The sequence below is a fragment of the Carassius auratus genome, chromosome 38 (assembly GCF_003368295.1).
Source record: "Carassius auratus strain Wakin chromosome 38, ASM336829v1, whole genome shotgun sequence".
Classification (NCBI taxonomy): Eukaryota; Metazoa; Chordata; class Actinopteri; order Cypriniformes; family Cyprinidae; genus Carassius; species Carassius auratus.
Genome location: NC_039280.1, coordinates 23,309,398 through 23,381,486, shown reverse-complemented (window position 1 = coordinate 23,381,486; position 72,089 = coordinate 23,309,398). Strand labels below are relative to the sequence as shown.

At 42.2% G+C, this 72,089-nt stretch overlaps 3 protein-coding genes across 8 annotated transcripts in view; all 3 read right to left on the bottom strand.

Moving 5' to 3' along the window:
- Positions 1 to 4,747, bottom strand: part of LOC113057443 (F-box only protein 28-like) — a 6,744-nt gene extending 1,997 nt beyond the window's left edge. The window contains exons 1-4 of the mRNA XM_026224871.1: positions 4,542 to 4,747; positions 3,535 to 3,644; positions 3,300 to 3,438; positions 1,181 to 1,376 (exon numbers count right to left, since the gene is read on the bottom strand). Coding sequence (XP_026080656.1) covers positions 1,181 to 1,376; positions 3,300 to 3,438; positions 3,535 to 3,644; positions 4,542 to 4,715 — 619 coding nt within the window. The 5' untranslated portion in view covers positions 4,716 to 4,747. The remainder of the gene's footprint in view (positions 1 to 1,180; positions 1,377 to 3,299; positions 3,439 to 3,534; positions 3,645 to 4,541) is intronic.
- Positions 4,748 to 16,888: 12,141 nt separating this feature from the next.
- Positions 16,889 to 24,830, bottom strand: lgi1a (leucine-rich, glioma inactivated 1a). Its single transcript, XM_026224858.1, has 8 exons — positions 24,284 to 24,830; positions 24,084 to 24,155; positions 20,023 to 20,094; positions 19,855 to 19,926; positions 19,552 to 19,623; positions 19,292 to 19,461; positions 19,047 to 19,211; positions 16,889 to 18,518 (listed from the first exon to the last, which is right to left on the bottom strand). Exons 1-8 carry the CDS (start codon positions 24,457 to 24,459, stop codon positions 17,701 to 17,703), a joined length of 1,617 nt encoding a protein of 538 aa, XP_026080643.1. The 5' UTR covers positions 24,460 to 24,830; the 3' UTR covers positions 16,889 to 17,700.
- A 4,597-nt stretch (positions 24,831 to 29,427) lies between these two features.
- LOC113057429 (vitrin-like) lies at positions 29,428 to 52,724 on the bottom strand. 6 transcript variants are annotated; one of them, XM_026224847.1, is made up of 22 exons: positions 52,643 to 52,724; positions 49,673 to 49,757; positions 48,846 to 48,905; positions 48,598 to 48,754; positions 47,590 to 47,723; positions 46,443 to 46,520; positions 45,711 to 45,875; positions 45,559 to 45,609; positions 44,968 to 45,006; positions 44,821 to 44,874; positions 43,969 to 44,031; positions 43,791 to 43,853; positions 39,380 to 39,454; positions 39,128 to 39,193; positions 38,613 to 38,675; positions 37,855 to 37,905; positions 36,673 to 36,738; positions 36,426 to 36,573; positions 35,892 to 35,995; positions 31,352 to 31,578; positions 30,725 to 31,238; positions 29,428 to 30,220 (listed from the first exon to the last, which is right to left on the bottom strand). In XM_026224847.1, exons 2-22 carry the CDS (start codon positions 49,701 to 49,703, stop codon positions 30,042 to 30,044), a joined length of 2,388 nt encoding a protein of 795 aa, XP_026080632.1. In that variant the 5' UTR covers positions 49,704 to 49,757; positions 52,643 to 52,724; the 3' UTR covers positions 29,428 to 30,041. The 6 variants fall into 6 exon arrangements, with proteins under 6 accessions (XP_026080632.1, XP_026080633.1, XP_026080634.1 ...); XM_026224848.1 differs by lacking the exon at positions 45,559 to 45,609 and adding an exon at positions 45,460 to 45,492 and having other exon boundaries at positions 30,042 to 30,220; XM_026224849.1 differs by lacking the exon at positions 44,821 to 44,874 and having other exon boundaries at positions 30,042 to 30,220.
- Between the last annotated feature and the right edge of the window lie 19,365 nt (positions 52,725 to 72,089).

Sequence of the window (72,089 nt, the reverse complement as noted above, 5' to 3'; positions counted from 1 at the left end):
TTTACTCACTCAACCACACCCGTGACACATGCCTGCAGATTTTTTTTTTTTTTTCTGAGCAAGGGAAGCAAAATGAAGCGAGCGAAAAGGAGCACTGTGTGGGATTATTTTAACAGAAAGGGCGACGAAGTTACCTGTAAATTATGCGGCGCCGTATTAAAATACAGCAGTAGCACAAGTACGATGCAGTACCATTTACGAAGCAAACACCCACAAGCTTCGAGTGATGAAGGGCAACAAACTCTGCCCTCCATTTTATCAAGTAGATGATGCGATGCACGGCGATCTGAGGAGATAATGCACTGATTATCCAGAAGCAGATGTTGACATCTACATGAGAGACGATCCTCCTTCTCTGGATATTAATCCTCTTGACTGGTGGAAAGCAAATGAAAGGCGCTTCCCGAAGCTGGCCACTCTAGCGAGACGTTACCTGTGTATTCCCGAAACATCTGTCCCATCGGAGAGGGTGTTTTCTGCCGCGGGTCTAACTGTCAACAGGTTGCGCTCCAGACTGACCCCACATCACGTTGATATGTTGCTTTTTTACATAAAAATTAGACAAGGTTTTGAGGTAGGGCTGCTATTTTTATTTAACGAAAAATCTTAATCTAACGGGAAAAAAATCCGGTTTGAAAGCTTCGTTCAAACGGATTCAGTGTTTTCTTTTTGTCAACTTAATTTGTTAATTAAGTTAAATATATATATATTTAGTGTAGGCCTATTTTGTATTTAATTTGTATTATTTTATTCTATTTTTCTCTCACTGTCAGAAATGCTGCAGGTGCGTGGAAATTTAAACTGAATCCAGATTCTGTTGTTGATCTGTTCTGTATGCTGCTGTTTGCACTTTGCACGTTAAAATAAACCCTTTGATGAAAAAAAAAAAATTGTTTGTATTTTTTTAAAGGGTCACAGATACGCGTCAATTTTTTTTTTATTTAATGCCAATTCAATATTATACTCTTATCAGTTAACGGTTAATAATCGATTAACGAGCGGCGGTTGTCGGTTGGGAAAATTAATCGAAATGAGCATCCCTACTCCACATCTGTGGCTTGAAGAACGTATTGCTAGTATGTTAGCATTATATGTGGGCCTCAGAGAACAGTACCAAATAATAAAAGTCCACGACCCCTTTAACTGCAGACACAACATCATAAGAAACATGAGAAATTACCCGGAGCAGATCCGATCAGTCGTCCGGAGAGATCCGCGCCGGGAAGCCTCTTCTTCAGGATGGGGACGATCTTCTCGTCGAAGTACTCCATGGCCATGGAGGAGATGTCCCGCAGCTCCTGCAGCACCTCGTGAGCTCTCTGTGGCGCTCGTGTGGAGTTCACATACCGCAGAACACGGTAAATCTCATCGATCACCTGCAGGAGGCACACAACGACACTGTCAAACCTCTCGGGCCTTTCACTGAGAAGGGACAAAACAAGATAAACAGATAACACGACGTGCTTTTATTACATATATCTCCCTCTCAAGATGAAATACCCTTATAAAAAAAAATAACAATGATCTAAAATGCATGAGTCTGCATCGTGCACGTGTCAAAAGCATGAGAGGCACGGTGCTGTCACCAACTAATTCTGTTTCTTAAAACAGCCTGATTAATTCACAGCCTTTCTGGAAAAATAACCATTGGACATTTCCCAGAAACACACGAGAGTGATGTGTTGTGAACGACCCTGCAATGTCACGACTAGAGCAGACTTCATTTAATTTTAACTAGTTCTTGCTCATCAAACAGGAACGGCATCTCTCAGTTTCTAGCACGCTTCACTCCGAGGTTTGGGGAACAGTGTTGGACTGTGGTCGTGCACATCCAGGGAGTGATGAACACGATCTAGAGCTGGAGCCGCTACACAATCTGCTGAAACACACTTCACGTCTCTATGTACTTCAGCCATCTCCGTAGGGAAATAATGTGACTTTTCAGACTTTATTGTGACAGTCAGAATGCAATCAGTAATATCCACGAAAACAATGCAAATTAAACTAAATTAATTAGACTTAATCATGGGAATGTTTTGTAACTTTTAAAGTAATTGAAAAAAGCCTTTAGGCTTTGCTGTGTGTTTTTGTAGGGTTGCAGTATTTGACAGAAAATGTATTATTTTGTGAGATGGCAAATGGAAACACGGTAAGATAAAGATATATTTAAGGGTTTTGGTTTCTAATCTAAACCCGATGGCACCAACAGTGTTCTTCTGTCACACAAAGACAGATGCTCGTGATTAGCCTTCACCGCTGCAGATGCCATGCTTTATATTCATCTCTGCTTCATCCCTTCTGATCTCTTGCATTTCCTCAAAGATTTGTATTATTTTGTTTTTTAACTATGACACACCATACAAGACTACAGTAATCTTTATTACTTGAATTACTGTTAGGTTACTGAAGATATGAACAGATGACCCTTCACTGCTCTTTTTGACATATTTGCTCCTACAATCCTCAATTAAAGGCACAGATCTTACACTGGAGACTGGGGTACCAGTTCTCTTACCCAATATAAATACTTGGATGAAAGAGTGACTGGGAATACTTGGTTCTTTAAGACCTGGATTGTTATTTCATGCTAACTGCTAACTTTCATCTGGATCAGTTCAGCTGATGGCAGGATATCGCAGGATGGTTTTCTTGATCATTTCACCTTTTCTTTCTTTCCTTTTAAATTGGTGATGCTGTTTGAGCATTTTTGTGTTTGCAGTGAAAACACATCAATTTAGTGCATAACTAAATATGTATTATATATGCAAATACTATCCTCTGGGTAAAAATGTAATGCATTTTTTACTCTCCAATGTCAAAACTAATGTTCTTCAATGTACAGTAGTATATAGGACAATGAACTCATGGAATCTCTTAGCACGGTCATTAATTAGCATAATAGATTTTAAACGTCTGGTAAAGGGACACCTTGAGGTTGAGGTATGGGAATGAACTGAATGAGCAATGTGTTTTATAGCAGGTGTTTCTATTTTAAAAAGGTGGAAGAAATCTTTAAAGTCCTGGAATGTGAAAAATGTATTGAACGATTTTATGTGTGTAATAATGTATGTGTTTGGATACGTTTGATTTATTAAATTTGTTCCCTTATTTCAGTTAAATCATGAATTATTTAGGGAACAAAATTAACGAACCATGGACAGTTGCCACAAATTAATAATCCTCAATCGATCAATCTCTCATAGACAATGAATCGATCGTCGATTAAACATTGACATCCCTATTGTAGAGAATATCAGAATGTGATCACCTGACACTCTCTAGAAGACATGCACGTGTACCTTTCCAGGAATGAAGCAGCAGAGGTTTGAGTCCACGTATTTCATGAAGGTCATGTTGAGCAGTGACAGACGCGTCTCCACCGCCGCCAGGATGTCTGCGTGCCGCGCTAACGAGTGATTCCTGCGCTCCGACTCCCGCCTGAGGACATCACAACACACGTTACCAGACACCTGAACCTCTCTTCTGAGCGTGAGTGTCCAGCGGTTCAGTAAGCATCACAGTTATCCGTCTCACCTGGGCAGCTGGGCCTTCACCTGTTTCTGGCACAGACTGTGATAGCGCTCCACTCTCAGGAAGCCTTGGTTCAGCACACGCTGGCAGATCACATCCATGCGCTTACACACCTGCAACACAGAGAGGATCAGATCTGACGGATGAGCTCGGCCTGACCGTGGGGGGGTTACATCATAAACAGAGACAGGTGTACCCTCTGTAATTAAGACATGGTGGAAACATGTGCATCTTTCATTTCCACCGTGAATCTCATGATGTGTTCTCGAATGACACTCGTGTGTTGAATGTGAACTCCTCGCTGAATTCCTCTGGGAATATCCTGAATGAGGAGATCTCTTCTGTGATTGGTCCAGGTCGTGGATCAGATACACACATCAGCAGGAGGACTACATCTACTGTAACCGCAACTCTGCATCTCTCAATTTCTTTCTGTTGTTGCTTGTTTTTGTCAAAAGACAAATAAGGTTAATGTATAGGTTTAAAAAAGAAATCTCACAATTCTGACATTATTATTTATTAGTAGATCATGAAATACTCAACCGGACATAAACACTCTGAGAACAAACAGAGCAACAGGAACGACGAGGATCACCTGGATTAGGAAACACTGCTGTATGTCACACACTCGCTAGTGATCGAGCTCTGCTGTATTTCACACACTAGCTAGTGTTCGAGCTCTGCTGTATTTCACACACTAGCTAGTGTTCGAGCTCTGCTGTATTTCACACACTAGCTAGTGCTCAAGCTCTGCTGTATTTCACACACTAGCTAGTGCTCGAGCTCTGCTGTATTTCACACACTAACTAGTGTTCGAGCTCTGCTGTATTTCACACACTAGCTAGTGTTCGGGCTCTGCAGTGACTCACACGGGGTGTGTCTAAACCCGAGACAGCACTCGACACCGAGTGAGCTGCCCGTGTTTCGACGGTTTGAACGCGTTCAGTCAGGACTAACTCCTCGAGTAACCGTCGCTCGCAGACAGCTGTGTGGGGCTCGTGGTTTCTCACCAGTCGCAGCAGACTGATCTCGTCGTAGGACAGGAAGTTGAGGATGTTCTCGATCGCCACGATCGGGAGTCCCAGCAGCGCGTTGTTCTGGAGCGTCTGCTCCGGCGCTGGAGACGCAGAGTCCGGATCCAGCGGCGCGACGCCTCCATCAGTGCTCACTCCTACAGCCGCCATCTTCTCTGAGCTCGAGACCACCGGACGTGACGAAACACCGTGCGGCCCAGCGAGCGGAAGTGACGCGTAGCGCGATGTCGTCTATTTTAATTATTTATATATATATATATATATGTATATATATATATATATATATATATATATATATATATATATATATATATATATATATATATATATATATATATATATATGTATATATAATCTATATATTTTCTATATATTTGTCTACTCTATATATTATATATTATATATATATATATATATATATATATATATATATATGTATGTATGTATGTATGTATGTATATATATATATATGTATATATATATATATATATATATATATATATATATATATATATATATATATATATATATATATATATATACACACACAAAAGGTAAACATTAAAATTCAGATTAATGGAATGAAATACATTTAAAACTTGGAATATAATAAACTAAACTTGCAATGAAACGTAAGACACATCTTAGGTTATTCAACATTTAGTGTGAACTTTACGTCTCAGTTGAAGGTTTGTTTATTTTTAAGTTTGTGGGGTAATTTAGAAGTTTAAAAGGGAAAGGAAGTCCATTTCTTCATCAGTGTTGCATGTTATCAGCTGAACAGACAGCCAACAAGAGAAGTTTCCCAAGGCCAATGAAATGTTCTAATTTTCTAAATCACAATGAATCCACAGCTATTTCTGATGAAATGGATATCTTCAGCAGAGAACACTCGACAGCGCATTTTTAGGATGGTTCTTTATGTCACTCATCTCAGATCTAGAAGGGGTTGATTAGGGTCAGCACAAAACAAACAAGCTCAGGTAACACTGTGTAATGTTTAGGTTTTACACCTGTTAGCTCAATTACATGAGAACAACTGTGCAGCTGTTGTAGCCAGTCAATAACCATCCAGTCTGCTTTTATGCAAAGCTCTGAAATATTGATTAGTACATTATTTGTGGACAGAAGTTATATATTATATAGTTTTACTTTAAGAATAACCAGCAAAAAGCAGACATTACAATCAAGTTAACAAAGGGTTTTGCCCTGACACTCTGTTTGTCTTGTGTTCGAAATACAACAAACATACAAATTAATTCATTTTAAACAGGACCCAGTGGTACAACATGCACTGGGGCCCCGAAAACCCAGCTATGGCCCTGTGTGAGTACAGTGTGCATCATCGCTTAAATACCTTCGTTTTCATAGTCCACACTACAATGTGAAAGCTGCATTTTCAATTTTATACACTTGGGAGAGTGTCTTCAGAAAAGCTCTGTTTTCAATGGACTTGGTGTAGGCTAAAACATAAATAAAATATGTGTAGTGAAAAAAATTAGCCAGATGAATGTGGACATCCAAAGTCATCAGCAGTCAGAGTGTTAGTGGGAGAGAGTGAATAGTTTCCGCGTGTCAGGAGTCAGTGTTCTGTAAAAATACATATATATATTCTTTTTTTTTTTTTAAAGGTGTACTTGTAATTATACATTTAAGTACTGAGTAATATTAATAAAATACATGCACTTATTTTATGGTTAGGTTTAGGATTAGGGATTGGGGAAGTTAGGGAACCTCTTGCAGAATCTGTGAAAATGTGAATAGTTTCCACAAAAGAAGAGAGATCATACTAAATGCATGTTATTTTTTATTTTTTATTTAGTACTGTTGTAAGATATTTAACATAAAATATGTTTATATATAGCCCACACAAGACAAAAAAGTGATGGTAAAAAATAAAAAAAAATTCAGCAAAATAAGAAAAATTTTGACATCTTCATCTTCATGCTCTTCGTGCATCTTGTTTCCTTCTGGAGCATCAGTGAATGTTTGAACCTTTTTTAATAGTTGTGTTTGAGTCCCTCAGTTGTCCTCAGTCTGAAAATATGTATCTCAAATCATACAGTCACTGCTGGAAAGGGTTCAAATATGTAAAGATGCTGGAAAACTGAAGAATCTGCATGACATGGAGGATGGAGGAATCTTGCAGGACAACCATCACAAAAAAAACAAAAAAAAAACAACAACAACAACAACAAAACAGTTGTGGATCATCCTAACCACACACAGTATTAAGAACCAAGGGTTCCCAAACTTTCGGATGGGGTTATTATTATTTTTTTTATATTACAAGGGTTTTTAGAAGTGCATAGATGAGACTGTTATTAAACTTATTACATCAATAACAATTGCTCATGCTTTAAGTTGCACATGCATCAAAAAACCATAATTACAGTTTTGTTTGTTTATTTATTTACTTATGTCGAATCTAATGCATAGTGAGGGAAATTAGTCAGTTTTTTATTGTGGACAATTACTGGTTTACATTCAATCACTTTGTCCAATAATAATAATAATAATAATTACAGTAATAATAATAATAATGTAGTTACATTTATAAAGCACCTTTCCTACAGCTCAAAGTACAGATACAGAAACTGAGGAAATGCCTTGAAGGGTGTGTTCCAGAATTTTGCTAAAGTATACTGCTCTGATAGAGGACGTTTATGACTAATGCATTACAAATGTAAAACAATATGACAATGACATTACAGTCTGGCTTATTTTATTTTGGCTTCATCTTACTTTATTAAAGAACCTGTGGAGGGAGCCACATCCTGCCCTTCCTCGAGCCCACATCTAACTCCTGCAGCGGGAAACAACCTGTTCATGAAGAGTTCCTCAAACATCTCTGACACTCCGATACAGACATCAAACCCTCATCATCCACAGGACTGAGCTCCAAACCATGAAATCATGTGCAAAGCAGATCACACTTTATATTTCAGTGCTCGTGTTACTGTGTGTTAACCTGAAGCATGTGGGCTGCTGGGTTGAACTAAACACATTGTTTGACACAAGTGTTTGATGGCTGCTTATAAATGCATTTTTAAATGTTTACATTCTCAGTAGCACTTTAAAGCACACTTCTAGAAAGCTATGTGAACAGTATGAGCTCTGACTGGAGTTGAGCCAATGAAAACAGCATGAAATGTTATCACATGTTCAGCAGTGATGTAACTTCAGGTGTTATGTTGTTATTCGGATTTGTGAACCCATGCAGAACCATCATGATTTTGGAAATCTACCTGGTAATGACAATTGCTGCCAATGCTGTTTCTCAAGACACAGAAGAGCCTGTACCATATTCGGATAAGCACTCCAGTGCATTGAAAACATTTGGAACCAGGATGGCCAGTCACCCAGACATTCAGTAGCTTCGTACTCATTTCTCAGAAGTGTTTGGAAGATCACTTGGTGATTCATCTGTGGGTGAGCTATTGTTTCACTTAAATAAGGTAAGATGTCATAACAGATTATACTCCGTTTTTGCACTCGGGCGACCACTAAAAGGTGAAATGAGTGATTACTCTTCACTCCCTACCGAGAGGGTTTGAAATCCAAGTTGCAGTTGTATCTCATTGTCTACAATGATTCCATCAGTTTTGAACACTAAATTCAACCCTCCATCTGTGAGTATGCAGACCTGTATGGACGACCAACGGGGCCAAGAGTCTTCTTCCTACCATCAACAACCAAAGTATGACAGCTCTCCAAAACCAGATATGGAGTCCATGGCTGTGCACAATTCTCATTGCCAGGGTCTTTGTACTGCAGAGTATGAGGGCACATAATCTCTTTATGCCCTGTCCATCCTCCTTTACCAGTGTTGAATTGCATTCATACTCCTAGTTCTCATGCATCTCCACTCATCACTTAAGACACCCTTACTGCTTGTGATGTCTCTCTTTCAATACTCACCCTCCTCGACTCTGGTTCCGTAAGCAACTTTATCTTTGGGTAGCTCTGCCATAAAATCCAGATCAAAAGAAGACCCATCAAAGTCAAGTCGATTCGGTAACCCTAAGACCACACAGCCACTTTCATATGCATTTTCATATGGGATCCATCCAGCTTTGCCAACTCCATCAAAAATTCCTGGATTTTCTGGTTCTCAGAAGGTCACTGTAGAAGATCAGAGGGTCACTGCAGTCGCCCGGATCCAGTACGTATCCAGACCAGATGGTGGATCAGCACCTAGAAAGGACCTCTACATCCCTGAAAGACAGCGGAGACCAGGACAACTAGAGCCCCAGATACAGATCCCCTGTAAAGACCTTGTCTCAGAGGAGCACCAGGACAAGACCACAGGAAACAGATGATTCTTCTGCACAATCTGACTTTGCTGCAGCCTGGAATTGAACTACTGGTTTCGTCTGGTCAGAGGAGAACTGGCCCCCAACTGAGCCTGGTTTCTCCCAAGGTTTTTTCCTTCATTCTGTCACCGATGGAGTTCCGGTTCATTGCCGCTGTCGCCTCTGGCTTGCTTAGTTGGGGTCACTAAATTTCCAGCGATATTGCTGACTTGATTGCACAGATACTGTTTAAACTGTGATGAATGGATCCGTTGTTGAGGGGGAGAGACGTTGAAGAAGGAAGGTGTACCACATACACGCACAAAGATAACGGGGAACTTCTGGAGATCGCTGGAGAGAGGTAAGTACTGATAGAGTTAGTCCTTAGAGTTAGCATACAGGTAAGACCTTGTTGTGAAGGAGACCGGATGCTGACTGAGTGCGTGTGTGTGGTATTTGTGGTGCAGAGGTGATTGTTCGTGGATGAGGGTCAGGTGGAAGTGATCAGTTTTCAGGTGAGGGCGTGCGCTGTGATTGGAAGGAGGTGGAACCTGGCATGTCTGTAACAGTACCCCCCTCCCCACGGCCCGCTCCTGAGGACCACAATGAAGTGGTGGACATCCTCTTCCTCAAGGTGTCTAGTAAGTTTTGATCCAGGATGTCATTGCGTGGGACCCATGAACATTCCTCTGGACCATATCCTTCCCAGTCCACTAGGTATTCAAGCTGTCCACCACGCCGCCGGGGGTCCAGGGTGTCTCGAACTTCATAGGCAGCACCATCTTCAAGGAGGAGTGGAGGTGGGGGGGGGGGGGCCTTCGGCTTTACCAGGTTCTGTGGAGGGAGAAACAGAGGGATGGTGAGACTTAAGGAGGGACATATGGAGAATGGGGTGAATCGGGGACTCTGGTGGTAGTTGGAGTTTGAAAGTGACTGGATTGATCTGCTCTAGGATGGTGAATGGGACAATGAATCTGGGACTTAACTTGCGGCAGGGCAGGCGCAGGCAGATGTCCCAGGTGGACAGCCAGACCTTCTGACCAGGTTGGTATGCCGGGTCCTCGGATCGGCGAAGGTCGGCTGTCATCCTGCGCCTGCGTAGGGCCTGTTGGTGTTGGTGGTGAGCTGCATCCCAGACCCTCTCGCTCTCCCGGAACCAGTAGTCGATGGCGGGGACGTCTGAGGGTTCTCCTGACCAGGGAAAGAGTGGAGGTTGGTAGCCGAGCACGCACTGGAATGGAGTGAGTCCGGTTGCATGTTGTCGCAGGGAGTTTTGTACGTACTACCCTAGGAACTGGTTCCATGAGTTCTGGTGGCCATGGCAGAAGGTACGGAGGAAGAGTCCAATCTACTGAATCTTCCTCTCCGTCTGCACGTTGGATTGGGGATGGTACCCAGAGGACAGACTGATAGCCACACCTAGGAGCAAATGGAATGCTTTCAATTACCGGGAGATGAACTGAGGTCCTCTGTCTGAGACGATGTCTTCTGGAATGCCGAAGTAGCTGGAGACATGGTTAAACAGTAACTCGGCCGTTTCCATGATCGTGGCCAGACCTTTCAGGGGGAGAAGACAAAGAAATCTGTCCACAATGACTAGAATGCAGGTATTATTATCGGAAGGAGGAAGATCAGTAAATAAATCCACCCCTAGTTGTGACCACAGGAGATTAGGGACGGGCAGAGGATGGAGCTAGCCGGATGGTAGATGGCATGGGCTTTTGGATATGGTGCAGTCTGTATATCCGTTCACATACCTTCTGACTTCAGAAGCCATGTTGGGCCACCAGAAGCGTTCCCTTAGCAACGAGAGGGTTTCATTGACCCCCGGTGACCAGTGCCAAGAGATGTGTGAGCGGAGTGAATGAGTGGAGTGGACCGTGTCCTGGAGATGTACTGGTGTCCCGGCGGGGTGTTGGTAGTAGGATTGGAGGAAGCAAGGGTCTCGGCAGACCAGGTAATGGGGCTGATTATGACTTTTTCCGGAAGAATAATTTCTGGCTCTTCTAGGTTTTCTTCGGGGGCGTGACACCAGGATAGGGGGTCAGCCTTCACGTTCTTTGCCCCTGGGCGATACGAGATGGAAAAGTGGAAGCGGGTGAAGAATAGCGCCCAGTGGGCCTGTCTTGGATTTAGCCTCTTGGCGACCCGAAGATATTCAAGGTTCTTGTGGTCAGTGAGAACCAGAAAGGGGTGTTTGGCTCCCTCCAGCCAATGCCTCCATTCCTCTAAGGCCAACTTGAAGGCCAGCAGCTCACGGTTGCAGATGACTTAATTTACCTCCGCTGGGTTGAGCTTCCGGGAGAAGAAGGATCATGGGTGGAGGTGACTGGGATTCCCCTGCTGCTGAGATAAGACCGCTCCCACTCCGGTGGTAGAGGTGTCGACTTCTACAACGAAGTGTCGATTGGGGCCAGGATGGACCAGGAGTGGAGTGGTCGTAAAAGCCCTCTTGAGGGAGTTGAAGGCTTCTGTGTCGGGTGGAGTCCAGGAGATTGATTTGGGTTTATTCTGGAGGAGGCTAGTGAGAGGGCTGGTGATGGCACTGTAATTTTGGATGAAACGTCTGTAGAAATTGGCAAAGCCAAGGAATCGTTGGAGTTCTTTGATTGTGGTAGGAATGGGCCAATTTCTCACAGCATTTACCTTCCCTTCGCCCATCCGGATGCCACTGCTGTTGATGTTGTAAGTAACTTCACTGAGGGCTGATGGAAGGAGCATTTCTCGGCTTTGAGATAGAGCTGAAAGGCCCTCAGGCGTTGCAGGACCTCCGCAACGTGGTGACGATGTTCCGCTAGGCTCCGGGAGTAAATGAGGATATCATCAATATAGACGAGGACGAACTTATGGAGGAACTGCTGGAGCACCTCATGGAGGAAATCCTGGAAGACGGAGGGGGCGTTAACAAGTCCATACGGCATCACACAATACTCATAGTGGCCAGTAGGGGTGATGAAGGCAGTGTGTGTTCACTGCTCTCTGTGTGTGCACTTCGGGTGGGTTAAATGCAGAGCACGAATTCTGAGTTTGGGTCACCATACTTGGCTGAATGTCACTTTCACTTTATTCTGAGTCCAAATTGAATCGGCCCACTGAAGTGCTTTACCTTGTAGTTCGGATATCAAGAAGGCCACCTTAGATCTTTCGGTTGGGTATAAGTGCAGTTGCATTTCCAGGACCAGTGAGCATTGGAGTAGAAATCCGCTGCAATCTTCCGCCGACCCAGAGTAGGGGGCGCCGGCTTGGCCACGGGACTGGCGTGCACGGCAGGTGAGGAAGTGCTGGAGTTGCTGGCGGAAGTGCTCGCAGGTGCCCGGGGATGCGGGTAGAGTTGTGAGTGTTCTTGAGTGTACTTGATTCTGACTTGTTTTTGACCTTTTTTTTTTTTTTTTTGTCCATACAAACAATGTTACTATTAACCAACCTTAAAACAATATTTCACATATAGTAATTGTGCTAAATATATCTGAGTAAATTACCTAGATTAGATATAATTGTATTCAGTAACTGTGTTTCAGATGTGAATGAGTGTGATCTGACTCAGCCATGCCAATATCAGTGTTTCAACCTCTTGGGCTCATATATCTGTCAGTGTGATCAGGGTTATGGACTCGCCGAATTCAGTCTCTTGTGTGGGTAAGCACTAATGCTGGATGTCCCTGTGCTTGCTTCCAGTGCACTTTCTGCTTGCCAAGTGTAGGCTCAGTGCTTAACATATGAGAATAATGAGAGCTGTCAAAAGGGGTGCAACATTTTTTTTAACTGAATATTTAAAATTGTTTACTTACATTCAGATTTTAAAGATTTTTTTTTTCAGTTTATAATAAAAAGGAGTGAACACCAAGAGGGTGCAACGTCTAAATACAAACATGTAAAAATGTTCCTTTTTGTGAATAGAGGTTTGTAACAAATTCTTTATGGTAGTTGTTTATTATCTGTTTTATTCCATACTTACGGAAATTCATAACTTGGCTAGTGATTCTTATTTTGTATGTGATATGTTTGGGTCTTTACACGTGCTCCCTCCCAAGCATGCCGAACATCATACAAGCTGAACTGTTTGAGTTCAACATTTTGATTGGACAGCCCTAAAAGTAATTCTTTATCATTAGCTAGATCCTCTTCAGTCTGGTTTTAGACAAATATTATGGATGTGATTCAGTGTGGTTTAATTGTCACTGTTTGTTGAGTGTGTGTTGTTCTGCTGTGTGTCTAGACATCGATGAGTGTGTATTCTCCAGCTACATGTGCCAGTGTGTGTGTATTAACAGCCCGGGTGGATATTCCTGCATCTGCCCGAGGGATATCAGCTGCAGAGAACAAGAATGTGTCAAGGTATCAGCCTCCTCCTTCATTAAATATAGCACTCATAGTCATTGCCTGGCGTCCTCTCTCTCCTTCCACACCCAGATAGTTCACATCAGAACAAGATGGGCCAGGAATTCCCAACCACTTGCTAATGGAAACAATGCAGAGATCAAACGGGTTACACTTTATTTCAAGGCTTCCTTGTTACAATGTAATTATACATTTAAGCACTGAGTAATTGACAGCATATTAGGTTTAAGGTTAGTAACAAGAACACTGGAAACATGAAGTGTTACTTTTCTAATTGAAACAAAAGGGCTGTTCTTCTGTTCTGAACACAGGGGAAGATGTTAGATGAAGTTTATGTTGTGAAGAGTTTTCAGAAAAGTATGTCAGTCTGTGTTTATATCCTAGTAGAGAGCTAGAAATGAAGATCACAGAATCACCAGGAACACAAGTTATGATCTAACACTTAAGCATGGAAAAGAGAGTAGTGTTCTTGCTCTTATGCCTAGCCGGTGTTTGTGGCAGTGCGTGTCGACGGCCTGCCGCGGTATATCTTTACAAATACATGAGCATTCATTCAGAGAGCACCGTACTAGTAGATATCTTCCAGATTCAAGCCACAAACATCATCTCCAGTGCACACTACACCTTCAGGATTAAAGCTGGCAACGATGGAGGACAGTTCTTCATCAGGGTGAGTCACCAAACCTTGTATTTGTGCATTTAACAGCTGCATGAATATAAACTGTTAAAGACATTTAATATGATTATTTCTTTGGCTGATTATATCTTTGCCACTGGTCATTATGTTTAAAGTGGTGGCTTATTTATTAGTGGTTTTGAAGTACAAATAAAATATCTTACTACTGTGGTGTGACACTGAGTGGCGCTGCATTAGTAGCTGCAGGCCGTAGTGATGATGGCAGATGTCAAGTCATTTGTTGACAAATGAGATATTACTGGTCACACTGTGTTCAGTTTTAACACAGTTTTTGTTAGGCAAGGTTAGGCCTGTTTGTGCAGCACATTGCACACGAGCAGGTTATTCAGTTTTGCTTTCCCTGGTATCCCATATTCAGATATAAATGTCTTGATCGTTTCTCTGTGTCTCTGAATCAGGAAAGATCGTGAAACATTAGTCAAGAGATTGTTTCCCCAAGTTCTCTCCAGAGCACAGAGCGGGATATTTGACAGCACATTTATCCTTGTGGAGAAATATAATTATGTTTTATTTTATTATCACTTCTTCTCTTTTCTTTTTCTTTTTACCGAATTGCATTTTCCTTTATTTTTTTTTGCCAGTGCTGTGATTTTACTCACTGTCACCTTTTAAATAATTTCTGTGCGAGGTGGATGGGAGAAAGTCTGTTTAGATGGTGTTTAATTGCACATGCTTCATCTTTATTTATTGGATTTAAAAGCATAATGCTTACAGTGAAATAAAATAACTCATACTGTGATATTGGATTGTGGTCATTGTGCTCCCCTTTAGTGAAGCTTTTAACTAATAACAGATAGAAACCACATCTCACCTGTTCTTCTGCATCATTACACGGGTTCCTGATTAGGATCTGAATCCAGTATAAGAATGAATGATGAACTTTATGCTGACTTGTCAGTTGCAATATTCATAATTGTGTTATTTCTTAACTACTGTCATCAGTAGCAACGCTGAATAACATAATGTTGATCTGGCTGTCATGGATTTGTTCTCTCTGGTTTCATACAAACAGCAAAAGATAGAAATAACTGACTTAAAACCATTTATTGTTGGTGAAAATACTAGTGTCTTAAGACATTTGTACAGTACTGCATATATATATATATATATATATATATATATATATATATATACATACAGTATTTATATTAGCGGTGGGCGATATAAGCTAAAATTCATATCACAGTATTTTACACTGTCCAGGCAATATTGATATTATATAGTGATATGAGAAAAAATTGCAAAATATTTAAACCTTTTATAGCTAGAAAGAGTGAGGGATTGGACATTGGACATTTTTATGTGCCTTTGTTTTTCTCAGAAAGTGGAAACATGCAACATGAGGTAAGCCTGTATGAATTAAATTAAATTAATGATTGGCTTGTCATATTTGATCATTGTCTGAGGCGAGTCTTGGAGGGGTCATGAGCAGGGCAGATGGTGTAGAGAGGATATTTAGTTTGATGGATCAATCTCCTTGAATGGATGCTTTAGAATAGACATCTACTGAAGAATGGGTGATTGTCACGCACAGGTAGTACATTACGCTTAAAACGGTGGGCAACTTCTGAAGGGGACACAAATAATACAGCCAAAATTGTACCTGCAAGTATAGATATGTGTACACATGTGTAGTTTTCTAAAAGAGCTGGATTTAGGCTTGAATGCTGAGTAAAACAATTAGTCCTAGCAATGACAACCACACTAAAATCTAATTAGATAGAAAACACTTACAGACCACCGTACTCTTCTGCTGCTTCACTGCTTCTACGACCAATAATAATGATGTGTTTGGTCTATTTAGAGTAAAATAACTTCAGATAGTTTAGTTCAGCTGCTGTTTTTACCAGAAGTTAAGAGAGACAACATTTACTTGCAAGTTTGTAGGGCAGCTCTTTAAAGGAAGTGTATTAGCTGTTATGCATACATGAGTATTAATCATCCTAAGAGTATGATAGAGAAAACTCATTCTGATTTTGCCGTTTATAAAAAAATAAATACTTGATTCTTAAATTCCAATTGTTCATAGTCATTTTTTAGTCTGGATCCCTGCTAATGCAAGAAAAAGCATTGACTCAGTGCCATGTCTTTATTAAATGTTCCTGCACATTCTTGCACAGTTCACTGATGTGAAGGTAACTCTGCTGTATAAGAGCTTTCTTTTGCTGACTATTGTTTAAATGTCGTCAGCAGGCTGTAATGTTTTGGCAAAGGAATATTGAGTTACATCCCCATTTTTTTGGAAGGGGCACAATTTTTATATCTTTCAAATGATGTGCATTTTGTCCGTAAACATGAAAGTGGTGACCTCTGACATGTTAAAAGATTGCCAGCTCCTGGTACAGGTATCATATGTTGGTTTAATTGCGAACCTAGATTTTGCATTGATGACATGAAAGTAACCTGATTCTGACTTTGCATTTCCACATAATTCATCTGCTTTCAAATAAATGGGCTTCAGCCTGACATTCACTCGCTGAAACACTGATAACCATATCAGCATCTCAGAGCCTTTAACAAGGACGAAGAAATACAACATTAATATCCTGTTATGGAACTTTTTGGACTTCAATCAAAATGTATTTTTAATAGTTGACCATGATTATTTGTACGCTGAACAAAATCAGTTAAAAATAAAGGGAAATACATCACTTAACTTCTCAAATGTTTTTTTCCTCCATATGATTCATATAGTCACATGTTATAATCACTTCCTGCTTATCTAAAAACCAGAATGGGTGCTTCCTGGAGTTTCTAATATTCCTGAAGACATTGATTAACTGGGTTAGTTGTGTTGAATTACAACTAAACTCTTATCTAATGAAATTGCAAACTAATGCCAATTGAGTCTAATGACAAATATTATTGCATGGTCATGGCCTTTATAAAGAACAAGAACCCACATAATTTCTCTTTCCAAGCAGAAAAAAAAAAAACTTTCAGTTTGAATGTATGACTGAAAAATAGCCTCTTGCATTTGACAAAATAAAACATTTTAGCATTCTGGAAAGTCTTTATTAAAAGTTAGTATCGGTGTCTCCAAAATGTAGGCATGAAACTGCATGCATAAATATATCCAGTAGAACAACATCACAGTTTCATCACGTGGTGATATAGAATCTCTTCATCTCTTTACAAATATTTTCATCTTGTTGAAAAAGTACTGGCATTGGTTGTACTGTTAGTAGTTAATGTGATTCATCAAACAGGCTAACGCTAAAAAACAACGGTAACACTACACACTACTCAGGGTCAAACTGTCCATGTGTATTTCAAATTTCCAATCTGCTTATCAAATATGTGACCCAGCTGCCACACAAAAATACACCGTTTACAAGTTTAGAAAGCAGTAAACAAGTTTCATTTGAGATAAACATAAATAAATAGAATAGCAAGTATTTCAATAATAGCACAGCAGTCACAGAGTAAAAACACAACAGAAATGAATGAGTGCAAGGAGAAGACCATGTAAAAACAAAAAAACCTTTGCTAATTTCACTGGCAGTACCTAATTAACGGTACCATCATGCAAAGAGTCTTCATGCTGAGAAGAGGCGAGTAAATCTGACCAAACTATCGAGTCATGTTTCACTCCAAAACCAAAGGAGAAAAAAGAAGAAAAGAATTGGGTTATATAGGATTGTTACAAGTTGTAGGCCTGGTGATAATATTTCACCTGAACACTAAGCAATTATTATTATGGATTTTAGATTGAAACATGACCTGGATGTGTTTCGGACAGCTTCTTCGCGGATCCATCGAGACACTCATTTATCAGTGTCCTCAAATGTCCCAGACAAGCAACTCAGCTGCTCAAGTCAAGGACCAGGTGCTCATATATACGTGTTTGCCCCTTAAAACTAGAACCAAGAAGGAACTCCCTGTTGTCAATGAACACCAGAGAAAAAGCCCTGGGTGCCTGAATGTTCAGCTCTTGGAAGTGAATGAACTGTCTTTTCTTTGCATCCCAGCGATAGACCCGAGTAAAGGCGTAGTCGCTGCCCAGGATGGCGTATTGCCAGTTGGCAATGGAGAACGGCTGGAAGACCATGGAGCCACGAGAGGCCATGGTCTGGATCTCAGTGAACATGCTACCGTCCCATTTCATCACCTTGGAGTCGCCAATGAAGCGGGTCAGACATATGTAGAGCTCGCTCTTCACGGTGAAGTGTTTGACCGCGTACACGTCCTCCATCTCTGGGATATCTGTGCGCCGGTCGAACTGCTTCGTGCTCTTGCTCCACTGGTAAACGACCGGCCTTTGAGAGCTGCTGGACAAGATCAGATGAGGCTTCCCAGAGATCTCTAGGTACTCCACATCTGTGTCGCGGTGCCAGGGGTGCAAAGACTGATGGGAGTAGAAGCCGTTGCCGTTCCACTTATAAATAGTTGTCGAGCCGGCTTTGGAGCTGTCGGCTATGATGAAGAAAGACTCTTCGTCGACGTGGAAGATTTCCACGTCATTTGGCTTTCGGACTTTCAGAATGTCGATGTCTTGGATTTTGATGAATTTGTTTGCAGAGACATCTCGCTTGAAGATGTGCGAGCCGCCGAACAGCTGGGCGACTATAATGAAGAGTTGACTATCAATGACTAGAGGTTTGCAGATGACAGTGGAAGTGCCTACCGAGGAAAGATTTGAGGAAAGCGGTATCAAACAAAGGCTTGAAAACCACCAAAACTATGAAGTACCAGTTTATTATGCCATGCATTTTTATTATTAGAGATGCACCGATTGCAATTTTCTTGGCCGATTCCTAAGTGTGATTTTCCATGCTAATTTACTACACAGAACTTAATTTCTGAAACTATTTGTTGTGTTTTTTATGTATGTATGGATCTCGAGCCTCATCTGGCAAAACATAAATTACATTACCAACTAAAATGGAAAACAAATATTTCTAGATTATGTAATTTGTATGAAACATGCACGTCAAATGTGGAGATGTCAACTTCAGCTGAAAATACAGAATTTAGTCGACTAATTATTAGTCAATCGGAAAAATCTTTAGTCTAGGGTGGCCCTAAAAAACAACAGTTTGTGTTATAAAAGAAACCGAAACAACTGAAACTGTCTGCATACAGTATTGCGTATATGATTACATGATTTGGATTTAGGCATGTTCACCAGTTCCTCTGCTGTTTGCTTACTTGTGATATTATCAAAGTTCCTGAACTCCATCTGCACGTGATCCCATTCCATGAAGCTGCACCTGCCAATGAAAGGCTGGGCGAATACCACAAACTGGTCACCACCGAACACAAAAGCCTCGGCTGAAATGGACTGAAAGTCAAGAGACTTCAACAACGAAAAGTCTGTAGAACAGATAAACAAATATTAAGCCTTTTTTCCCCCATTTAAAGTCAAGAAAACACATGGCGGTCTGTAATTTTACCTGTTGTTATGCAATCAAATGACTGTGCTACAAGGTCGTTGATCTTCTTGCCCTGGTAAGCTTCAGGGCCATTGCAGAAGATCTGATCCACAGTTGCATTTGTATGAAACATCCAGTCGACTAACCACTTTAGCTTACAGTCACAGCTGAAAAGATTTCCTCTCAGGTCCCTGGACAAACACATCCAGACCGTGTCATCGAGATCTCATACCACTGACAATTACTGAAATGATGTCATACTGTTAAAACATCGTACATACACTTTAGTCAAAGCTTCCATCCCTTTGAAAAGATCTCTTGGTAGTGTCTCCAAATTATTGTACGCCAAACTTCTGCAATAACATCCGTAAAGAACCAAATGCTTTCATCAGTAAAGAGAAATGACCAATTTTTATATTGTGCAAAGGTCTAATGAAAAATGCAACCTGGATTGCTGACTGCTTCTATCATTAGTGAAATAACATTAATAATCCACTAAGAAAAAACATTTCTATTATGACTGCAATGTTTCACTTGATGGATGAACAGAGAACTGATCGATTGTATTATGCAGAAATACTCACAAATGTATTAAAGACTTCAGGCCTCTGAAGGCGAATGGCGATATGGACTTGATTTGGTTATTTTCAATGAAACTGAAAGAAAAACAAACAGCAAAGCCTAAGATGATGCACAAGGCAAAGGATTCCAGTCATCATTAGTATTAAAATCCCGTTCTGTGAGACACTTACAGATACTCCAGATGAGGAAGACCAAGAAACGCATCTTCATTTATAGAATCAAAGTTGTTTGCTGTGAAAAGCCTAGGAGATATAACATAAGCATTACATTGATCTGAAAGTGCGGGATCACACACACAGAAGGTTTCTACAGTTCTGACATCATTTCAGGAGGTTTCTGTAAGGTTCTGCAATAGCAAAGTGTGATTTTGAACAGATTATTATGAAATATTTTGATAACAGTGAATCAGATTTTATTTTTTTTAATCACTATCGTTTAAAACTTTGGTCAGCAGTGTTTATTGGCCAGCTTAGGATAATGTACAGTATCAAAGTAACATTTCATGTGCTTGAGTAAGGTTTTTTTTTCTAGATTATTTATTTTTTATCTGTTTAGATATTTAAATAACATTGTATGAGGAATATATTTCAAAACAATGCTAATTATAAAATCTAAATGTGTCGTCACACAATGCATTCTGGGAATTTAGCTAGAGCGGAGACTGAATTGTAGTGAATGTAGACTTTTATATTATTTAATGTTTATATTATTCTATTTAATATCACGTTGGAGTGGTTAAGGCTCACAGCCCTTTGCACAACCGCTGTGAAAAAAAGTGCTTTCCACCTAAGAAAGCTGAAAAAGCAGAGGTTTTCAAGCAGCTGTTGTTTGTATGGATGAAGATTGATTCTCTGATGTATTTGATTGCTAGCACCGTTGTTCAGCATCTCTGATAGTAATGAACACTTGATTCATTCAAGTCAAGGCATTTATTTGCATAACATGCACAGTACACATCTTTCAAAGCAGCTTACAGTACTTTCTGTGACTCTATAATGGCTTAATACTTTACACTGAGCAGTTTTACTGGACAATATGACGATTTATAACAATAATAAACAATCTTCCGTTTGAGATCTAGCTATAGTGTATCCTCCCCTTACAAAATTAGCCTCTAAGCATAGGTCAACCGTGGTATCTCTAATAAAATTGTAATAAAAACATGGTTGTAACAAGTTTACTATAGTAAAACCATGGTTAATTTTCATAAATGTTTTAGCAGCCTATATCAGTACCACTGTAGTTGAATAGTAATGCATATTTGCAGTCTCTCAGACAAACAACAGATACTTTTTTAAAGAGATTAACATATTAGTCCATTTTATTCTGTAAAATGTTTTTCAAAAATATAAATAGTAAATGTTCGATTGCAGACTCTCATTCTCCTTTCACTATTAAGAGACTGGTCCCTCAGTGTGACACTAATTACCCTTACAAACTGTACCATGCTAACCACAGCTTCTGACAAAATACCATAGTATGTAGCTAATATCACAGCATACAGTAAAACTGTTTAAATAAGGGGTAACACTTTATTTTAAGGTGTCCTTGTTACACACGTTACATGTACTTAATATTGTGATAACACTCAATTATGCATAACTGCATGCAATTAAACCCAAGACAAACCATAATCCTAACCCTAATCATATAGTAAGTACATGTAGTTAATTAATATTCCTTGGTACTTAAATGCAGGGGCGCATTAAAACATGGCTATAAGGGGCTGAAGCCCAGGGGACTACACTAGGGAGGAGCGCACTGGCTGCTGGGAAATTATATTTTTAGAATAATTATTTGTATATATGGGAGTTTGCAGCAGTGACAACAGCATTCTGCATTCAACTTACACACTCGTTTTCAGCGACACCCTGCTTGTAGTATTTGTAGTGAACGATTCAGTTTAGGTTTCCCCCACACAGTTTGTATAGTTGGTTTGTTCCACCGATAAACTGTGAGCGGAAAACACAGTGCGCTAATAAAGAAGCCTAAAATGAGCACTATTCTGTGTGTGTGTCTCTATGTTAACGTGCTAGAGTCCTTCAGAGGCGGGCCGAGCCTCTGGCCTTTTTCAGGCTTCTTATTTTTATATTTTAGACATCCAACAATTAGGGATTACTGTGCTAGTGGAAACCACATGAGACTGTGCAATCATGACTGTCAAGAGCGGCTCAAAAGTGTCTAGTGTCCCGCAGCTGAAGATTTCTGTAATCAAATGCAGGCCATAAGCTAACGCCTATTTATTAACACCATAAATGTGTCATGGGACATTCACCTACGAATTGAGCCTCTGGCGCGAATGGTGCTTTATGTGCATTTAGCGTTTGTCGTGAATTCTCGTCTGCCACCCCAGTTGAAAAATGTTAACTTTGGCGTCAATTCGCGCCACGCTAACCAATCAGGAGCCAGCTCAGGAGTCCCTCATTTAACATGGAGGAACGACTGATGTTGTCACTGAGCAGTCAACCGGAGCTATATGACACAAGACAGGAATAAAAGGGACCTCGCTTGGAAGAGCGAATTTGACGCTCTATTTGCGTTTGGTGTGAACGCAGCATAAGGAGATATATGAATTATTTACTAATAAACAGTGTTTTCTGTCTGTGTCGCTGTTGCAAGGATCCTGACACGCCATCTCCTCATTAATCGCGCCTTTAGAGAGCATCTTTACATCATATATTAGCATAGTGCATCTTTACAGATTAGGATTATAATGAAAGTTTTTGTTATTGATTTGTTTTATTTCCCTAAGCAGTAATTTAAAGCTTTTTATCCATTTATCATGTCTGTGAGGCATGTATTCACTGAGTTTTGGTTCATTTTTATGAATTGCTCCTGTTCGAGACCAGACGGCAGAAAGTGCTTCATGCTTGTTTATTTTATTTTATAAAAGCACAACGTTTTGTTGTATTACTTTTACCTTTATGAGCAAAATTATGCGACTCGGGATGGTAATTCTGATAATCTTTCGGACACGGGCCAAGCTCTATAATGTGCAGCTTAACAGGTAACACAACACTGCTGTGTGAAAGGAGGACCGGACAACTTTCTGTAACGTCATACAGTGCGACAAATCTGTGTGTCAACTGAAGGTTTTATATTCAGTCACTGTATTACATCAGAGGTGCTGCTACAAAGTCTCATTTTTAAATCAGGTGATGGAAAAGCAGTACGCTTAATCTTATTGCTTAAATGTGATCATTATACTTTAAAAGGCTATGATTTAATTAATCAAGCATGAGCATGGCATGTTTCAAAATTAAAACGAAATTAGCAATCACCTTTTGTTCCAATCTACTGATGATGAATAATGAATATTTTGTGTAATTTATGGTGTTTAAATCATACCTGTAAACTCACAGTTGACCAGGAAAGTTCTGATGGCATTTTCTTTACATATAGTTTATTTGATGTAAAGGCTATAATTCTGCTGTTCCACAAGCGCCACCGTCTGGCAAAGAGTGAATGTGCATATTCAAGTGTTTAAAATGTTAACTAGCATATCAATAAGAAAAAAAATCTAAATTTGACACATAATTGTAAGAAAGCAAAATATATATATGTAATTCTAGGAAGGGGGGCCTACCGTAATGCTGTAGCAGAGGGGCCTCTGGATATCTTAAAGCGCCCCTGCTTAAATGTATAATTACACTGTAACAAGGACACCTTCAAATAACAAATTTGATTATAAACTGTCTTTAAAAAAGGGTTTTAAATTTCATATTTATAACATTTATAAGCTTAACTATTGTCTGGTGATTGTATGATTGGTGTGATGCATAATAATGTTATAAGTTGATTATTATAAAAATACATTTTACTAATTTAAGGTGTAATCGCGTCTCACTATATTTATGATAAAGCAGATTGTAATGTGTATCATAAGGTATTATAAACATTATAGTGCATTATATATATATACATAACAATCACAATCAGTATTGATCAGACAAAGAATGGGTTGACATCTATAAAACGCTCTCTCTCTGTGTGTGTGTGTGTGTGTGTGTTCACTCTCTCCCTCTCTCTCTCTGTGTGTGTGAGTGTCTCTCTGTGTGTGTGAGTGTGTGTGTGTGTTCACTCGCTCTCTCTCTCTCTCTCTCTTTGTGTGTGTGAGTGTCTCTGTGTGTGTGTGAGTGTGTGTGTGTTCACTCGCTCTCTCTCACTCTCTCTCTTTGTGTGTGTGTGTGTGTGTGTGTTTGAGTCATGTAATAATGTTGATGAGTCTTACAAAAGATGGAGGGCTGGCGTGTGAATGAAACTCTCTTTAGGGATTTCATTAAAGCCGGACTTGACGAATGATCTGTAAAAAAAAGAAGAAGAAAAGAAAGAAAGAAAGAAAAAAAAAGATCATTAAACCAACCTCTTCACACAAACGGGATCTGATTGATAACCAGTATTACTGTCGCTCGTGATTACTGCTGCGCTTACAGTGAGATGACATCGGGCGGGAAGCTCCTCGGGATTGATCCGGTATTGGCACACAAGGCGTTATCTTTGCTGCACGTGCACGAAGCGGGGCAGCGCGCGTGTCTCCTGCGGCTGGCGTGAAGAACCAGCATCAGCGAGCACAAGAAGCACAAGAGCACGGTCCTTCTGAGACCCATCTTCACCGAAACACAAGCATTCACCGAAACAGTCCCGACGAGTGCGCTGCAGCGAGCCACGAGCTCATAACGGAAAGAAAGCAACCAAATAATAATGTTTTGTTCTTGTTGTTTTTGTACAGATTTTTTTGTTAACTGCACAAGCAGGTAGAATCCAAAGAAATACAATCGGCGCAGAGAAGGACGGTCAGCGTCACATCTGAGAATGGGCGGGGCTTAACCGGTCCCCTTGTCTCAAACTGGTCAGATACGTCGGATTTACAAAATTTTCCGATTTTAATTTCTTCACTGTGTACCTTAATTTGTATCGTCTATTACAATTTGTCCGTGGCATCAATGCTTTTTCATGGTACAGTGGAAGCAGTACGCGTCTTGAGTCACGTGGTTTCTGTTTCTTTCTTCAGAGCTGGTCAGAATTAGCCAATAGTCATTTGATTACTGGCGAAAGTCTTTCATTTAATAATTAAATAGAGGTTTGCGACTCCTGTTTCCATTTGTTTGTCAGGGGAAGAACATCAAATGCCAGTTTAAACGTTTTAAATTTTAATCCACTGTTAGTACTCGCAGAAATGAAAGATATGTTTGTGAATTGGTGAAGGAACTGCTTCGTGAGCATCACAGTGCCACCTGGAGACCCACAGCGTGTAAGAAATCATTACTAGCCTTAACATGGTGAACAAGACAAAAAAACAAACAAACCCTGAGTGGCTCTGCCTTTGGTCAGATCATCCCTGCTTGACCCAAGCAAAAATCCCAAAAACATTATGGTAAAACCCTACTAACAATACTTGGATGTGTTAACAATGATTTTCTTTTCAATTTCAAATGAATTTTGTCTTACATGTCATTTTACAATTTCCATTGACACAGAAGTAATAGTTTGGTAGGCTTGGTATGCATGACATGAAGCAGGAGGTGGGGTAATGAAATTCAGTAAAATATAAAAGGATGAGTGTTCCAGTTCTACAGATCTTTCTGATGAGTTATGTGGATGCAGATTTTGTAACAAATTGTAGACGGCCCAACAGTTCCTTTGGCAGTTCAACTGGTTGCGGATTGCAAGAGGAGCGATGGTCCCCCTGGGTTGGTTCCCCCTAGCAAGCTTAATGCTTAGAAATGTAAGGCATTGATCGTGACCATCACCTGATGCCAGGTACTGACTGCATCCAGAAATGCTTGGGTGCACAACACGAAGAGCTCTCAAAGAGTGCCGAACTCATTCAGTCTTCCCTCAGTAGAAGTCAGGAGCAGAACGATGCTGCCAATTGTTATACTCACACTATGATCAACTCTCCATAGGTGTAAATCTATACTTCACAAACAGCTTTTCAGCATTTGTAGATTTAAACTGTAAGGATCGAAGTATGAGGATTGTTTGAGTTCACAACGAGCTCACATGCTACTCACACTGTGAGGATCGCTATATATGCTATATATACATATATGCTATATGAACCTTTATTTCACAAAAGAGAGGACATAGCCTTTTAGTAAAGTCTGTTTCTGTTTATTTGTAGACACAATATACTGTACATCACAGAAAGAATGATCAAAATACAGCCTTAGAGGGAGCTCCCGAAAACTAAAACCATATTATTATATTTTTTATGACATATACGGCGAAACTTATGACAGATAAAATGTTACTAAATAAAGATTGTGAAATCCTGAATGAATTCATAATTCACATCAGATCTCAAACAGAAGTTATTTAAAACACTCGCAGCTGTTTGAAAGTGAGTTTTGAGCTAAAATTATTTTAAAAGTCTTTAATGCTGGTGTTATAGCTGTTAGCTTTCTAAAATGACAGACTGCTGCATAAAAGCCTTGGAGAGCCGCTTCTGGGACGGTTCAGAAATGTGCTGGTATTATCCATAGACTGTATAAAAACGTATAAACGTAAACCCAAGTTATAAAACATGTTGATGGCCAGTGTGTAATTGAATATATTTTAACAAACAGTTTAGATATTTTATTATTTATAAGTTAATTTTAAAACCGCATTATGTGCAATTTACGTGTTTGCATACACTCTTTTGTAAAGTTGAGTGCTGATAATCTGTTTAAAAATAAATAGTAGGCAATTCAGTTTGGGTTAAGTTGTTAGGCCTAATTGTAACCTTATAGGTTAATGTAAAAGGGCTCCCTATAATTCTATATATAAGCTGAGGTAGATTTTTACAATAAGAAAATTTAGACTATAACTGAAGAAAGAAGTATAAAGAAAGAGAAACTTGTTCAATAAACCACTGTCTATAAAAAAGAGAGAAAAAGAGTACATTTTTTCCCCTGCTGTACCGAAATCATACCAAACCATGACATTAAAACCGAGGTACGTTACATCCCTAGTCCACACTGTCCATGGTCAAACCTGGGAGTGAACTTCATAGCAAGTAACCCTCCTCGGATAGCTTTGCTTGTGTATTGGTAGTGGTAGACTATTTCTCCAAGGCCTGTTGTCTAGTGCCTTTGAAGGGATTATCCACTGCCATGGACATAGAATAACTCCTGTTTAATCATGCCTTTTGCAATTTTGGAATATCTGAGGACTGTGTCTCTGTACAGAGGTTTGCATTTCTCCTACAGAGTCTGGAGATCCTTATTCTTCCTGGGTGTGACCATGAGTCTCAGATAAACTGAAAAACGGAGCGTAAAATCCAGAAAACGTATGAGTACGCCCAAAGTTACCCATATCAACCTTCAGCAGATCTAACTTCCTTCGTATGCATACTCTTATATCAGCCCTTGCTGTTCCACTCCCAACAGGTTACTGCTGCCTTGCAAAAAGTCCCAGATTTTTTTCTGTCCCTTCTCCATAATCCATCAAATCAACCCTGTCACATATAAGTTACAACTCCCCTCACAGTACAGAATTCACCCAGCATTCAATATTTCCCTCCTCAAACCCTTACATTCACCCACATCAGAACATGATCCTGCTGACAAATCCCCTCTACGCATGGTATTGGAGGATATCTTGTTGTATTCAGTAAAGGAGATCCCGGGTTTTTTTGCATACATGGAGATTATAAATTCACACAATGTGTTAGGTGTTGCCCAGCCCGCAGCTCTACAGATGTCTGTTAGTGAGGCGCCATGCGTCAGCGCCCAAGAGAAAGCTACACTCCTATACACTCGTTCATAAGCCGCGCGAACATGGCGACCGAGTCTATTTCCTTACCGAGAAAAGAGATCCTCTACACAGGGGAGAGTTTGCTCTTTTACCAGTTGACGTGAAGGACCAGCCAGGCGAGGTGTCTGAGCCCCAGATCCCTGAGCTTTCACAACCTCACTCGAGAGTGAGCTACAATCAGCCATCGTCGAGGTAGTTGAGGATACGGACACCTCGTTCCCTGAGAGGAGCCAGGGCTCCCTCAGCGACTTTCGTAAAGATATGGGGAGACAGGGTCAACTGGAATGGGAGAACCTTGTATTGAAATCCCTGCCCCTCGAAAGCAAACCGAATAAACGGTCTGTGTCAAGGAAGAATGGACATGTCCTTTAGGTCAATTGCTGCAAACCAATCCAACGGACGAATGCATTCAAAAATGCGCTTGGGCGTTAGCATCTTGATTGGAAGTCTGTGAAGAGCTCGGTTCAAGGCACGCAAGTCCAGGACTGGCCGTAACCCACCTGTCTTCTTGGGTACTATGAAGTAGGGGCTGTAAAAGCTGGACTTCATGTCGGCTAGAGGGACGCCTCTATCGCACCCTTTGCCAGCAGGGTCACGACCTCTGCGCGCATGACAGGAGCATCTTTGTCCACCATCGTCGTGCGAACACCCCGAATTCTGGGGGGACGCCGGGCAAACTGAATCGCGTCACCGAGCCTGATCGTTCGGATGAGACTGCGGGATGACCTAGGAAGCTTTAGCCAGGCTCCCAGAAACCAAACCAGCGGGGTCAAGGGGACTACAGGTGTACCAACAGTACAGGGACATCCGTCTCAGGAACGCCACTGAGTTTTTATTACAATTATTATAAACTCTTGCGGTCTTCCTCTGAGTCTGCACTTTCGTGACGTAATGCCGCTTTTTGTAGTCTGCTGCTCCAGTGTGGGCTCGGCAGAAGTGCATAATGAGGGTGCATAGCGGCCGTAAAGGGGGCACTCATGAGCACCCTTCTGAACCCTTAAATTGTTGAATTGGACACACTACGGTCTCGTGGACTTAACGGATATGCGCACGTGGCGACCATTGTAAGTCCGAAAGACCGAAAGTGCTCATGAAGTGTTCCATTTGGGACAGGGCATAATTGTGCATTAATGGGTGCATTAACAGAGCTGCAACAAAAAATCTCAAAAATCTGTCAAAAACAACTAGCCAATGATCAGACAAATAAGCTTCTCTTACATACGTAGATGTCTTTGATGAGGAAGTCTGATGATTAAACAAGATCAAGTGTGTGCCCCTGCTTATGTGTGGGACTGATTGCTCAAAGTTAAAAGAGTCGATAAACTGTACAAACTCTTTTACAAGAGGCTTTGAAGGACAAGACAGATTAAATTATGTGGCCTCAATAATGGTTCTCTTTTGAATGTTTGGACAGATTAATTTAATATCATGACTGATTTAATTGCAAGTTTGTTACTTTGTATAAAATGGTTAGGGTTAGGGTTAGGGTTAGGGCCACTGTGATGAAGCATGTGCCCAGAATGCCTTTGCCTATATCCAGCCCTAACTGTCTGATCAGAGAAGAAAGAGCAGTTCATCATAAAGCCACAAGAGGACTGTCTCGTCCTCAGATTGCTCTGGCCTCTGTTCTGTTTTATTCCCAGTAGAATAGCATATTTCAGGCACTTAATATGGCAAAAAAAATCTTGGGCATGGTTTATATATATATATAATTATGATATGGATGCATGATATGGCAGAACACATTAAATATCCTTAATAATCATAAACATTTTAGAAAAATTAAAAGATAAAAGATATTATGTCCCAGACGGTTTACTTTCAATACAAAACTGTGAATTTGCTGGTTTTCAATAATAATTTTATTAAAAACTGCATTAACATATTTGATCAGTTGACAAAAATACAAGCATTTTTATATATACAAATACAAAAATTACATTACATGAATTTAAACTGACAAAGAAAAAGAAATCATTCTGTTAGAACCACACAACATAAGCTTCTGAAATATGGCCATTTTTCTTTAATTGTTGTATTCTCTGTAACTTATTAACATTTTTGTCTTGTGCAGACAATTAGCTATAAGCTTTCCATATGAACAAAGATATTTATGCATTATTATTATGCATAAATCAAGCAATTATTTTCTCAAATACCTCTTTGGATGTGCATGTCAGAAAATCTGTAACTCTGTGAAGTCCATCACACGTTAATCCAAAACCACCAAACGCACATCCACTGCCATCTTTATCATTTCCACATTGTATTTGGTTTAAATTGCACAAAAAAATAAAATAAATCTAATCTGGAAACATGCTGCCGTCCTCTAAGCTTTTCATCCAGAAAGTAAGGTTTCTAACGACAGTATCCTAAATTAACTGTGTGGTAATGCACTTACTCCTTGGTTTCTCGGTGACATTCTGCCATTTCCATCAGTAGGCCTGGTTCAGTTACGTGGCTGGGAGTTGAACTCGTTGCAGATGTTGTGAATAATCTTTGATACATACTTATAGAGGTTGTCAAACTCATCCACGAAGAAAGAGTGGTCTCTGTCGGGGTCAGTGGCGATGTATTCCAGCTCGTCCTGTGCTGCCCAGGCTATACCAATGGAGTACGCGATCACACCTAATGCATGGGATACGGGAGAGTACAATAGTTCAAAAATGTAGGAAGTGCTGGTCTGGAAGACAGCTTTCTTCACATTCATAGACACTGTAAATACATCCTCTAAAACAGGTACTTTTATCATTCAGCAACATTTAAGTAGAGCCCCGAAGGCCCTGACTGCTGTTTAAAGTGATTTACCCATATTTCTGGATCTACATCTCTGGCTGATAGTTTGTTTTTGTTATGATGCAATACAGTTTTGGATGTTTCATTTTTAATTTACTGAATGCTTCAAGTGCAGTTAATTATTTGCTATACATGCAAACAGACAACAGCAGTGTTAAAGCCATGCTCTTTTGTTTGCCTTCGAATCTCTGTTTACATTCTAGATTCTTAACCATTATGTATTGTCTTGAGTATTGTCTTGATCGTGTTAAAATCTGAATATTGTTGTCCATGTGACTGTTCCAGACACAACCACGGATGCTGGCCCAGGGACCTACTGTGTTCCACTGCACTCACCTTTACCATGAACCGCCAGAGCTGGGGCCCGCACGTCATCGTAGGAGCGTCCATCCGTGATGACAATCATGATCTTGCGCTTGTTGGGTTTGGATTTGCTGAACAGTTGATCTGCAGCAAATGTGATGGCGGCTCCCGTGCTGGTACCTCCGCTCCAGTAGTTTATACGCTTGATAGCATTCAGCAGATCAGCTTTGTTGTTGTGTTGTCCGAAAGCGAACTCAAGCCTCTGTTCGTACGTGTACTGTACGATTCCCACACGCGTATCCGTGTCTGAGATCTCAAATTCCTGCGTCACGTTTGCGACGAACTGGAGCACGGTGCGGAAGTTCCCGGTTCCCACGCTGCTGGAGCCGTCGATGACGAAGGCGATGTCGTTGGCGTTGAGGCAGGTCTTACTGCACACCAGGCGGTCTGTGTCGCACACGCGCTTCACCAGAGACTGCACTTCTTTGCGCAAGGCGAACCAGCTCATGATAGGGAGCGAGAAGAAGCCATTGGTTCTGCACACAGCCTACAGACCAAAACAAGAAAAAAAGTTCTCTCTGATTCCCTCAGTTGCGTTCGTTTGCCATGACATTCTGGCATGTGTCTAACTGTACACCCCACATTAGTCAGCATTAATACCTTGTCAACAAAGTTGGTCTCCACCACATTCTGTTTTTCATTCTCATCTGGGCCCTCGATGGTGACAAAGAAGATGTTGATGCCTGACTCTCTGGCCAGACGCGAGGCCTCCTCCACTTTGTCAGTGGGCCAGCCGTCCACCAGGACCACAGCCACATTGGGCGCTCCACCTCTGTTCCCATTAGCATCACTGAAGAAATGCTCGTTGATGTAGGAGAGGGCCTTTCCTTAAAGGGCCACAGAGCCAGAATCAGTACAGAACAGCTACAGTTGCATCAGCCTTCCTCCCTGTGAACCCTCTCTGCTGTGTTTCAATTGAAGCACTGTTTTGGGTTCAGGATCTACCCTGAAATGCTTTCCTTAAATGCTTCCAGGACTTCAGGAAAAGGCAAGAGTTCAGCACGCTACTGCTGAAAACCATCAGTGCAGCACTTAATTAAACTGCATAACATCTCTTCATCTTTGTTTTCTCCACTTGGAATTGATTGCTCAAATTGTCGTACTTATACATTAAATGGACCTAAAAAAGGTACTGGGGAATGTAAGGCACAGCTAAAAGCTTCTGAATGTTGGTGCATGAAGGTTGCTAAAACTTCTGCCCAGATTTCTGCCCTATTTTGCAGTCTGGATGAGTCAGTGCTGAGATTTGACGCCAGTCTACAGATTTTGGTCAGTTGAAGTTAACTGATTTCTGGTAAGATTACACAGTATATGATAGATAAAAACGGTTTAGTGTGATTTTCGGTTCTTTCTTTTCTAACCATTTATAAAACCATCAAATGTATGGTGCCTAGTGTTTTAAAAAGTCATGTAGTATCTTCCAGCTTTCAGATCAAATGTCTTTAATGCAGCAGGAGAGTTTCTCTTTACTTATTTCACTTTTCATTATTATTTATGCTCAGTACATTTTAATCAGCCAGTGTTTTAATGATTTTTTAGCAGAGGCATGAAATTCAGTTCTCCCTTACACTGTAAAATCCTACTTAGATTTCATTATTAATCTTTTCTTAGTTGTTATACTTTGTATGTTTTATGAAGTTACAGCTACTTTCAAGTTTAAATAAACAATTTACTTACTGTTTTGAGTGACACTTAGAGAAGAAGAAGAAGAAAAAAATAAGTCTTCTTTTTAAACTCACCATTATAGTGATTAATGGACCATTTGGTTGGGCACTTGGAACTTCTTTTAAGTTATTATAATATATATATATATATTGTTTTTGTTTTCTGTTAAGCAGCAATGCAATATGAAATCACTGTAATTTAGTTTCAAGGGAAGAAAACTAGTAAATTGGTTGCTTATAGAGGGTGACCTATATTCTAGTTGTTGTTGTTTTTCTGTGCTTATTTTCATCAATGAGTAAAACTTTTTTTTTTTCATAATATCTTGAAAGGTACATAATTGGGTAAATATCATCCTTGAATAATTTGATGTAATTTGCTGAAGTTACAAAAAGACTTGCACTCTGGGACTCAGCGAGTAGCTACACTAATTATGAGTAAACCTAAATTAAAGGTGCCATCTGTAATGTTTGGCAAAAAAAATCAAGTCATACTCCACATTCCATAACAGATGGGGGCAGTATGCCTCAATAAAGTGAATTGGTCTACTCTAGAGTAACAAACGAGAAACGGCATAGTCTCTATGCTCCACCCCTACTTTCACAACAACACTACAGCCATAGCTGAAGCCTAACTGTGCGTTCACAACGCCGGCGTCTAGAGCGTCAAACATCGCTCTTGCCGCTCTGCTCACGACGCTGCAGAAAGATTTGTGAGCGCTCAGATGCTCTAACGTAGATTGAATGCTTATTTTGTATTTAATGCGGCCGCAAAGCAAACAAGCTTGTTGATCTCCTGCAGACTAACCACAAGGAGTTATAACCTCATTAAATATTGTTGTGGACGAAATATTAGGATCCTTTACTTAAAATGAATAATCTCAGACACCTTGGTCCACGTATCACTTTTAATTAATTTTTTTTATGTCCCTGTAGGCAAACAGGGACACATCATAGATTAATACAAACGCTAAACAGCAATAATCAACCTGTCCTTTATTCTGCTTGAGAACTAATGTGCCAACTCTCAAGCATTCACCGTGAGACACACGCAATTGACTCTTTTCACACACTTCCACGCCACACATCAATTATTTCACGCACAGAAAAACCACGAAGCACAGAGGACACGGAGACCAACAGACTAGACAGAGCAGGTTAGTTATGATACATAGGGCTGTGCAAAAAATCTAATGCGATTTTCATGCACCTCTCATCAGTAAAGACGCTCCTGTAATTAGAAGTATATCTCCAGCATGTGCATTCAGATCAGGGTTGCCAGGTTTTCACAACAAATCCTGCCCAGTTGCTTCTTAAAACTAGTCCAAAACTAGCCCAATCGTGTTTCCGGGAGGTTCCCCGATAAAAATTGCTTCCCGGGGTTAAAATATAAATTTTTGGGAAGGGTTTCCCTGGTAAAGTTAGCATTTAAGGGGCTAAATATCACGTCATTGGTATTGGGATTGCTACAAACTGCGGACATGAAAAACAACCGCAGACTTGGCAACACTGGTTCAGGTGGAGCGGCAGTAACTGCACAGAGCCTTAGTCTACCGACAACTAACACAAAATCGCTTTCAAAATCGACAAAGAATCGCCTGCGATTTTAATTTCGATTTTGTGTAGATTGTCAGTGAATTACGGCTGTGTAGTCAATGCCAACCGGTGTTGCCAAGTCTGTGGTGGTTGTTTTTCATGTCCGCTGGTCACAGCGACCCAATACAAATAACGTGATATTTAGTCCCTAAAATGCGATTTATACCAAGGCAACCCTGCCAAAAAAACTATATTTTAACCCGGGAAGCAATGTTTTATCGGGGAACCTTCTGGAAGCGAGATTGGGCTAGTTTTGAGAAGCAACTGGGCAGGATTTGTTGTGAAAACCTGGCAGCCCTAATCTGAACACACTTGCTGAGATATACTCCTAATTACAGGAGCGTCTTTACTGATGAGATGTACATGAGTAAAGACATGCACAGCCCTATATAATAAAATGGGTAACGTTAAGTTATAGCTAGCTAATTATCAAACGCAACTACGGTTAGCCATCGCTAACATTAGCACGTTTATCGAACAGCCTTTGATACATTTCTATGTTATAACTTCCCGAAAACAAATACACAAATATATAAAACAAACTTCTAGCGAAATACTAACAGCATCTAACTTACCAATCCAAAAGAAATGTTGCAAGATCGGAGTCGAACCTCATTTCTTTCAGGTCCATCGGTTGTCTCCAGTGATTAAAAGCAGTGCCAATGTTTACTCTTGATTTGTGTTTCCGAGCGCGGTTGTTTCCCTGTAGCGGGTGACGCTCTCTTCCATGAACTGAAATGAACTAGTGGGCTGTACTTTCCACATGATTGACATCAGGTTCAAGTACACGCCCACAAGCCGTGCGAGTTATTTGTGTATTGCAGGTTGGCTGGTGGTTATGTTGCCCGCATACCGCCTCCCATGGCCGAAACTGGTATTACAACACCTGTCGGGCCGGGGCTAGTAATGCTAATGCTAATTAAGGTTGATATCTCTGCAGCACTATAACTTGACATTTTTTTAATGACATCAATGCCCTTATTTCTTCTGATTCTTTTGATGCGTGTAGGTCATGTTATGGATATTTTTACCTCAATTTCTGCATATGGCACCTTTAAAGGATCAAGTACTAGAAGTTCCTAGCACTCTCGTGTAAGTAAACTATACTTACTTAGCATTGGTCAGTACAACATACTGTACCATTCACTTTACTTAGTTTTTCCAAGGCAATCAGTTTATATGCTTTTTTTTTTTTTTAAGTAAGCCCGACTAATTAGATTTGACAGTGTAGATCACCAAGCTTACATTTACCACAACCAAATGTATATATTTTAGATCTATTGCCAACATTCCAGTTTAAGCATTGTGTAGAAAGGAGTATCATCTTTCTCTACAATACATGACACTTGCTTTGATATTTTGCTATTGTTCATATATTGCCCATGACTTTAGTCAAATAGTTTTGGGGGTTACTGCAGCCCTCAGGAATTTCAGAGTCCAAACAAGCAGGTTTGTGTAAACATTTACAGGAGATGAAGGGCTATGGTGCTGATTAAACATCGTCCAACCAGATTCATCAAAGCAGATAATGTTGTGTCTTCAGGCTATCTTTAACTTTATAGCTCTGCTAGAGAGGGCAGCTGTTGTTGTTTTTTTTTTGTTTACAGGATTCCACTGTTAGATTAAAGTGAAACACTATCTATAACACAAACCATACAACCAATGTGAAAAACTAATCTCTAGGTTGGATAAACCTCAGGCATTTGGTCAGCTTACACAAAAACACCACAGAGTGGCACCAGCCCTGTAATTTAGCCACAGTCCCAGCTCAGATTTAGATCTTATATGAAACGGAGATGTGCAAACAGGGTCAAATTCAGTGAAACCATGTGATGACTACTGCTTTTTGGTCTTCAGGGTGTAGTTCAGGTTTATTCACTCACCTACATTGGAGAGACCACCCTTCTGGACTATTTTGCTGATGGCCGGCTTCAGATCCTTGGAGCTGGAGAACTGTTTAAGACTGAATTCTGTGACCGGATCATCCCTGGTTCAGAAATGAAATGTAGATATGTTATATCAGCAAGGTCTAACTGTGTATTTGTATGTTTTGGTTTGTTGGGTACAGTCTGAAATGCACATTATTAATGTAATTACAGAACTGATCTTAGAAATGTACAAATGTGCCTCTATGGATCAATGAATTTACTAAATAATATATTACTGCATTGGTTTAATTAATTTTTGAGTTCTTCAAAAGATTCGCACGCGTATGCATACGTGAAGCTCCTGTGTAAATGTGTTTTCATTTTAGACACTGTCAGTCCGTATCCAAGTGAGTGAACATTTATGTATGTTAAAACCAAATTTTACTTATGAATATCTGCCAATACTAACGGCATTGATTTTTGTGGTAGTCCCTCATTTATTCTTATCAAGACATGAAGTATTTGAGTGTTTTCTGGGACTTTGTTTACCCATATTGAATGATGCCCATCATGGGTCCAGCTACACCCACATTGATGACCTGAGAAACCTCCACGAGGAAGTCTTTCTGAATCTTAAAACGGCGTTTCCCAATGCTCCAGCTGCCATCCATGAGGAATGCAATATCAACTTTACAGTCTACAGAGACAAGATGAGAGTAAATTGAGAGCCATGAGAGGACGTGAATAATGATCTCACAATCAATGACAGTTTTGAAGGAGCATGGAGGAATTGTACTTGGATCTCCTTGAGACGTGAGTTCAGGAGCTCTGGCTGTTAAGTCATGTCCTCGTGCGTTGAAACCTTGAAGATTACAGGACATAACAATTACAGGTAACATTCACAACATACCATATACTGACTATGAGAAACTTTCCAAGTATATGTCAACTTATTTGTCTAACCCTAAACCTAAACCTAACAGTCTAATCTGAAAGTTAGTACACATGTTGTTGTGAATCCATGAGAAGTAGTTGACATGTAGTTGCAAAGTTACTTATAGTTAGTAGAATGTCTAAAGTGGACCATCAAAATAATGTATAACCCAATTACATGTTAGGAAATTCATGAAACCTATCTATAGTGTTATAAATAACTATGTTATGGCTTATCAAGTCCAAACTTAAAATAAAATAGCTTGTCTATATAATTGAATAAAAATGGGAAAAAGGCTACGAGGCCCTGATAATTTTGCTAATTCAAACTTTTGATTGTAAAACTGTAATAAAGCAACCCATGTCCATTAGAAAAATATTTTCAGCAAAATTTTATTCTGTTGCTTCTTACACATTTGGCATGTTCAGTGAAGTGGCCAGTGAGTGGAAATAAAGACATGTTCAGTCTTATCTGACACAGATAAACAACCACTGGAAAATAAGTCTTTATTAACTCTTTCCCAGCCATTGAAATAATTTTCCAGCTTTCTGTGCTTTCACCATTTTATGATAGGAGGCGCTATTACACATTTTCTGAAAGAGTGCTAAATCTCTGGATCAAACACAGGAGAAGAAGAATCAGAAGAAAAGTGTTGGTGTTTTATTGCTACTAGCGTTCATTTCAATGAGAAAATGCAATGAATTAATTGTATGTATAGGTATGTTTCAGAGTTTTGCTAAAATGTTCATATAGGCACATTTTTTAAATGAACTCAAATGAGTTAGATGTCTCACCTGACTCTAACGGGTTTGACCCAGTAAGCGACTCCTTACTGTAATCCCAGACTAATTAATATACATCATGTAATCATAAAAAAAAAAAAAAAAAAAAATATATATATATATATATATATATATATATATATATATAATCAATTAAATAAAAAATCCTGTATTTGGTCATAGTGTCACTATATATCAATATTCTGCACTGCGAGTAAACTGTGTGCTTTAATATACAAATGTGCTTGTGCCTTTGACACACCTCTGGTGGGGCTCGTCTTAGCTGGAGGCTTGTGTTCTTCTGGCGCAGGAGCTGAAAACAGAAATCATGTTAACATGAATCAGGCCTCTGGTTTTACAAAGACACAGTGGCTCACAGTGATGGTCCTCACTACAGTTACACAACCAGTAACATACTCACCGGAGCTGTGCCCACAACTCCCATTTCACAGCCATGACGTCTGATCTTTTGAATAAATATGCAGTAAATGCCTTTAAGTTTATCTTCATTAATCCAGGCATTTTTTGTATTATAGCATTTACTAGATGAGTACAGATGACCTTTTTGGTACATGCAGCACTATACTAATGCATGTATTATTAGCAAAAAGTAACATAAATAATCTTATTCAAATACCGTCTGACTCTGTGGTACAGAGTTCAGCAGCATTAACAGCATGGCTGATGCTCCCAACAAAGACTCTTCTGAATCTAGACACGGGGACAGATGTTGTAGTTATATAGAGTGTGCAGTACACACTCTGCTCACTGCCATTACACCATAAGTCAGGCAGAGAGACCCATTAGATCAGACCATCTTGACTATGTTGGGAGACCAGCTTAAACCAGCTAAGACCAGCGAAGCAGCTTAAGCTAGGTTACAATGTTATTTAAACTGGAAACCCTCACAGAAAGTCATGTTCATACGGAACATGTGCTATTACACATATATAACATATACTCATTGCATAGACTTTTTGGCATACATGTATTATTCCAAAATAAAACGAGAATACTTACAATACTGTCCAAAGTTATACAGCCAGTGCTCATACTCTGTGTTATCAGGCCTTGGGTCAAGAGCTAGAGAACAGAGGCAGCATTTGCAGGAACATTTAATTCAGCATAGTGCATTATGGAAAATATACCAATAATGCCCATGTGTACAAAAAAAAAAAAAAAAAAGCCAGACAATCAAAAGCTGTAAAGAGGAGTACAACACTTGTAGCTTACCACCTTTTCTCAGACATGAATGATGAGGTTAGTCAGAAATGCATGCTGCTCTGAATGTTTTTGATATCATATGGGTCGCACATTGGCACAGACTTTTAAAACTAACTTGAAAGTTAGCGGCATGGCCTATTTAAACCACATGAAGGAAGTAAACGCAGTGTGAAAACGAGTAGCAGATATGGTAGGAACCTGTGTACACTGATATGAAGCTATGGTGATATCAAAAACAGACATGTGCACTATGAAGGCATAATTCAGATGAATGTGTTTTATATATATATATCAGTGTATGAAATCCTTACCTGTGGGGTCACCAGTACTCATCCTGCTCCGTTTATAGTCTGTGTTTGGCACAGAGTGGCTACTATCTGAACAGAAAGTGATGGTTGGGCCTCATGTCAGATTTAGATTAGCATGAATTATGAAGTGTTTATTGATATTCAATTGGAATTTAAAAGGATATTTAATCTATGTTTATGTCTTGTTTATTGCTCCTTGCATTGATGGTTATGTTTTCGAACAGGATGATGAAACCTGCATAATGATTATGATACCTGTTGGTCTTCTGGTGCCAGAGAACCAATCAGGTCGTGCGTACGCAGGGTGCGGCCAATCTCTTCTTGCAAATGCTAGATACGGAGATTGAAAAACTATTACTTCAAGACATCAAATTGACTTTTAGAGGTTTATGTAGCAAGGAAATATTGTATATTAATCTGTTAATCATGCTTAGAGGTTTAGAGATCATGTACTGTCAGATTAAAGAAAAATGATGTGTTCTGTCATGTCAACTATGATGTCAACTCGTTAGACAGTTCTGATCAAATAATCACTTTTGTATCACACAGGCATTGATGGCATTAGCCATTTTCTTTATTGTCATATTTTGCTATCTGCTAATTTAATCTAATTAAAATAAAAGTTAAATTTTATATCTAGATCAAAACTTGTGTGTGTGTGTGTGTGTGTGTGTGTGTATATATATATTGTGACGAGCATCCTCGGAGGAATCAGCATCGCTCTGGCAATCAACGTAAAACACCTGCATGTCCTCACTGCTCGGCCGCATCGCCCAGCATTGGTTGCTGGAGGGAGACCCCACCCCAACACAGGTAGTGGAACGAGTGGTGGTCGATCGCGTCCTTTGCGCACTACCTCGCGTTCACCGTCAAGCCCTCGGGATGAGGAACCCAAGCAATGTCCGGGAACTTGTGGAAGCGATTGAGCTGGCATATGCCATCCATCACAGCGGGGCAGGGGACCGGCTGCCGCCATTTCCCCGGAGGGTTGTCCAGGAGCGACGCCCACTCAAAGGCACCGCGTGACCGGTCAGCAGGTTGGTTCCCCCACCGCGAGATGAGCCCATGCCTAGCGCTGACCCACCATCGCCTCCGAGAGCCTGGCTGGCAGGCTGCATCGTCCATCAGCGGGAGCCCCCGAAGCAGAGGTGAAGGTGGATGGGAGACGATTCCGGGCCCTGCTGGACTCAGGCAGTGTGGTCACCCTCATCCAGTCACGGTTGTGCGCCCCCCAAAGCGGCCAGAAAAAGTACTGGCCCGTGAGATGGTCATTTCATCCCCCCAAGGCACCTGGCCAGTGGAGGTAGGCCAGGTAAAGGACCTGTTGTTGGCCATATTGCTCGGAAGGGATTGGCCTGGCTTCGACAAGCTGCTCATCGCCTCTACTCAGCCTGCCAGCCCCAAGGGGAACCGTTGAAGGCAGAGGCGGCCGCCTGGACCCTGCCGCCGGCCGTCCCTGCCTGTCTCCGACAGTGGGGAGAAGGTGAGGCCCCCTCCCAATCTGCTAATCTTTTCTATGATGTGTACCAACAGACTGCTGGAGGGGGCTCTTTCGCCAAGGAACAGCGGGAGGACGACCGACTCAAACACTGTTGGACTCAGGTGCGAGTCGTGGATGGAGAGGATGTCCTCCCCCGGCCCCAACCTCTCCCACATTTTGTTGTCGAGAATGGCCTGCTGTATTGTGTCACCCAGCGGAGGGGCAAGGAGAAAAAGTTGCTAGTCGTGCCTCGATAAAAGACAGAGACCATCCTGGAACTGGCACATTCCCACCCCATGGCAGGTCACCTCGCGGCAGCCAACACCACACAACGCATCCGCGACCGCTTCCACTGGCCGGGCCTGGAGGCCGAAGTAAAGTGATTCTGCCAAGCCTGCCCGACTTGTCAGGCCACGTCGCCCAGGAAGCCCCCCCCAGTCCACTCATCACGCTGTCTATCATCGAGGTGCCCTTAGAGCGGATTGGAATGGACATAGTGGGGCCATTTCCAAAGTCTGCCGAGGGCATGAGCACATCCTGGTCATCGTCCACTATGTCACCCGGTACCCAGAGGCAGTCCCCCTGCGGAAGGCCACCGCAAAATCTATGTTGCTGTTTCTGCTGGCCAGCCGAGTCGGTCTTCCCTCAGAGATCCTGACTGACCAGGGAACCCTGTTCATGTCCTGGCTAATGGCGGACCTCTGCAGGCTGCTGTGAGTGAAGCAGTTGAGGACCACAGTCTATCACCCCCAGACGGATGGGCTTGTAGAGAGGTTTAACCAAACCCTCAAGCAAATGCTCAGATGCGTGGCGGCAGAGGACAAGCGGGATTGGGACCTTATGATCCCCTACGTGCTCTTTGGGATCCGCGAAGTTCCTCAGGCCTCAACTGGCTTCACCCCCTTTGAGCTCCTGTTCGGCCATCAACCACGGGACCTCTTGGACGTGGCCTGGGAAGCGTGGGAGCAGCAGCCTGCTCCTCATCGTACCATCATTGAGCATGTCTGACAAATGAGAGAACGGATTGACCGAGTGATGCCGTTAGTCCAGGAACACCTCACCAGGGCCCAGCAAGCGCAGCAACGTCACTACGACCGGGCAGCCCAACCACGTGAGTTCCAACCCGGAGACCGCGTCATGGTCCTGGTCCCCAGCTCCGCCTGCAAGTTCATGGCCTCCTGGAAAGGACCCTACTCGGTGGTGGAGAGGATTGGACCAGTCACATAATGCCTGAAACAGCCGGGACGGCAGCAGACAGAGCAACTCTATCACATCAACCTCCTGAAAAAATGGGTGGGGACCTGGGACCAAGTAGCTGCCCTGAGCTTCACCGAACCTGTGGTTGTGGATGTCAACCCCCACCTCTCGGCTGCCCAGAAGACGAAGCTACAGCAACTGGTCAGTCAGTTCCAGGATGTGTTCTCCTCCCAGCCCTCTCAGCACCACATTAGGACACCCCCAGGAGTCGTCATCAGGCAACGGCCCTACCAGGTTCCGGAAGCTCGTCGGCAGGCTATTGAGGAAGAGGTCCAACAAATGCTGAAGTTGGGGGTAATAGAGCCATCCCGGAGTCCGTGGTCCAGCCCCATTGTGATGGTCCCAAAGCCGGATGGCACCCTCCGCTTTTGTAATGACTTCCGCCGCCTGAACGAAGTCTCCGAGTTCGACACGTACCCCATGCCTTGGGTGGACGAATTGCTGGACCGCCTAGGAAGGGCCCGGTACATCAGTACCCTGGACCTCACCAAGGGCTATTGGCAGGTACCACTCTCTGAGGCCGCTAAGCCGAAGACTGCCTTCTCAATCCCCAGTGGCCATTGGCAGTACCGGACCCTTCCCTTCGGCCTACATGGGGCCCCAACACAGTGGATGGCCCGCGCCAAGGACACCAACGCCAGGGTGACTCGCTGTTTCCTAGCACTCCAGGACTTCCACTTTGAAGTTCGCCATCGAGCTGGGGCCGCCAACACGAACGCCGATGGCCTCTCTCGAATCTGGACAGCTTACTCAGGTTTGTCAGGGGTCATTCCCCACCCTCCCCTAACTTCACCCCTACTCTCTGCCTATGTTCACAGGACCAGAACGACGTTTGGGGGGGGGGGGTGACGAGCGTCCTCGGAGGAATCAGCATCACCAATCAACGTAAAACACCTGCACGTCCTCACCGCCGGCTGATCAGTCACAGCTGCTCCCCATCAGCTTGCGCACTCTTAAGCAGCACACGCTGCACTCAGAAGACGCTTGCAACGCTGGTCTAATCCCTCTCTCATTTCTCCACAGAAAACAGCAAGTGACCGACAGCCCACCCACTTTGGAGCACTTGAGGACACTCTCTTTCACTTTGGTTTGGCACCGAAGAGCACGGGGAACGCACGGGAAGCACCAGCCATCAGGAAGTGGCTCACCTCACTTCACCAGGCATCTTGCACCAATAAATAAATTCACGAACCCTTGTCGAGTGATTCTTCACCCCGTGACAATATATATACACACACATATACACATATAAAAGCCTCAGCTTTTTTATTTTGTACCGTTCTCTGAGGTCCACTAATAATCAAGCTTTTAAATGTTTTATAAAAAAACATAGAAAGTTAGAAGCAATACGCATTTTTATTGTACTGTTTTTGAACCCCTCTCCAGAATGCTCTGTTTGAATAGATGTGGAGGATCTTAGACTCGGAAGTAAACGCCCACTGCTGTGATTGGCTAACAATTGAGTATGTTTGACAGTCTACATCCTTCACAGATGAATGCATACATTCTCATTACATATCAAATGATCTGTAATAACAGCAAAGCAATTGTTACTCACACTTGTGTGTTGCAACATTACTGTCAGATCGCACAGCATCATTTTTAATTTTCAATCTTTCTGAAAATACTGTGTTGAATTGTGCCGTATTTGTAAACGAATCCGCAGTAAAATTGGTACAAAGGACCAAGTTCGTTAGTAAATATAACCAAGATGTGCTTTAATATTTATTTACTGTCAAGTATAATTTCAGCATGTTTACTTGCTTGGCTAAAGCCTTGCTGTGTCTAAAGGTGCTAATTTCAGACAAAGCTTTACCTGATCCCTCTGATGCAATAAGAGCATTGCACTGTCATTTGTGTTGTTTGATGTGTATCAGCACACATGCAAAGACACGCACATGCTAATAGACGGCATCTGCAGATACTTACTGGGATTAGACTGTGCCGTGTGCTGCTTTCTCTCAGACTGTGGTTGCACCCGACTGAAAGCTCCTTAACAATGTGAAACAGATGTAAAAATATCCAAGAGAGAAGAAAGCAAGAGTTCATGCCTGCATCGCAGCTGCTACTGAGTGATGTCTGAATTGAATGAATGAGTCATGCAAACCTGAAGTTGAGGAAGCATGCGGCTGTCTTCTGATCGTGGTGCTTGTCTCTTGTCTGTGCACACCTGCCGTAAAAAATGCAAACACATTCAAGACAAGCCACATTTAAAGCTGCACCTCACTGAAAGAACACAATACATCTAAATTAGCAATAGAAACTCTGAGCTGATCTATCAGTGTGATATACCAAGGACTGTGCCTGTAAAATACTGTAAACAACATGCAAAACAACTTGTACTGTCTTTGGGGAAAGCTGTAAAGTGCTCCTTGTCCTTAACTATTAATTGTGCAATACAGGAATAATATTGTCACCAAAATACACACTGAGGATACACTAATTTCCACAACAGAGGTTTATTTGTAGGTAATGCGAGGAACAAGCCATGTGAAGAGGTCAAGTCAGTGTGTTCAGATAATTTCATCAAACTTAGCTCAGACGGTAATAGGCTTTTTATTTAGCAGGAAAAGCATACAAAACTTAAATTAAATTGTGAGCCAATTTTTATGTTTCAACGATCATGGTGAGGAAATATATTGATTGTAGGAAGAGTCTCATACTGTATATTTTGCTTAAACTGTTAGACATGGACATACAAAAGAGCACATTTACAGATTTTGAAACAGTTGCGTATTTGGATTAAAGAGACATACCTATACAAGAGAGATAGCTAGGAATATTAGAGGAAAACAGCAAGTGAGATCAAAACTCATGTAGCTCAGGACACAAACAATCAACAGCAATATATCAAAATACTTAACAATATACCTGTTCCTAGAGTACAAAGAAACGTAAAGACAACAGGTAAGCATCACAAGACAGGACAAACAGTCAGAGTAATGTGAGTGTGGTTTACCTGTGTTTGTGCGGGGTGAAAACCTATTGGCATAGACGGAGCTGCCTCTAAATGCTTTACACAAAGGTTATGGTTAGAGTTAAGGGCTTGTGTTACTGACAGAGGAAGTGAGGACTACAGACAGTGTCAAAGTAGAACATACTGTACCTTGCGCAGGACCCTTTCCTTGGGCGATCTGGGGCTGTCCTACATGCAGCATTTAGAGAAAACAAATATTGAAGCACTGATATAATCTGTTTTTTTTTTTTTTTTTTTTTTTATCCTGGTCTTACTAAGCAGGACTCATCAGTGCATGTAAGTCTAAAGAAAAATATCATAAAACTTCATCAAAGTATAGTAATAAATTCTGCTTTTGAAACAGCTGGTGCTCCAAAGAAGAATTTTCATTTAATATCTTTTAAAAAAAACTTCATATCTTTTAAGTGAAACATTGTTTCATGCCGACTTTTCATGGGCCAACACCATCTACACCCCAAAAGACAACAGGCGGTTGCTACGAAAACAAAGAACCAAAGGAACACTGCAAGGGACCATTAGTTCTGTAAACCACTAAAAACACACCCAGAAGGCCTGAATAAAATTATATGACAGCAGCCACAAGAAGTGCCACGTGAGGGAGATTCAACATGCTTGACTTACGTGCAACAGAGCTGAAATACGGGTGACTGCTGCCTAGATCAGAAAGAAAGAGGTTGCTTTAAAAACAGAGAAAGGAAAGAGGATGGATAGAGAGGGAACCTGATCCATATCGTCCAGACTGGATGCTCATTTCAATAGGGTACTGAAAAACTGACCCAAGAACAAATGAATAACAGCATTGCATTGAATTTACTGTAATAAACTAATTCATTCAATTAAGATTTATTCAGATGTGTTAAAGGCTAGCTCACCTGCCTCACGGACTTTATGAACGCTGGTGACCTGTGGCTTGGCTGATGTGGTGATGGGTGTGGTCACATGAGTGGTTGTGGGCGGAGCTGCAGTAGAGCTCGGCTCCGCCTCTAGAGCCTCAGTCACAGGCGACGCTGTGGAGTACGTCAGGTCTTTGGGATCACCTTGGGATCGAGGAAATGTGAATAGATGATGAACTGCTACTGGTTTACCAGAGGATTCTGAACATGGATCCACACTATGCTAGGCCCTGCTGTGTGTGGCTTTAATCACAGTGTTTGTCAGACAGAGATCCTTAAGCATGAATTCCATTATTTCCATTTTTTTTTCGTTTAAGATTGAAGTTTGTCCCTGCTAAAATCTCACATTAGCTGGATCTTGCCTTCTAATCAGTTACAGTGGTTTGGGTGCCCTAAGCAAATTTCAGGTATGGGGCCCCTACAAAAAAAATATATGCTCTTAAACGACATCCCTGAATGCCAGCAGAGGCAATGTCAACTAGACATGTGCCCCAGAGACAGATCCCATCTGGCCAAAGGAGAATGGCACACTATTTTGCTTACCTCGCTTATTGGTTAAGTCAGCCCTAGCTCAGCTATTATACATTCCCTGGCAATCAAACCCATGATCCTGGCATTGTTAGAGCAAAGCACTGCTGTTTAAGTTAGAGGAAAGGTTTAATGACATAACAACACACATATGAGTATTAATAGCAAGCTAAAACAGCTTACCTGTTTTCACTGTGGTGGGTCTTGAGGATACAAAGACCAGAGTGGACGGGTAGGTCACCCCATTCTTTGGTTTACCCACTGACACACAGAACCAAAAGTCATGAATCCAATTAATTTTATTATCCACCCACATAGAAAATGTCTTCTGGCCCAGATCCGGGCCAAACAATCACTTTTCCGTCGGCCCAATAGTAACGCGAAGAATGACGGCCCTGAAGTGGCCCAGAACTGGATTAAGGACTAGGGCCACACATGGGCCATATCCGGCCCGCATCTCAGCCAGTTAATCACCCCTGGGCCAAAACAGGTTTTATTATTGGTACCAATTCTCAGCCTTAATTAAACCAGAATCCCCCAGTCTGAGCCACACCTGAGCTTTATATAGCCCAGACCCAACCCAGGCAGCAAGCTGTTTCGGCCCAGATCCGGCCTGGATCAATTTCATGTGGGCCAGATGTGGGCCGGATCTGGGCCAACACTATATTGCTGTCTGAGAATACAGAATCTTAATATTTCATATTATTGCCTTGTATATTACTATAATTGCAATTATTCATTTTTTGTCACATGTTTTGGTAAACCAGACAGTAACATAGTGTTGGCCCAAATCCAGCCCACATCAGTTATTTATAATACAACGCTTTTCCACCAAAACCAGAACAGAAGACTCGGGGGCGCTATTACGCAGCTCCTCAATGAGTCCAGAATCTCTCGATCAAAAACACAGGTGAGGAAGACAATGACAATGCATATGAAAAATAATGTAATCATCTACAATAAGCCACATATAAATAAAAACAGTCTAATGTTAGAGAGTGAAATGTCGATCCAGGATGTGGTTAAAGGACCGTGCAAGCTCTGGGGGTGCTGATGGAAGCTACTGCATCTTTGCTTTGATCATCATACTGAATATGCTCAGAATGTAGATTTCTTTTTTTAATAAAAATTGTTGATAAAAAATGAAATCCTTAAGCTAGAAAAAAAGCTTTTTTAAGTAGACGCTCTGTTTTATTTTGATGCATTACATGTTCAGATATTCATCCAACAAAATATTCTGGTGGCCTTGAAATTTTAGTGAAAATTATAAAAAATGCTATACATATAGGTGTTTTCCAACAGTGTGTGTTCAGAGTAAGCTCTACGCTACCTGAGACAGAAAAGGATTCTCTCCAGTTGGGTAAGGACAGAGAGCGGACACCGTTGGCAAAGCTACCCTTGTAGATCGTCTGTCCTGCCATCTTCATCACAATTACCTTTCCTCCAGAGTTAGTGATGACACCACTGACAACAAAACAACAGAAACAACACAGTGCATTTATCTAAGGGATCTGCATTGATTTGGGCAGCTTTAAAAGCTTAGAGTGAATATTGAGAAAAGAAAATGCTAGAAATGCTTAAAAATGCTATGATGTGTACTGAGATTATATAAATTACATTTGACTGAGATCCAGTGGCAAAGATAGCGTGATCACTTTTGAGGGTGGTCTATGGAATAATATAATATATAATATAATCCAAACAAAATGCATGCATATATCTCCCACATGTGCACTGACTGATACACCATAGCATCTGATAAACTAACACAACCTCCTCAGCCGACATTATTTGTTGAAGAGGCACACACATTTTGTTCAGCTTTCCCTTTGATCTACCCATGTTATTCTAATCATTTCTCCACAAGTTTTATAGGGTTAGACCTTGACCCATGAGGTCTTCAACTAAATTCTCCTACTCTCTAAACCTCTCAGGATGTTGTGATTACACTTAACAGCCATGAAACAGATGACTGGACGATCAGACGCTGCAGATGACAGATGTTCGCAGGGAAGATCTCCAAAGCCTCCCTTCCTGAGGTAGATCCATAGCATTATATACAGGTTTCCACTCTTTTTGTCTAATAAAACTTTATGAAAAATCTCTAAAGAAACTGCTTATTGGTCCCCAATAACTACAATGGTCAACTGGTGTAGTGGAGTAACAAGGCTTGCTAAGTGTACATTTTTGCTAAATTATTTTCAATTAGATTAGCAACTTGTGATTTCATCAAGAGAACTCAAGCTTTTGCATAATATTTTAATTTGTCATACTGATCATGCAGTAACAGCAGGTGAACACCGGGTCTTTAAAGAGTGTTTAAACTGTTTGAGCTCACCTGTGAATGGCAGCATTGCAGATACTGGATATGGAGGCAAATACACCTGTCCCATACACTTTCTCCTTGGTCTCCCTGCAGTTAGCCGGACACTTGACAATAAACTCTGGGAGAATGATCTTCCCAGCCCGCATATCACACTCTATTGCTGGCACAGCTGGGAAAGCAGAGGCAATGTCAGAAGAACATCATGTGGTAGCAAATGTCTCAAACATGCATATTACTATCAATAGATTAATAACAGCTACCTTGTTTTGGTTTTTTGTTCTTTCCATTTGGCTTTGCTCCACTGGAAGTCAGTAGAAATACTAGGAAACATACAGTAGATCATACAGTACATAATACAAATGCAAATAACGAGACAACCTATTCCACAGTTGCAATAAGGCTATTCCTAGAGTAGTGCAAGAACTCAAAGCAGCAGTAAAATTGCAAACATGTGCAAGGGCCGTACATCTCTAAAATGAACACTTTTTTTAACGTGTGATTTAGACTTAAATGTAGGCTGTCCAATTACTGTGACTGCTGCACACCCACTGAACTGTTACTAAACTGAATATATATGGAGCAAGCTGCCATCTATAGTTTGTTGAATTCTTGATACTGATTGGCTGATGAATGTTCCAAGCTGTGCAATCATTTGTCGGTAAATGCACAGCTATGAGGTAGTCATAACATCACCAATGAATTTCACTTATTTCAAAGTCCATACAACAGCAAATGAACCAAAACCAACAAAGGCACCGATCATACAAAAAATATGACTAACAATAGGACAAAAAAAACAAAAAAAACAAAAACATTTCCACTGTTTCTTCACTAAATTCTCTATGGAAGGTGTGTTTTCTCCCCCCACCCCTCTCTCTTTCTCTCACAATCTCAGGTGTGCATTGTTTTTTTAACCAAAATTTGCCATAATCATCCTACTGAGAAATGATCCCAGACATGACAGCTTGAAGAATGCTGAGTGTGTTAGTCAGCCAGACTGTAATTAATAATCAAGCAAGTCTGTTCATCCAAAGTTAATTTAGTGAAGAATAAGTAAATGCATATTGGAAAAAACATACAAACCTACCAATAAAGACAGCAGTGAGAGTTGCTTTCATCTTGAGCTCCACAGCAGGAGTGTAAAAGGGTCTCTTAAACCTCTGTATTTCTTCCTGTAAACATACAGAATAAAAAGCATTGACAACTTTACAGACACATGAGACTAGCACGTTAAGACCATGTCGACTGACTTGTACAAACCTCCAACCCAGTCTTGTTTACAGGAAATATAATGAAAGATAACTCATCAGACCATGTTATTTTAAATTCCTTATTTCAGGGATCCAGATTTTGTGCTCCATTCTTTGTGTATTTTGGTGCACTGGTCCTGGATACAACTGGTTTCTTAATGGCAGCCCTGCGTAAACCCTGGTTTTATGATGCTTTCTGGACGTCTTGCAGCTCACAATTGCTCAACACACACTCACTTCAGGGTAACAAAGACTAACCACTGCAAAATGAAAGCTAGCACAGCAGATCAGTCATTTCTCGTCTCATCATCACAGGCAGCGTCCAGATTGCTGATACCAACACATTGTCTCTGAGCTTAACCTACTGCCAAAGCTATAGGCCTGATTTACTCAAAGCCATTGCTGTATTTCAATCCATTCTGTAACTGACGGGACAGATATGTGGAAAGAATGCTGAGCTACTTATTATGTTTGCTGAGGATTGGGTTGTGTCTTTCTAATGTTTTTTTTTTTTGTGATGAAAGTACATCACAAGTAGTTTAGGCCACCCAATATAAAGTGTGCTCTTCAGGACACCCGAGGACAACTGCTCCAGCTTTAATTTTGACTGGTGAAGCGGTGCGCAATGACAGTGACAATGATTTTACGTCTCCACTTCCTGTGGAGTGATGTACCGATGTTCCCTTATTCCCTATGCCCTTCACAGAATACCATCTAAAGTCCACTTTGCAGTCCACTTAGGGTTGAATGGAACGCACCTCTTGTTATGTTTACCTCTTGTTTCTGGGCCCAAAACAGGCAAAGTCTGTCTCATTAAAGGCCACAATGACATACCTGACTGTAACCTGTGATTTAGGAACACGTTGAACTCAAATTGAACTCATGTTTCACGTTTCGTATTGTGTTTTACCCCCATAGGGGCTTCAGCACTTATAGTTTTCTTTTTTCTGCCGCTATAATAATTCAGTGTAATAATAACACCCGGATTAGCGAGGAATTTTGAGATCAATGAGCTTCGACTCTTCTTAAAGCCCAGAATGAGCACACAGTCCAAACCAATGACCACATGGAGTCCACACATGAAAGAAAAGCTGAGACACATTCAAGCATCATAAACGAAGTCAGGGCTGTTTTTCATCAAAGGAAGCTATACACATTATTCATCCATCCATCACGCTGTTCTCCAGAGCTGCTGTCCTCTGTAGTGTCCCAGGGATGCTGGAGTCTATCCCTATCCCAGCATCTTAGACCAAAAGACATCGATAACTAAACATCCAAATTATATGAATATCAACATGAAAGCTTGTGTAGATGAACTCCACCACCACAATTAAGAAAAGAAAAAAGAAAGTAAAATGTTTTCTGAATCACAAGACTGAACACAGCTTATTTTCAGTTTAGCGTCAGCCGGTACCTTGAGCTGAAAAATCTCCTGAACAATCATGTGCTGCTCTAAGAAACAGGTTAAAATCCCATAATCCTCATTTTACTGATTTACTTTCAAGCAAACTCATTCGGCTGAGCACAAAGAACCTTACGTGAACTCAAAGAGTAATAAGTAGAGCACTATGTACTAGAATTTAAATGAATCTTTTGATTCAATGGAATTATTTTGTACATACATTTTTAGACCTTACGTTCGTAATACATTTTTGTGATTACATTTTAATTACTTTGACAACTGACTGTATCTCTACACCTTCACCACCACACCCGGCCCCAGCTTAACCGTGTCCCACCTCAAAAGAAGAACAAGTGTTTTACAGTGCAACATGAACATGATAAGAACATTGTACCAAACTTTCTTTTGGGCAACTACATACAACTACATAGTTTAAAATGAAGCTCTCTTATGCACATGATCACTTATTAAAGTCACTTTATTAAAGTGCTCTCCTCACCCACACCTGATCGGAGGAATCATTCAGAGGAGTCTGGAGCAGAAACGCTGCAGGATGACGCACATGCTTGTTTAGTTGTTAAGTCATTACTACTGCTTAGGTGTCAAGTCAAAATCGGGTGAGGGCCATTCTTACTGACAGCATTTGATTGAGGAAGACCACAGGTCAGCAAAAAAAAAAAAAAAAAAACTTTTTAGGAGCCTAATTAACTATCATATCATGTATGACCTCTTCATAGTTTATCTATGTCTTTAAATATCCAATGTAGAGTTAAACTAAACACACTTGAATGTTTACCAAATTGAACCAATTGAAGGAATGCAATGTATTTATTAATTTATTTAATTGCCACTTTATATATGGAGTAAATGGAAAGAAAATTTTGGCTTGATTTAAACCTGCAACACCTGCCTTACACAGCTCAGACACTGTATAACTGTATACATGCTGTATCGCTACTGTATACACGGGAATAATGAAGGATGACACATATATAGACAGTTATATAGACAGAGGAACAAAGAACAGCAGAAGAACCTCAGCAGAATCCTGCAGTCCTCAAAGAGCAGACATGTCTCTACAGAGTTTCCCTTCACATCTCCACACACAGACACGCATCATTCACTCAAACAACAAGCCTGATCAAGCTCACAGCGATTCCTCACATACTGCTGCTGCAGACAGAAGAAGTGCTCTTCCCAGCTTCTGCAGTACAGCTTCGACTCAAACATCACTGGCTCTGCGCGCATCTGTCTGGCTCTAGAATTACTCGAGGAAGTTTTGATAGGCGGAGAAAACAAAAACTGAAGCACAAGGCTGCAGGTAATTCAATATAAACTGAAAGTTTTTGCTTTTTTCCCCTCCCCGAAACCAGATGAAAGTGTGTGAAATGAGAGGAGACCTTACCTTCAGAGCTGCTCGGTTGACGCGCAGAGACGCTTTGAAACTAGAGTTGCACTCGACCTGACAGTGTGTGTGTGTGAGTGTGTGTGTGATGCTGGAGGGGAAAGTTACTGCCTCCTTCAGTCCCACCCTAAACACACGCACAGCTGTGTGAACAGTCATCAGGGTCACGACCAAAACTCTCCATATCAGAGTCTTGCTGAACAGAACATCGGCACCTCTCAGTTATTATGAGCCATACAGTTTTCACTCATCATCCAATGTGCAGCTCATTTAGAACTTATTAGAGCTAATTAATAACTATTGGAACACTCTCAGTTTTGTTACAAAACAAGTTTGCATATAGCCTATAATACAAATTAAAGAAAAGAAGAGGAGTGACACGCTAAATCTTACCTTTTGCAAATTGTCTAAGCCTAAACAGCTTTTATTTAATTTTTAACTCCAAATATAGCCAAGTTCACTCTGTATGTTTAATGATAATCAAAGTGATCAGGTGTTTCATCAAAAATTAGCTCAGGTACTGATTTCGATTATGAACAAAAATCTTGAAAATGTGGGATTTATCAGATGCTAGAAAGACTTCAAGAGTGATAATTGTCTTCTCACTAGTGTAATAACTAGTGCATTCATAGCATTACCGGCAGTTGATTTGCATCCGTTCCAGTCCTAGAAGTTCTTTCTTCTGGAAAGATTCTTTGCTCATAACCTCTAATTTGATTGGCTGGCTTTATTTAACATCCAGGAGGAATGGCACACCAGTGTTTTTGTCTGTCTAATAGTCTGTGTTTTCAATAAATTCTTGTCTTTTTTAAAACAATTAATTGGTAACTACAAAACATATATATATATGGAACTATTTATGCACAAATATCTGTATTTTTTTATTTATTTTTTTTGTCGGTTTGTTTCTGTATTTCTTCATTTAATGTTCAGCTATTATATCATTTCCATATGTGTTTTTTTCCCTCTCAGAAACAATATTTACAAATTCAAACCTCAGCAACTCAAAGAGGACACTATTAAAACCCGTTTAAAAGTCTACAGACATTAGGAAGGATTTTCCATGTCGCATAAAGTTTGTCTATATCTACATGCATGTCCTCAAGAAACCCATCAAACTGGAGTTGCTGCATCATTGCTGTAATGATGATGTGTAGATCACAGTGCAATGGCATTGATATTTCTCAAGCTGCTGTAGAAAACTTCAAGCAGTGGACAAAGTCCAGGAAATTGCACAGGGGACATCTGTTCTGTCACACAGCTGTTTTGGGTCGTCGCGACAGAGCTTTACGGCGGTCATGATGAGGTGCCATAGACTCCAAGTCTGTCTTATCACACAAAGCCAACTGTGTTGCATCAAACGCCATGCATTTGGCCCACATCTGGGCAAGAGTTGGTAGATATTTTATGATTAGGAGAATGTTTCTTTGTCAGCTAATGCTCAATCATTGATGTAATGTACAATAAATCTTTCATCATACACATGTACACACACCCTGAAGTGTCTGAAACACTGAAAGCAGATGCCAGTTCTTTACACAATATGGAGCTCATGCTAAAAGATATAAGGGAGTCAAACAGGCTCGCTGCTCTGGCCTAGGGCCGAGTGAAAATGTTCATGGTGGGTCTATGAAAACCACAGGCGGACCACATGGACACCACAGCATATGGAGGCTAGTCCACAATATGGGCTCTGTAGATGACTATAAAAACCTGGAGTATACAAGTTGTGTTGAAAACATGGTCACACATACAGGAATGCTTTGCTATTATATACTACCTTCAAATCTCATTGGAGGACGCTGAGCAAGAACAAAATTTTTGGGAGGAATGTCCATTTATAGAGCTAATCTGGGCCAGGTTTAATGTTTGGTCATCTGGTTACCATGTCTGCCAACTGACATCTACAATTAGCCCATCACGAGCCATCAGCATTAGCTCTCTCATGTTTACCACTTCACCAACTTCCAGTCAAAGACTCCACATCAATACTCAGATGTTTGGATATTTAGTGTAGCTTTCAAAGATCCCTCTTTTGGGTTTTGGTTGGTGTTCACATTTTGCCAGCTAAATTGATGACTGCAGGATTTACAGTGAGGTTTGTAAATAACACAGTCAGAGTTTAACTCTGGTAAATAACAGCTTCAACTAAATTCAGTCTTAGTGAAGCTGATTACTGCTGTGACCGTAAAGATGCAAATGAACTACAATGGATGTTTAAAAAAATAATAATAATTTAGAGCATATGTGATTACCAAATGAAGCGCCACTAAATATGGTTTAAACAGGAAACAAAATAAAAGCTTATTTAACAAGCAAAACAAACATTCTGCATTAGAATATATAGTATCAATTGCCGTATATGGAAATATGTTAATGTTATGTTATGTTTTACAATTTGTGGTGAAAATACATTAACCACATAGTTAAAGTCACAATGAAACAGAATAGCAAAATACATTTTCTCCAGTATTCATATATACATCGAGGGACTTGTATCTGAACATCTGTTGATGTCTGGATGAAGACAGATCTGAAATCAGAGGTTTAAGCAGACAAAATGATTGGAACAGACACATTGTACAATTGTGGCACTGTGATCTGGTCACTGAAACCCAACTCACAGGTGTTCAGGGACTGGTTTCCTTCCCATTATCTGCATACAAATGCATAAGTAACACAACACAGAGATTTATAACGCTTGGCATTTTAAAAGTAAATTTATCATAAAACATTTGTGATAAGAGCTATTTTAGTCTTAACAAGATTCTTGCCTTTTTTCTTTTATTCAGATGATTTAATAATAATAATAAAATAAAACCAATCTTGCAGGGTTTCCTCTTAAACATATGAGCATCCTGCACTATGTTCTAACAGTAGATGATGTGGCAGAACTGCACCCAGTTCAAATACCACCATACTGTATTCAGCTATCACTGCTACAAATCTATTGTGTGCGTTTTCTGAAGACAACTCTACATGGAACCCCTTCCCCATAAACATCACTTATAATTATAACTACGGCTTTACTACAGATTGATGAAGATGACCTCATTTAAAATGTCATACCATAGGACATGTCAACTTGTCAACAGAGCTGTCAGTGTGAGTTTTTTGATGCAGTTCAATGCCAATGGCACTGTATCTCAGTAAGTCTCTGTATTATTCAGTAAGTATCTCCTAGTGAACCGTGTCCCACTGGAGTACATGGACACTCAGGTGCAGGCTTTCAATGTAATTCAGCCCTTGTGTGGCTGGTCATGTCTCATCATGTTGATAGAGTATCCTGTTAATGCTTCCTACATGCCTGTCTAGCTCTCTCTCTCTCACCCTTTTTATCACATTTACACACCCACATCTCTTTTCCACTTCTCAAGGGAAAATACTGTCAACTAAATGCACTTATAAGTTTGCTTCTTGAATTTTAATTGGGGAGAATGGCCAGAATTTCAAATGCCTTGTCTAAAGTCTTGTCTAAAGATTCACTGTTTTCATTCTGTCTTAGAAATAAAGGTTCACATTCTCAAACAGGAGGATATGGTCTTGTTATTATTTCTCGCACCCTGTTTTTCTAAGGTCCTACAAACAGTCCTCTCACACAAGGCGACTCTATCCCACTGCATAACAGCCTTCGAGCAAGAAAATAAGCCAAAAGGCAGCCCACATTCCAAGCTAAGTATGAAGACAATGCTAACAATTTCACTTCCAAATCACAATGATGACCACCATATTCTATGCACTGAACAATTATGAGTACACCATCATCAAGAGATGACATAATTGAAGAAATGTGGCACCAAACACATGGGATGTGTCGGTTCTCAAACTTGTATTTATGGGTTTTAAAAAGTCTGTGTTCTGGAGAAGCCATACACAGTAGTCTCAGGGTGTGGACGTGTTCACTTTCCTGCCAGCAAAAGTAGTCTGGCATTGTTCCATGTAGATAAAAACAAGTAGTAATAATCAGTGTTGTATCCAGCCCAGACATAAAGAGGCCATACTACTACTACCACCAACTCAAAGCAACATTGTGCTCATAAATGACAGCATGCAACTTTAACATGAACTCGGAAAGGTTTGGTTACAGTTTTTCATCATGGCTTCAATTAGTGGGACTTTTAGATCCCCATTTTAAAATATCTAAGACTTTTCAAATCAGAGAACTGCACAGTATGATACTAAACATCAGCAATGCAATAGTCAACGCTCTGTGATAGACCAGGGTCCTACTCTAATTACTGCCACAGTCTCATTACTTCAGGCACTGTGTACTATCAGTAAGGGAAACTCATTTGTAAGCTGAGCATTAGAGGAATAAAAAAATACATGGTGGGGAAGCCAAATACAGAAAGTAACCCTTGGCAGCATGAAGACTACAAAGGCGTCATAAATGCCACACCAGTTCTCAGCATCTAGTTTCGTGGCCAGACTTGTAATCACACATGCCGGTTACCCTAAGTGCCCCACTCAATGAAGTTGGTTTGTTGTCTTCAGAGACAGCATGTCCAAGGCCAGTAGTAGGCATGAGAGAGGTAAAATAAAACTTACCCACGTAGTGAAGATATTTCTTGAGTAGAGGTGGCGTATCTCAGAGTCGCAGTGACAGCAGTAAAAGAGACTTTTGTCAGTCACACCATTCCAGAGAGGACTGTCACACACTGCAACCCTGGCAGAGACCTTTAAATATTTAGCAAAAAGAAAAAAAAAGTCTGTACACAAACAGTCTGTGCTATTGTTAGGATATAATGGGGAAATCAGACACTCTGTTTATTATTTCTTGGCAGTAAGGAAATTAATATCATGGACAGAATCCTTCTTAATATTTTGGTGCTGACTTAAAACACAAAGGCTACATTTACATGCACAATTTTTGGTTAAATCGGACTGAATTCAGACTGATGAATCTGATTGTAGTGTTAACATGAAAGTTAAATAAAGTGATTGGGTTGATGTGCATTATTTTTATTTCATAAGCTTCAAATCCAAAAAAATTTTTTTTACATACGCACTGCACAACTATAGTTCCCTTTCAATACTTCACTCGTACTTAATTTTTCTCCTGAACTGAAGCCTTATTCAATCACGCAGTGAAACTGCACAGCCATTGGATCGTGCAGTGCTATTAAAACAAACCAATGGCTTGGCAGCGGTGCTGCACGAACCTATGGCAGCGAAGCCCGCCAAAGCCCGCCAATATGGGCGGGGAATCTGGCTATATATTGGCCGCTTCGCCACAGGAATTCAGATTATTTCTCCTTCAGCGACGACGTCACATCGCTTCGCTGATCTCCGCTGATCTCCGCTGAACTGCTCGCCGTTGACACGCCTCGCACTGGAACGCGACTGCCGGTCCCCACCGCAGATTCATCGCTTCCCTGCGGCCATCCGGTGAGATATATTGAAAGAGCAAATTTCTCTAAAAGAGCCTTTTTCTACGGCGTTGTTGCAAATGCCGTCTCGTCATTGCAGCTCGTGCAGAGCCCCTCTGCACGCTGATGACGGGCACAGCGAGTGTGTCGCGTGCTTGGGGAAACCCCACGCTGACACAGCACTCGCGGGGAATTCATGTTCTCATTGCGAGAACATGAATATCGCCTCTCTGCGCTCGCGAATCGCTTTCTTTTCAGAGAGCGATCTCGCTCCTCGCGCCCTCCCTTTTTCTTCCTTCCGCGAGCCGGCAAGGAAGAAAAGGCGGGGCAGAGGATTAAAGCAGCAGGATGAAAGCGAGCTCACGCCGGCTCAGCCCCCGCGTGCCTCGTTTTCTCCGCCCAGAGGGGATTCCCCAGTCCTCTTTGTACAGCCAGACCAGTGTCCCTCTGCTGCCGCGAGTGATCTGGTTTTGTTTGGAGGGACTGAGGAGGAACTGCTAGAGGACAGCATGTCTCTAGCCGCTTCAGATGCTGAGGAGCTGTCGGGCTCGCCGGACCCCGCCCCCTCGATGTCATCTGAACCAAACCGCTCGAAACTCGGGATGGACGCCGAGCTTATCCGCGTTCTCTCCAGGGCAGTGGATGAGCTGGGTCTGGATTGGTCTCCTCCAGAGGAACCAGCCCGTAGCCGTCTGGATGAATGGTTTCTGCCGGGGCGCCAGCAAGCCCCTCGTCAGCGAACTGCTCCGTTCTTCCCGGAGGTCCACGACGAGCTCACTAAATCGTGGCGCGCCCCCTACTCAGCGCGCCTGCGTACTTCATCTTCATCCGCCCTCACCTCAATTGACGGCGCTGATGAAAGAGGATACGAACGGCTGCCGCCGCTGGACGAGTCTGTGGCCGTGCATCTCTGCCCGCCAGCAGCTATTGGATGGAAAGCCAAGGCCAACCATCCGTCCAAACCCTGCCGTACGACGTCGTCGCTCGCCGGGCGTGCCTACTCATCGGCAGGGCAAGCAGCCGCGGCGCTCCACTCTATGGCGGTGCTTCAAGTCTTCCAGGCCAAACTTCTCGCCGCCACCGACGAGTCTGGCCCAGATGTCGCCACGCTCAGGGAGCTGAGAAGTGCAACAGACTTGGCGCTGCGTGCTACCAAGAGCACCGCCCAGGCCATTGGGCGCTCGATGGCTAACCTGGTCGTCTTGGAGCGCCACTTATGGCTCAACCTTACGGAGATCAAGGATGCTGACAGAGCCCTGTTCCTAGACGCACCGATCTCCCCCAGCGGCCTCTTTGGCCCGGCGATAGAGGGATTCGCCGAGCGTTTCACAGAGGCGCAGAAGTCGTCCCAGGCAATGCGACACTTCCTGCCGAAGCGCGCTTCATCTGCTGCCAGTCGCCCCAGACAGGTGCCGATTCGTCAGCCTCTTAAGCAAGCGCCAGCTGCTACCACCGCAGCCCAGCCGGTGAAACCCGAGCCTCGACACCGTTCTCGCTCGGCCACCAGACGGTATCAGTATCCCAAGCGCATGGGACCCCGGCCCAAGATAGTGCTGGACCCTGCGCCGCCGCCGTCATCCTGATCGACAGGAAAGAAAGAGGAGGGGGCTAAGTCTCGCCACAGCCGGACCACCCCCCAAACTGCCCCGTGTGTTCTGCCGTCCATCTCCAGATGTCGACGAAGTTGTTCCTGCTGCAAACAATGGGCCCTTGTTAGCGCCCAGACAGCAAAGCGCTGTTATAGTGCAAAAAATAAAAAACACACTCCTTCACAAAAAGAGCAGTTTTCCTCACACAACACTCACGAGTGCTATGTCCCCCCACGGCGGTCAATCACTCGAGTTAATACAACCTCTGTCCATCCGGGCCTCACAATGGCAAGCCATTCCCAGGGTATCAGATTGGGTCATGGGAGTAATAAAACACGGCTATTCCCTTCAGTTCGCACGACGGCCACCACGCTTTCGCGGGGCGGTCACCACTTCAGTGCACAACGAGAACGCTCACGTTCTTCGTGCCGAAGTGAAAAATCTGCTGGTGAAGGGAGCTATAGAAATCGTTCCCCCAGCACACCGCGACTAAGGGTTTTACAGCCGTTACTTCCTGGTTCCCAAGAAGGATGGTGGGCTGCGCCCCATCCTCGATTTAAGACATCTGAACCGTGCCCTCATGAGACGGCGCTTCAGAATGATCACATTGAAACAAATCCTCTCGCAAATACGCTCAGGGGATTGGTTCTTTTCGCTGGATCTGAAAGACGCTTACTTTCACATCCAGATAGCCCCCCGTCACAGGCCGTTCTTGAGATTTGCCTTCGAGGGCGTGGCTTACCAATACAAGGTCCTCCCCTTTGGGCTGTCTCTGGCGCCTCGCACGTTCACAAAGTGCATGGATGCGGCTCTCTCCCCTCTCAGGCAGAAGGGCATCCGCATTCTCAATTACCTCGACGACTGGCTAGTTCTAGCTCAGTCAGAGGGGGAGGCATTGGGTTACAGAACTGTGCTCCTCAGCCATCTGGAATGCCTGGGGCTCAGGGTGAACTTTGTCAAGAGCTCACTGTCCCCCAGCCGACGGATATCGTTTCTGGGAACAGTGTTAGACTCAGTGACGATGAGGGCAACAATGGTGAAGGAGCGCGCTGCGGCTCTACAGCGACTTGCGGCCTCTTTCAAAATAGGTGCTTCTCGACCCCTAAAGACATTCCAGAAGCTGCTGGGTCTTATGGCGGCGGCATCGCCGGTGCTGGAGCTCGGGCTGCTTCGTATGCGCCCCCTCCAATATTGGCTGAAACCACGTGTTCCACCTCATGCATGGCGTCACGGACGCTTGAATATCAAGGTGAGTCAGGACTGTATTTCAGCCCTGACCCCTTGGAGGGACATGCAATGGATGGAACGGGGTGCTCCACTTGGTATGGTTTGCAGAAGGAAAGTGATCTCCACAGACGCGTCCAACAAGGGTTGGGGCGCGCTGTGCGAAGGGAAACCCGCTTTCGGCCAATGGTCGAAAGAGGAGAGCAGGCTTCACATCAACTGCCTCGAGATGATTGCAGTTCAGCGAGCCTGCCAGAGCTTCCTGTCAGACCTAAAGAGCCACCACGTGCTGGTCAGATCGGACAGCATGACGGTGGTCTCTTATATAAATCACCAAGGTGGGCTGTCATCGACGCATCTCTTCAGACTGACGTCGGGACTGCTGGAATGGACCCAAAGCAATTTGGGGTCCCTGAGAGCAGTGCATCTTCCGGGCAAGCTGAACAAGGGCGCGGATATGCTGTCAAGAAGCGGAGTCTCCTCAGAAGAGTGGAGACTCCACCCGCAGACGGTTCAGAAGATATGGGAGGTCTTTGGCAGAGCGGAAATAGACCTCTTTGCCTCAAAAGACACTCTCATTGCCCAATATATTTTTCCAAGATCAAGGACGCGTTGTCCCAGGACTGGCCCAACCGTCTTCTTTATGCTTTTCCTCCGGTCCCTCTGATTCCCCAAGTAATCAGGCGGGTCAGGGACCAGAGATGCAGGGTTCTGCTTGTAGCCCCATTCTGGGAAAATCAGCACTGGATAGCCGACCTGTCGCAGATGCTGACTGCAGCCCCATGGCCCGTTCCCCTGAGACGGGACCTCCTTTCTCAGGCGGACGGGACGATTTGGCAGCCACACCCAGAAAAGTGGTCTCTGCACCTTTGGTCGCTCGACGGGAGCCCGCGGGACTCCCTGAGCATGTGCTAGACACAATTTCACAGGCTAGAGCTCCGTCTACACGACGCCTCTATGCCTCCAAATGGTCTGTGTTCTCCACATGGTGTTCAGACCATGGTGAGAGCCCGACCTCTTGTGACGTATCAGTGATACTGTCATTTTTGCAAGAGCTCTTGGAGAAGGGACGATCCCCCTCCACGCTCAAGGTCTATGTAGCAACTATAGCGGCGTCACAGCGGCTTCATCCGCCTTGCCCTCCCACCGTCCCTTCTTGGGACCTGCCCACGGTGCTGAGAGCCCTGAAGGGGGCCCCCTTTGAACCGCTACAGTCCATAGGCCTTAAAGCCCTGTCGCTAAAGACCGCTCTGCTATTGGCACTAGCGTCTGTTAAGCGGTGATTTGCAAGCACTTTCGATGAGCCCTAATTGCCTAGAATTCGGGCCTAACGACTCGAGGGTCGTCCTGAAACCGAGGGATGGCTATGTGCCAAAGGTGCTCTCCACACCTTTTAGAGCACAAGTGGTCACCCTCTCTGCGTTACAAAACACAGAGGAGGATCCAGGGCTGAATCTACTTTGCCCAGTGAGGGCTCTAAAAGTCTACATAGAGCATTCTGCGCCAATAAGACGATCAGAACAGCTCTTCATATGCTTTGGAAACCGCACCAGAGGGTTACCGGTCTCTAAGAAAAGACTTTCAAGGTGGATTGTTGATGCAATCCGGCTAGCCTACTTTTCTTTGGGCCTGCAAAGCCCAATTGGAGTAAGAGCCCATTCGACGAGAGCAGTGTCTTCGTCTTGGGCATGGTCTAATGGTGTGACTATCGCAGAAATTTGTGAGGCGGCTGGCTGGAGCTCGCCGTCCACATTTGCTAGATTTTACAATCTAGACGTCCCGGCGCTTCATGCTAGGGTACTTTCTGTGTGAAGGTCACCTTCTTGTTCCTCATTTGCATGCTCTTGGCCATTCTTGCCCAAGGCTCAAACTCTACTCGTATGCACTCGGTCCCTTGGCTACTGAGGCGATACGAACACGGGATGATCAGGCTAGGCCAGACGTAACCTCATTGAGCTTATTCTGCCCCTAGTTGCTATTATCATATCTTGGTTTAACAAATCAAGTTTGATTGCGTTGGTCGTCCTCCCTTCTTAGCATGGCGTGATTGAACTGGGTTCCCATATGCGTCTTCGACGCAGTACGAGTGAAGTATTGAAAGGGAACGTACTCGGTTACTAACGTAACCTCGGTTCCCTGAAATACGGGAACGAGTACTGCGTTCCTTGCCATGCTAAAAAGGCTGCACAACTCAGTCGTCGCTTCAGTCGAAGTAACCTGAATTCCTGTGGCGAAGCGGCCAATATATAGCCAGATTCCCCGCCCATATTGGCGGGCTTTGGCGGGCTTCGCTGCCATAGGTTCGTGCAGCACCGCTGCCAAGCCATTGGTTTGTTTTAATAGCACTGCACGATCCAATGGCTGTGCAGTTTCACTGCGTGATTGAATAAGGCTTCAGTTCAGGAGAAAAAGGGGGTTTTTCCCATATGCGTCTTCGACGCAGTACTCGTTCCCGTATTTCAGGGAACCGAGGTTACGTTAGTAACCGAGTACGTTTTTCACTGTGTTTGCAGTATTTGCACATAATAATCTCCTACAGTGGTTCTTTATTTGTTTTTAACAGCAGTTATTTATTTAGCAATTTATGGATAAATATACATATAAACCACTGTGCCATGCTGTTCATATTTATTGGATGAGTATCCAAAACAAGGTTGTCCTGCTCCACTTCACAGTTGCTGAGTGAAAGGAGAGTTTTATAATGACATGACACTTTTAGGCCAACTGATCCAGCAGTCTGATTACAAACAAAATAATTTATATATATATAAATATATATATATATATATATATATATATATATATATATATATATATATTAGCAAACAATAATACAGAACTCTAAACAATTACTGTAACTGTAAAATGTAAGGATTTAGTTGAAGTTTATGGAGTTTAGTGAGATTTGGTTTATGTTTTCATGTCTTTCATCTTGCCAAAAGTCATGGTTCCTGTTTAGTCTCCTTTCCTCATGGTCTCCTGCCTGTCTAGTGTATGTGTCATGTTCTGATTGGTTGTCTTGTTCATGTGTCTTGTTCTCATTGGTTATTGTCCTGTCATGTGGATCTCAGTTTTGATTGCTCATTGGTTGGTTTATGTCATGTGACACTCATTGTCTCTTGTCACCTTTTTTATTTAAAAATAAGCTGCGCTTGGGTTCTCACTATGATCTCCTTCAGTGGACATCTGTTAAATACTGGTCCTTCTCAAAAATTTGCATATTGTGATAAAGTTCATTATTTTCCATAATGTAATGATACAAATTAAACTTTCATATATTTTAGATTCATTGCACACCAACTGAAATATTTCAGGTCTTTTATTGTTTTAATACTGATGATTTTGGCATACAGCTCATGAAAACCCAAAATTCCTATCTCAAAAAATTTGCATAACATGAAAAGGTTCTCTAAACGAGCTATTAACCTAATCATATGAATCAACTAATTAACTCTAAACACCTGCAAAAGATTCCTGAGGCTTTTAAAAACTCCAAGCCTGGTTCATTACTCAAAACCGCAATCACGGGTAAGACTGCCAACCTGACTGCTGTCCAGAAGGCCATCATTGACACCCTCAAGCGAGAGGGTAAGACACAGAAAGAAATTTCTGAATGAATAGGCTGTTCCCAGAGTGCTGTATCAAGGCACCTCAGTGGAAAGTCTGTGGGAAGGAAAAAGTGTGGCAAAAAACGCTGCACAACGAGAAGAGGTGACCGGACCCTGAGGAAGATTGTGGAGAAGGACCGATTCCAGACCTTGGGGGACCTGCGGAAGCAGTGGACTGAGTCTGGAGTAGAAGCATCCAGAACATCCGTTCACAGGCGTGTGCAGGAAATGGGCTACAGAGAAGCAGCACTGGACTGTTGCTCATTGGTCCAAAGTACTTTTTTCGGATGAAAGCAAATTTTGCATGTCATTCGGAAATCAAGGTGCCAGAGTCTGGAGGAAGACTGGGGAGAAGGAAATGCCAAAATGCCTGAAGTCCAGTGTCAAGTACCCACAGTCAGTGATGGTCTGGGGTGCCATGTCAGCTGCTGGTGTTGGTCCACTGTGTTTTATCAAGGGCAGGGTCAATGCAGCTAGTTATCAGGAGATTTTGGAGCACTTCATGCTTCCATCTGCTGAAAAGCTTTATGGAGATGAAGATTTCGTTTTTCAGCATGACCTGGCACCTGCTCACAGTGCCAAAACCACTGGTAAATGGTTTACTGACCATGGTATTACTGTGCTCAATTGGCCTGCCAACTCTCCTGACCTGAACCCCATAGAGAATCTGTGGGATATTGTGAAGAGAAAGTTGAGAGACGCAAGACTCAACACTCTGGATGAGCTTAAGGCTGCTATCGAAGCATCCTGGGCCTCCATAACACCTCAGCAGTGCCACAGGCTGATTGCCTCCATGCCACGCCGCATTGAAGCAGTAATTTCTGCAAAAGGATTCCAGACCAAGTACTGAGTGCATAACTGAACATAATTATTTGAAGCTTTACTTTTTTTGTATTAAAAACACTTTTCTTTTATTGGTCGGATGAAATATGCTAATTTTTTGAGATTTGGGCTTTCATGAGCTGTATGGCAAAATCATCAGTATTAAATCAATAAAAGACCTGAAATATTTCAGTTGGTGTGCAATGAATCTAAAATATATGAAAGTTTAATTTTTATCATTACCTTATGGAAAATAATGAACTTTATCACAATATGCTACTTTTTTGAGAAAGACCTGTATATCTAGACCTTTAAAATTAACCCAGCAGTATATATAGGCTATTTATTTATTTTAAGAGGAGGCAAGAAATATGTATATATGTCAGGGAAACACACGGATTAAATTTGCAGGTACAACTCAAATTTATTTTAAGTCTCAAACACCAATTGGCTGGGGCCGAGATTAGAGGAAGGACGAGGAGAACAGTCACACAAGCCTCCAGCCCCACTACCAGACAAGGTAGTTGATGAAGACCAGCGCACACAGTCCTCAGTCAGAGCCAACTCAATGCCAGAGGGAGTACAGCTCAAAGAGTCCAAGCATCGATACTGATGCATCTTCAAAGCAGAGAGTCTCTTGTAGGGCACGCCAAGTATTCTGGCGCTATCAGGGCAGGAACTAAGACTGGTGAAACAAGAGGCTGAGAGCAAGCAGAAAAGAGAAGGTGAACTGAAAACACTAAACTGCACTTGGAGCCTAAAGCCGAATTCAGACTGCACGATTTTAGCCCAGTTTTTGGCTCGCCAACAGGTTTTGAGAAATCGCAGACAAATGCCCGAAATCACAGGCAAATTGGTGCTCCTTCACGCGAGTGAAAATCAAGCAGTGTGAATGAACAAAGACGCGATCTGAGAGAATCGCAGACGAGTCGCAGACGCCCGTTAAGCTAAGGCATGCTTAATATCTGGAACTGTCAGCGATCCAAAATCATGCTGTGTGAAAAGTGTTCTGAGTGAAAACTACATCGGCGATGACTAATAGTCAATTAGAGAGCAAGATATAGTGACTTAATGTCATGTGTGATCAGGTTGAGCTGACTGGGCAACAATTCATTAAAAACTTCTAACATCACCTCTTCAGTACTGGTCTGTGTCTCCACTCTGTATCTCCATCTCCATCAAACTCGAACTGTACTGATCCTGCAAAAATAATCAATAACTCCAGATAATTGAAAAAATACTACATATTACAAACACAAGCAGTAACAGAACATCTCGCTCTTCAAATGCAAAAAGACAAAATAATACAGCATTATTTGTAGAGTTGGCTGAAATGTACTGAATATTACTGGTGGTTATAATATTGATTATTTACATTAAATATTAAAAGATCAGATCTCAGAATTAATCAGCATTAAATTTAATTTTATATCGTTCCTTACCTACTTTTTGTATTTGTTGTATTTTGTATTCTTTTATTATGTGTTTTATGTTCTGTCACTGTCATTCTGTTGTACTGCTGATCTTCTATCACGAAAACAAATTCCTCGTATGTGTAAACATACTTGGCAATAAAGCTCATTCTGATTCTGATTCTGTTTAAAATAAAATATTGTATTTTCAGCAGCCAATATATTTTTGGTCCACGAACGAGGTTACATTCCGATATCGGAATGCAGTAAGAGGTTGTCACGGTTGGTAAACCGTGATCTTGGGGTGTTTGCACTTTGTGGTTAAGTATGCGTGTTTCGCGTCTGCACCGATTAGTTTGAGGGCGTCTCCGCTAATTGTCATCAGCAACAGCTGTCACTCATTACTCATCCCCTATATATTGGCTTGTCTCACATCTTGTGTTTGTGAGATCGTTGTTTAATGTCATTTACCCTGTTTGTTGGCTTTAGTGTTGTCTGCGTTGGATGTGTTTTCCCAGAACCTCATCCACTCTCCGCACTTCCACTCAGGCACGAACACATACCTTCGGCTCTATTCCCCGCAGTTCCTGTGCCATCCTCTCCTGCTGCCTACTCACTGCCATCATCCGGATTACTCACCTTCTCACCGCCATCATGCGGATTCCTCACCTCCTCACCACCACCTCGGAGTGTCGTCTTCTCAGCCTCATTGTTCCCTTGTGTTTTTTTGTTCATCTCATTCCATTAAAACTGTTAACTCACATCTGTTTCCAGACTTTCCTTCACTCCATCGTCACAGAACGATCTCACCACAACATGGAAGCAGCGAGCACCAACACCCTCATGGACTTTATGCACCACAGTGGCCAACGCATGGATCAGCAGCAGGAGAGCATCTCTAACACCAGACGCGCTATCCGAGTGCTGGTGGCACAGGTGTCCGAGCTCACCCAGCGGATCCATCAGCTCAAATCTCCCACTGCGCCCATCGCACCGCCTGCGCCGCCCGTCCTCCAGGGTACTCCCAGGACCACTTCCGGCCAGAGCCACGACTTCCGGCGCCTGAATATTATTCTGGTGAGCCAGCGTTTTGCAGAACTTTCCTAACCAATTGTTCAATGTATTTCGCCCTACAGCCCCGCACCTTCGCCACCGAGGAATCTAAGGTGGCGTTCATACTAACGTTGTTATCAAGCAAGGCTTCCTTATGGGGGACGGCGTGTGGGAGAACCAACATCCGTGTTGTGCCTCGTTCCACACCCTCTCAGAGGAAATAAAGAGGGTATTTCGGCCGTGCCGCGGCCGGCAGGGAAGCCGCTCATCAACTCTCGGAACTCCGCCAAGGCTCATCATCAGTGACTGATTACTCCGTCGAGTTCCACACCCTGACGGCCGCGTGCCTGTGGAACAAGGTCGCGAAGTGGGATCGATTCCTGCATGGGTTATCCGACCGTGTTCAGAAAGAGATCTACCTCCTCGAGCTGCCCCCCACTCTCAACGGACTCATAGATTGAGTCTCATGGACTCCCCTGTTGCTCCCATTGTGTTAGGTCACCCCTGGTTAACCAAACATAATCCACGAGTGGAATGGGGTTCAAACACTGTCACATGTGGAGTGAAAGTTGTCATGAGTCTTGTCTGGTTTCTGCTTGTCCTGTTGTCCCTGTTTCTGTCTTTCAGAAGGAGAACATGGTTTTGCCAAACATGCCCGTTAAGTATCTGGACATGAAGGAAGTGTTCAGTAAGTACCGTGCTGCTTCTCTCCCTCCGCATCGTCCCTTTGACTGTGCTATAGACTTAGTGTCAGTTAAGTCTCCGCCTAAGGACAAGTTATACTCTCTGTCTATTCCTGAGAGGGAGGCCATGGAGAAATACATTTCTGATTTCTTAGTCTCTGGGTTCATCCGTCCTTCCTCTTCTCCAGCTGGGGCTGGGTTCTTTTTTCTGGGTAAGAAGGATGGTTCTCTGCGACTTTGCATTGATTACCGAGAGCTGAACAACATCACGATAAAGAATACCTATCCTTTACCACTCATGTCTTCAGCTTTCGAGAGGTTACAGAGAGCATCCATATTCACAAAGCTGGATTCACGCAATGCTTATCATTTGGTCCGCATCAGGAAGGGAGGTGAATGGAAAACCGCTTTTAATACCCCTAGAGGGCACTTTGAATACTTGGTGATGCTGTTCGGGCTCTCCAACTCGCCCGGGGTTTTCCAAGCACTCGTGAATGACGTGTTGAGAGATATGGTAGATCAGTTTATATATGTTTACCTGGATGACATACTGATTTTTTCTTCATCTCTCCAGGAACACATTCAACATGTCAGACGAGTGCTCCAGAGGTTACTTGAGAATAGGCTTTTTGTCAAGGCGGAGAAATGCGTATTCCATGCACAGTCTGTTCATTTCCTAGGGTATATCGTCTCATCCAAGGGAATACGTATGGACCCTGACAAGGTTAAGGCTGTGATAGATTGGCCATCTCCAGATTCCCGTAAGGCCCTACAGCGGTTTCTGGGGTTCGCCAATTTCTATCTGCGTTTCATACGTAATTTCAGCCAACTAGTTTCACCTCTGACAGCCTTGACCTCCCGCGGTACTCCGTTCAGGTGGTCGGACGCAGCTGAGGCTGCGTTCGCTAACCTCAAGAACCGCTTCATTTCGGCTCCCATCCTTGTGGCCCCTGATCCCACACAGCAGTTCGTGGTGGAGGTCGACGCGTCAGAGGTGGGGGTAGGAGCAGTGTTGTCCCAACGTGCTGCTTCGTTCCTTTTATTGTTTGGACCGATTATAAGAATTTAGAGTACATTAGAACTGCCAAAAGACTAAATTCCAGGCAGGCTCGGTGGGCACTTTTTTTCGTTCGTTTTGAGTTTACTTTATCGTACCCCCTGGGTTCCAAAAATGTCAAACCCGGCTCTTTATCATGCCTTTTTGATCCCTCCGCCTGTTAAAAAGTGATCAAACCACATTAGAGAGGAAAAAATACCAAAAATTGTATTCCAGATAGATTACATCACAGAAAAATCACAAAGGATATAATGGGGCATGGTTCTCTCAAACTGACAGAGAACAACATTCTACACTACCTTTACCAGTGTACAATAAGAAACAACTTCACGAGACAAAACACACACTGAATTTCTAGGAGGTGGCCAGCACCATGACACAAAACAAGGGGAAACAAAACAATACACATTTTCACAACAACAGGAACAACAACAACTTTGGAATGAATAATACATTTAACTAAATTTAGAGCCATGGATACATTTTAGTTAATGAAAAAGGATTCTATTAGACAAGAAATCACACTGATCAAGACATCACATTTTTCTAGTCCCCTCTTATACATCAGTTGGTTTAGTCTCATTTCCTTTAGAATTCTCATAAAACAGAACAACTTCCTGTTTGAATCTCTTTGTCACTAGGTTAGTCCATTCCCGCAACACAACAGGTATTAAACAAGTCATTTTAATTACAAGAATGAACTTTAACAATTTGCTATGTTTGTATAAATCACATTTTAGCCAAAGAGGAATTTTAACTGGTTTTAATGTTTTAACCTTAAGCCAAATAACTAAGCCTGTGCACTGACTCAGTACAATGACAAACCATTAACCAGACCAATATAGAAATGTTCTTTTACTTGATCAACTGCAAAGGTGAATGTATAAGAATTTAAATCCAGGTCATCGCACCATGTTCATGGAGTAAATATTTTTACATAGACTATTAAAAATGTAGGGTAGCTGGTATTTCGTATGCCTTTGGGCAATCAGTGTACACATTCAACACTGATCCCTCTGCCTGTGCTACGGACTTGAAAATATTATCCAAGTTCCACGTTCACAGTGGACGAAGTGATTGACGATAACAGCCTTGTCCAATCACACCGCACAGTCAGACCCAGAGCACTGCCCACCAACACCTCTCACAAAGGAGATGACAATGCCAGAGCCTCCCGCAGATGGAGAGCTTCTGCCCACCGCGAGAATGGAGCCTGTGATGACAGAGCTCTCTAACTCCCCCGGAGCCGAAGCCCCTATGTAAGTCTGACCAGGGGTGTGAGCCGGCTACAGCGGTCCCTGCGTGAATTTTGGTGGACATTGATTCTGGAAAGGAATGGCTCATTGACTGGGACACGGAGGCACTGCTTCCCACCCTACCCCACCCCAGCCTGATATCGCTACACTTTCTTCATCACTGCTGGTTTTAGCCAGCACTAAGACTGATTCTTCACCCGGTATAAACAATGAATTATTATCTGGAATCCCAGCCAACCTCACTCTCTTACTGCCACTACCAATCCCAGCCAATTCTCCAGCCCTTCTTCAGCTGGATGCCTGCAGCCCTTTGTCTTCCCTAGTGATGCCTTGCATGGATGTAAAGCCTAAGGTCATGCAATCATCAGCCTTGGTTGAGTCAGTGGATCTTTTGGCTCCACCTCTGTTCTCTGATCCCTTCCTCCACCTCGGCCCATCGACCTTTCGGTTTCACCATGGTTCCTCCCTCCCTTGGCTCCACCAGAGACCCTCAGCCTTATGACTTCACAGGGTTCTGTTGTCCCTCCGGCTCCACCTTGGTCAGTCATCCCTCTGCCTGTGCTACGGACTTGAAAATATTATCCAAGTTCCAGCTCAAATCCTTTTGCATGATTGACACTATTTTCCTGTTTAATATTGTAAAGCTGCTTGGCACAATCTGTATTGTTAAAAGTGCTAGATAAATAAAGGTGACTTGACAGACTAGCTGCAGATAAACTTTTAATTGTTGGTGATTTAAATATCCAATTTGATATTGGAAAAGATGCATTGGGATCAGAATTCATAAACATTCTCAACTCTATTGGGGTTAGACAGTAAGTGTCATGACATACTCATTCTCAGAAGATTATTTAGTCTAGTGTCAACTCTATATTGTTATGGAATACCAGGAAAGGAGGCTGTAAGTAACAGAAACACAATTTATTGAGGCACAAGCAGAGGAGTGGGTAGTGCTGGTTGAAGTGATGGTGCTGGAGGCAGTGAAGAATGGATCCGTAGATGAGGGGTTTTGATGCTGGAGGAAGAGGGTGTACCACACATACACACAATGAAGACTGGGAAATCCTGGAGATCGCTGGAGAGAGGTGAGTAGAGATAGAGTTAGTCCTTAGAGGTAGCATACAAGTAAGATCTTGTTGCGAATGAGAACGGACGTTGACTGAGTGCGTGTGTGTGGTATTTGTAGTGCTGAGGTGATTGCAGGTGGACGAGGATCAGGTGGGAGTGATTAGTATTCAGGTGAGGGAGTACGCTGTGATTGATAGGAGGTGGAACCTTGTGTGTCTGTAACAGTGCCCCCCTCCCCACGGCCTGCTCCTCAGAGTAGGCACAGGTGGATGTCCCGGGTGGACAGCCAGACCTTCTGACCAGGTT

What these genes read in the sequence shown, in the direction of transcription:
- lgi1a (XM_026224858.1), bottom strand. Translation starts at nt 24,459, where the DNA reads ATGGGTCTCAGAAGGACCGTGCTCTTGTGCTTCTTGTGCTCGCTGATG. An exon ending in CCGCCCGATGTCATCTCACT is followed by an intron (nt 24,156 to 24,283) that starts GTAAGCGCAGCA and finishes TTTTTTTTACAG; the next exon opens with ATCATTCGTCAAGTCCGGCT. An exon ending in CTGAAGTCTTTAATACATTT is followed by an intron (nt 19,624 to 19,854) that starts GTGAGTATTTCT and finishes ATGTTATTGCAG; the next exon opens with AAGTTTGGCGTACAATAATT.
- LOC113057429 (XM_026224847.1), bottom strand. Translation starts at nt 49,703, where the DNA reads ATGAAAGCAACTCTCACTGCTGTCTTTATTG. An exon ending in TCTCACTGCTGTCTTTATTG is followed by an intron (nt 48,906 to 49,672) that starts GTAGGTTTGTAT and finishes TATGTTTCCTAG; the next exon opens with TATTTCTACTGACTTCCAGT. An exon ending in GAGTACTGGTGACCCCACAG is followed by an intron (nt 38,676 to 39,127) that starts GTAAGGATTTCA and finishes TCTGTTCTCTAG; the next exon opens with CTCTTGACCCAAGGCCTGAT.